The sequence below is a fragment of the Peromyscus leucopus genome, chromosome X, assembly GCF_004664715.2.
Source record: "Peromyscus leucopus breed LL Stock chromosome X, UCI_PerLeu_2.1, whole genome shotgun sequence".
NCBI lineage: Eukaryota > Metazoa > Chordata > Mammalia > Rodentia > Cricetidae > Peromyscus > Peromyscus leucopus.
Window position 1 is genome coordinate 90264772 of NC_051083.1, and position 72089 is coordinate 90336860.

Here is a 72089-nt window from a genome sequence, read left to right on the forward strand (position 1 = left end):
AGTTTACTGGTTTTAGGGCAGCCTTACGGGGAGGCCTGTCAGGAGACAGGTAATAAACCTATCTCTGGCTAGACAGCCACCCTGGGTGTTATAGTCCCAGTGTGGTTCTTGGTCAGGAACCACCTCAGCTCCTGGGGGGTATTGAAAGGTTAGTCTGGTGAATTTCGTCTGCATGGGTCCTAGCCTGTTCCCACAATCACCTGCGCTCCTCAGGAAGTAAATTATTAGAAAGTATCATGTATATATCATGAAAGGTGAGACTATAAGATTGAGTTATATATTGAAACTGTTTAATAAAGGAAGCAGAATTAGAAGTATAAGAACCCAGCTTAAATTCTATCTGATAGAGTTCTGCGAGAAAGAATGGAACATGAATCTTAATCAGTCCATCCACACCAGCCACCACTCACAAAGGGAGAACAGTGGAAGGGTTTGGATGGCTAGAATCAGACAATTTAGCAGTTCGAAAACGGGTGGTAGGAGGGGTGAAGGTTGGAGCCAGGGGAGGGCCTTTGGAAATGACCGCTGCCGAGGGAGGAGGAGCAGCTGCCGCCGAAGGAAGATCAGCTTTAGAGGGAGAAGAATCCGGAAGAGGAGCTGAAGGAACAGTCACCCTAGGAGCAGGGGTAGGAGCCGGAGGTCAGATAGGTGGAGGTTCATTAGCAGGATCTAGAGTCAGAGAATCCGGAGTCAGAGAATCCTCCAGTTTAGGCATAGCTAGGAGCATATGAGCAGGAGAGAAGGAATCCATAACAGACAGTTTAGCACTCAGAACGAAGAAAGCAACTCTTTCCATTTGCCTGCTCGCTGACAGAAATTAGATAACTCCTGTAAAATATCGGGATCTAAGGAGCCGCTCGGCAGCCATTTTTGTTATCTTGTAAAGCATATTTGGGCCATTTCTTAGTACAGAGATGGATCAGCTTAGGAATCTTTATGTAAGGCATTAAGCTGAGAGGTTTTAAAGCTTCAAGAAGACAACCTAAGGGAGAGGAAGGACTAATAGGGTTGGAAGCCTTGTTTCCCATGTCTGCAGCAGAGAGGAAGAAAAATAAAAAAATAAAAATAAAAAAACCAAATGTGATTTGGAGTCAAGGCCCCAGGTGTCCCCAAGGCCAAGGACGGATACTGGGCACAGGCCGCTCATCGACTTGTCAGCCAAGAAGCGGGGGCTCTGCTGCATGAGGCAAGGATTCCCTGGGAATCTAGACAGCGTCTATGGCTTCATCAAGCTGGAAGAACTATCGCCCTCACACAGCCCCCAGGATGCACCCAACGGCCGGTGGTCCAACTGCGAGGAATATCTCAGGCTGCAGACGTTAGAGATGGCTAGAAATTTAGGCCTGCGATAGGGGCTGACCATAGTCAATAAAGACCGTGGCCGGATGTTACCCTGGTTTCAAGAATCCTCAGTGAGGCACCTGACACTCAACAGTCGTTCTCACAGATTCAGGAAACCGTTTACGCTGGCCGAAAAGTGGGGGACTCACCAATTGGAGAAGCAGTGTTGGATGGAGTTTAGTGTGGCCAGGAGAATGGAGAGCGATCTGTCACATAGGAGCAGAGTCCCCAGTTTGTGTACAGCAGTCCCCGGTTTACGGGTTTACAGGCACAGGGCGCCCAGAAGCGCCCACTTGGTCTTAGCAGCAGATGTTAGTTATTTAGCGGTGTTCTTACCCTGTGAGGAAATGTCATGAAACAGGGCAGAATCCACTAACAAGAGTTTTGTTAAGATGAGAAAGACAGAAGAGTGCTGAGGCCTGCAGAAGAGATACGTGTGGAGAAGGAGAAGAAGGAGGAAGCCGGGAATATGGTGCCAGCTTATAAAGGCTGGATGGCGCATGCATAAACAGGTCGATGTGGCTACTCCACACATGCGCAGATCACATGGTTGCCTTGCGTGCTCTTATGCAACCATGCAAAACCACAGGGTCCTGGTCACATGAGACACCTTGACCCGGAAATGGTTATTTTGAACTGGAACTGCCTAGGCAGAAGTGTCTAGGTCCGCGGGGCATGCACAAACATGCCCAACCGTGGGGGCATATTGTGAATCCATCAACAGGAATCAAAAACAGTGTGCAGTGAACTACGAGGTTAAGACTGAATGGGGTCCATGTGGTCATAGTAAATGAACTAAATGAACTGAGTAGGGTGGGAGGAACCTAAGAAGAAGCAATGCTGAATAAAAGAAAGTGGAGAAGGAAAAGGGGGAAGCATGTGAGGAAGAGGAGGGGAAAGAGACAATGATAGGAGTGCATAATTACAAATGTGTGAACCAAACTAGGTAAATGTACGGAAAGGAATAAAACCTAGAAGGTTTGAAAATGCTGTAAAGTATCAATGATACAGAAGAATAGTGGAAAGGAAAGGAGGGAACACAATGGGCAAAACCAAATGTTTTAAATGTCCAAGTCTTAACTGTGCTTATTTCTAGGTCCACTACTGGAGTACGCCAACTGAGAATTGACTTTGGGTTTTTTCACCTTTATTGACTTTTAGGTTGGTGCTGAGCCCTGACCAGTCAAAGGTCAGTTATCTGACACAACTCTCTTCCTTTTAGGAACTCTTATTTTTTTTCTGTGTCCCACGAACCTCTACTATGTATTCATAACTTTTATACCTATTGGGGGCAGGTGCTCCCTCTCTTCAGGGACTCTATAGTTTGTAAATTATGAGGTTGCTGATGTCCATACAATTATCTCATATGTGTTTTAAGAGTTGAGAAAGAAAGGATCCTGGTATTTTTCTTGGGGATTTGATCTCAGGACATTCTTATCCCACCCAGCAGAAGACAGCCTATGTGAGAGAGGAGGCTGCTGAAACTTTAAGGTCTTACCTTTCCTTAACCTGACACTTCCTTTTTGTTTGTTCTCTGATTTTGGATTAGTTTTAAATTATTGTTTGTGTGTTTGTGTGATGTGTTTAAGTGCAGGGGAGTACATGTCAAGGAACTCTATGGAGGTCTGAGGACAACTCTTTACAGTAAGTTCTTTGTTTTGGGTATTAAAGGGTTAAGTTATGAACATTCTGATTCTGTGTTTCTTTTTGCTTTGTCAGATTCTTAATTTCCCCCTTTTGTTTTCCTCTCCATAATTGCCAGATTTCTTTGGATGATTCTCACACCTCTTTGACTTTACACTTTCTCAGAAACTGTTTCAAAGACTGTAGTTTCAAATTTTCATTATATGACACCACTCACTTATTTTTAAATAATTTTATTAATTCTTTGAGAATTCCATACAGTATATTTTGAACATATTCACCTCCTCAACTCCCCTTCACTATATTTTTCAGCTCTCTGATCACTTCCCAACCAACCTTGTGATTAGTTCTTTTTTGTTCTTTCCCCATTGAGTCCATTCATTTTTTATTAAGAAAATTTTTTCCATTCATTTACACACCAATCAAAGATCCCCCTCTTCCCTCCTCCCACTCCACCAGCCTCCCCCTCCAAACACACCCCCCACTGTCCCCCACAAGAAGACAAGGCCTCCCATGGGGAGGCACATCCAGAAGAGGCAAGTCTAAGCCCTTCCCCTGCCTCAAGTCTGCACGAGGTGTCCTATCATAGGTAGTGGGCTCCAAAAAGTCCACTCATGCACCAGGAATAGATTCTGATCCTTGAACGCATTGGCGTGGGGGACCACTTCCTAAATATAACACCAGTAGCACAGGCACTGAGAGCGACAATTAATAAATGGGACCTCCTGAAACTGAGAAGCTTCTTTGTCCTAAGGCAAAGGACACAGTAAATAAGACAAAAGGACAGCCTTACAGAATGGGAAAAGATCTTCACCAACCCCACATCTGACACAGAGGGCTGATCTCCAAAATATATAAAGACCTCAAAATATATAAAGAAATCAAAATAACGAGTCCATTCATTTTTAAGATATATTAATTACACATCTTAATGGAATTCACTCTGTATTTCTATACCTTCCTCTAGTCTACACTAACCATGTCATATAGTTCTTTTTCCAACACAACACCTGATGTGGCACCTTTACTAGATGCTTAGAATTTCTATTCTGTTTTCAGGTAGACTGTTACTACATAAGGGAGAGAACTTAAGGATTTAATTGGACATCTTTGGGAGAGTTGCTTCATTACACTGGGTCTCCCTTTATCTTTAGGATACATGTTTGTATTTTAGGATTATGTTGGGACTGGTGTTTCTGACCATAGGCTCAGGTCAGTTTGAAGCCCCTAACCATCTTCTTTCGTGCATATCTCTTGCAATTTTGGTGTTTCTTCATATGCCACAAAGGTGATCCAAGTATGACAAGTCATGGGCTGGAATGTCATACTTTTTTCTTTAATCACAGTTAATATGTCTTAGTATTTTATATTTCCAAGCTAAAGATGATGGCATCATTTTTGTATAGATTCACCCTTTCTTTTGTGATGGCTTCTATACTATTGAGATGAAATATCAGGAGTCAGGTAGCTAAGTGACCAAAATTGTCTTCTGCTAACCTAGTGCTCATTTCTATTGGTATTTGATCACTTACAAATATTTGTGTATACACATATGTAAAGGAGTTGGTTTTATGTCTATTCATACACAAATAGACCTTAATACACTCACAAACCAATTTCTTTTGCCTACAAATAGAGGCAGGTATCTAGAAACAGCTGTTTTATTTATTCTACAAATAGTTAACTATATTGCTAACAATGGTTGCAAAGAAGATTCTGTGGCCATCTGTCAAGTTTTCTAATGTTTCTCACCCTCCTGCAGGTTCATTAAGATGGACAACAGGGAACTGCCCACACTGTTGGATCTTTCTATACAGCATCTACTGAATAATGAGCCTGCAGCAATTCACGCTCTCGAGGTGATACCAAGGGAGCTTTTTGTTCCATTGTTCTCTGCTGCCTTCAAGGGTGGGCATAAGAATATAGTGAAAGCAATGGTGAAGGTTTGGCCTTTTATGTGTCTCCACATTGGATCATTAAGGACACGGGAGTCCCAGCGAGAACTCCTGAAAGCCATGGTTGAGAGTCTTCAGTTCCTACCTGTCCAGAATTCAGCTTCTAGGTAAGACCCTGTATAACAGAGATGTGGTAAGACGCAGGAGGTTATGCCACAGCCTGCTACTCTTCCAAAGGTAGTATGCAAAAAAGTGAAACAGTGAAAAAGACTATGGGACTGATGGTCAGTGTTGAGGTCACTTTGAGAACAAGTGTCTTATAAGGTTGGGTATGGAATGTAAGCGATTTGAGGACACTGTTGATGAATTCACATTATGGTGTTACTATTATGTAGAAGGACATGAGTGTTAAGACTGCTGAGGATTGGTGGAGAATAAAAGAGAAAATAGTGTGTGCTGTTTACTGAGAATTTTGTTCTGTTGTCCACTGCTGCTTCCTCAGTGGATGGGCATGAGAAGACACTGACCGCAGTAGTAAAGGCTTGGCCCGTTTTTGTCTCCACACTAGAAAATTAAGCATACAAGAAACATGGTGAACTGAAAGACATGCCTGATGGTCTTCAGGTGTTACTGCCAAGAACTCAGCTTTTCAGTAAGGATGTGTATAATGGGTGTATGGCAAGATAGCAACACATTATCCTGTAGCCTGTTGCGAGAGAGGACTGGATAATCTTTCACAGTTAGTTGATGGTGAATGCTGAAAATCAATGTGAGGTGGTTGGTACATCAGTTGAGGTTATCTTAAAAACTCTAATGTCTTACAGAGGATTTTAATTTTGTAATAGATGTGATTGAGGCTACTGTTGATAGAGATACGTAATGGAGATGTTTCATAGAAGACAAGAATAGCAAGACTTGTGAGCATTCGTTGATCATAGAAAATAGTAAAGTATTTGAATAAGAAAGTCTTGCTGGTAGCTGGTATATGGAATAACAAAAGGAAAAAAGAAAGATGATTTTGCCACTATGTGTTATCAGTGATCCTGCTCTGTTATATTAATGTTTGCTACCTCTTAGTGTTCTGTGTTCTCTTTTCCCTGCAGGAGCCCTAAACTGAGGATCCTAGATTTAAGGCAGGATGTTGGCTGCAAGATCATCTGTCCAGAGAGCAGTACTAAGTCACCTGCCTGTTTTCACTGCTGTGCTTACTCTAAGCACTCTATCTTGAAAATCGAAGGCCAGTGTAGTATGGCAAGTTCAGAACCTGAGGCTCAGTCCTCCAGGCAGGCTATGGAATTGTTAGTGAACCTTTCCCTTGATAGAACCTTAAGGGAAACTGAATTTTTAGTTCTGCTTCTGAATAAAGTAGAGCAGAGCTCAGGCTCTTTGCACCTGTGCTGCCGAGATTTGCAAATAGACAAAGTGTGTGACTGTAGAAACACCCTACGTCATCTGGATCTGAAATGTATTGATCACCTCGCAGTTGATCAGGCTTCTCTGAGTGAGGTCACCACCCTTCTGGCTCAGGTGGTGCACCTGGACAGACTTTGTCTGTGTAAAATCACTTGTAGATCTTTGAATGGGGAAGCCTTTCGAAATTTTATCTCTGAGCTTGGGCGTATGGACCATCTCAACGAGCTCAACTTGTCCTCTTTCTGCCTCACAGATCATCTTGAAAATGTCCTGAGGTAAGGGTATGGGATGGATACTGAGTTTCCAATAATAGCCTCTTTTTAAGATGAGAGAAGTAATTCTTAGATATTCTTAAGTTTCCCATAGCCCTTTCTCTTTCCACCTCAGCAGTGGGCTATGCTGGGAGTTTAAAAACAGCTAGAGAAGGGTATGTTTCTGTAATTGAAGAGAAAAATGGGGTTACAAAAACCTTAGTCAGCTGAGCATGTGCGGGCACAGTGCTCATTCCAGAAGTATAAAGGTGAAGAGAACAATGCAGTCCTCCTCTGGCTATCGAGAGATGAAGAGGAGGAATTGAGAGAAAGACTTCAGGTTGGGCACAGGTGCACATAGCCATCTACCCATAGACAGTAATGTCAGAGCATTAGGAAAATCTCCAAGGTTCAGGCTGTGACTGTAGAGGCTGTCACTTGGGGACTGGCCAAAGGAGCTTCCAATTGGTTGCTTCTCTGTCCTATCTCTTCTGAGCAGGTGAATTAGCTCAGTAATTACTAAATAGATAATATTTTTCACCAAGTTTTTCACACAAATGTATAACAATGTATTGTACACAGTGTCGAGGTTAAAATAGTATTTGTCAGGGTGGTAAAGTGTCTTTCATAGACCCACAAGTCTACTAAGTACGTGAAAGCTCACATCATTTGCTGCTCATGCAATCCATGTGCAAAGTAGTTGGTTTCAGATTCATAGATATAGTTCCCCTCTTCTAGACCTCATTTTTCAGAAATACTTTTCTGTTTCCTCCCTGTAGAGTCCTACCAGCTAGTTTGGAATTCTTACATCTACCATTCTGTGGACTTTCTTACAACGACTTCAAGTTTCTGTCTGAGTGCCCTCAAGCCAACCACTTAAAGCTCCTGAATATCAGCAACAACCCAATGAACTGGGAAGATAGTGAGCCCCTTTATAACCTCCTGCAGAATAACTCTAGCACCTTGCAACATCTGGCAATCAATCATTGCCTTTTAACAGACTCTAAAATGTCTGTTCTCATCTCCGCACTAAGTCGCTGTTCTCAACTCCGAATCCTCAACTTTTCCTCCAATCCAATTACCATGACTATGCTAATGAGAATTCTTGAGCACTTAACATCCTTGGTGAAGCTTAAATATGTGTTTTGTCCTATCCCTGTGCATTGCTATGGGAGATGGCACTTTCAGACAGTTTAGATCGACAGAAGCTTGCTGATGTGCAGGCACGATTGAAAAGAATGCTACAAGAGGCAAAAAGGAATGACATGCGTTGGATGACTTTCTCTGATTAAATTTATAGTCCAACACAGTTTCACCTTGATATGTTCCCTTTAAGTATTAAATGTTTTTCTCTTGATCCCATAGACTGAATATATAAGGTTATTATGTTGTAGCAAAATACAGTTAAAAATATAGGTATGTAACTGATTTCTATAGAGAATAACTTAGAAGAAGATGGAGGACTCTGAGAGTGTCTGTGTGTCTCTTGACTATTGTTCTTGATAGTACTTCATCCTATCTACTAAAGTTTTAGGTAGATGAGTTGGAAAGACTATATCATGAATTACCACAGCCTTGTCCTCACTGAGATTTACTTCTGGCCACTTGACTGCAGACATGACACTCTAACCTTTCCTGGATATGTTTTTGGAGGGCAGGTAGTTATTGAAACTGATACTTTTATCCCCTGAGTTGTATTAAGTTTCTCTATTAAGATGTTTTCAGTTGCTTATGGGAAACCATCTGGATTTAACAGTGAGAAAAAGAATCTGTGTCCATTATCTATTGAGTGGCTCAGTTTTTCTTTATTTCATACTTATTTACCAAGGATCGGTTTGTGATATTATTGTAGGCAGCAAGAATGAACAGACAAACAGACAGGTCCCTGTCTCAAGCTACTCAGAGGCTGAATGTTTCTGTGGTTTATCTACACCAGTTCATTAGTGCATAGAAGAAAGTTGTTTTACACTCTTGGGCCCCGATTTATCTTCCTTGTTCTTGTTACATGGTCTGTTCAATGCAAAGTGGACTCAATGATGTTGACTCTTCTCAACAGAATTCATGGATTAAATGTTACCATCTTGGAGGCTTTCTTAAACATCTGCTTGATGTCTGCCTTCTGTCATCTTGCAAAATGTCTGACATAATAGACAAGGAAGAGAACTTTGTTTCCCTGCTTTAGATGGATCACCGTGATTGTTTGTTGCACTGGTTTGGAACTTCAGCAAGGCAGAAGAACATGGTAAAGAGCTTGTGGCCGAGGGAGATCCTTCCAATTCATGAGGCCAGGAAGCAGAGAGAGCAGGAGCCTGAGTCTCTGTACAGCCTTCAGGAGTGGGACTACACTGATATGCCTCCTTGAGCTAGCCTGCTCTAAAGTTTCTACCACCTGCCCTGGGAACTGTTCTTGAACTAACCTATTCAAAATTTTCACCCAACTGCCATGGAGCCATCAACTTGAGACCACCTTCTATCATATTATCTTGTGAGACATTTAGGATACATGGCATCCTTCATGGTATACATGATTCTGTTTGAATATTCTGCTGTTTCTTTTCTGTTAAAGTTGCCAAAATTTGCTATAATATTGTGTAGCAAATATGTATATGGAGTCCTTTATATTTGATACTCCAAAATGTCATTACCATATATAGAAAAGCATGTTTGTTCAAGATATAATACAAAAAAGCATGTCAAACCAATTAATTTGTAGTGTATTTATGTTATGAATGTATTGAAATTGGAATATACTGCATTGCAAGGACATAGCAAAGGTGTATAAAATTTAGTTCGTTCCTATCACATGCTGAAATGTCAACACCACTGCATTTTAATTACTTAATAAGGAAATGAAACAAAAATAACCATTTATGCAGTTTTTTTTTTTAAAAAAAAAAACCTAACTGCATTTTAAAGATCTAGCAAGAAAAAGCAAAAACAATAATATGTCTATATTGTTTCAATTTTTAAATGATAACATACCGGATTTCAGATCAGCCAAGCAAAAATATAGTTAAAATTTACAGAATTTTGTTCATAGTTCTCACGTATTGAGATGATATTGGACTATATCTTAGAGATATAAAACATGAAAATTTATCTACAAAACTAAAGTTTGCTTGTATGATTACACTTATATTTTGCTAAGTGTCACAACATGGGTGTGTGGGTTCACACAGAAAGAAAACTCAGAGGCACCTTAATAATGAACTGAGCCTTTCACAGCTGCAGGGGATCCAGTCTCTTAAGAACTGAAAATTTTTCCCTTCACCCAGGTCATTTTTTTCTCTATATTTACAGTTTTAGCCAATTGATTTCCATATGTTCAAAACAACCTGGAAGAAACTCCCAAAAATATACTGGCAAGTGAAAATTCCTCAAATCATCAGGTACCACAGTTTTCTGGTTCTCCGAGCAAGTTTTGCTTAGGCCTTTGTATCCTAGGGAGACTCTGAGACAAGATTCACATAGGGCAACAAAAGAAACAAAAGGTATCAGTTAAACAAAAGATGGATTAGGGCTAGGTGCTACTCTCTGGAGCCCAGACCAGGTGTAGCCCAGTGGGAGTGCAGTCTCAGATCCCCCATTTTATACAAAAATCAATTATCTTGAAGGTTATGCAGGCTCACAGTAAATATAGTCTTTTTTTCTATCTGTCTTACAATCTTATGTAAGTAGACCAAAACACATTTTAAAGCAAATAAAGTTATTATTACTAGAACAAGAGCAACACCTGCTAGGATATGAAATCTATTAAAGTGATTCCTAGGATTGAATGAAGCTATGTTATCTGCAAGACTTTCCATAATGCCCATTCCTGTCGTATCAGGTAACTTTTTTGCAAAAGTTTCTTTAATTTCTTTCTATAAGTTACAAACTGTTTGAGAAGAATTAAGGCGACCAAACAAATGCATCTTAACCTTATACCAATCATGCTTGCTTTTATTAAATCTCAAGGGTGTGATAAAATAAGAAGAAACATTCTAATCACATTTTAATTTTATCTGCTCCTTCAAAATTTTCTAACTGATCCCCTAACAATACAACAGCTTGCCTTAACTCAGCTAATTCATTTACTATCTTGCTATCAATTTTATTCTGTTTAGTCCGCAGTTCTTCTGAATGTTTATGCCAATCTCCAGTGAATTCGGCGGTTTGGATTTCTTTATGAAGCACCACTCCAGCAGTTGCTCCTGTGGCTGTCAATGCAATGATTCCTGTAATAACTGTGACCACCAGTTCACCCATTCGATGTGCTCTTTTTAATATTCGTTCAGTGAGCTTCTGTACAGGGATCCTCACAGGAGAGTCTTGCCATGGCCATGACAACTTCACTGGTATCCAGATTGCTGGCCTTGCTCTGAGATTATATAAACTTTCAAAGGTCAAATTTAAAAGCATACTAGAATTAGCACAGGTATGAAGGGCACAGCATTCACAAGTAATGCTGTATTTATTCAGGTGCAGGCCCTTTCCATACAGGCCCTTTCAGTAGCGAGTAAGGTAATGGTACACATGCCATAAAAGGATGGCTTTGATTTAGTCTAAAAGACAGAGTGTACTTAGCATCTTAATGTTTAATTTTCCTTCCCACGCCTTAAGAGGTGGAAGGCACGTGCCAATTTCCACAAGTGAGTCTGAGTTGAATCGCCAAATTGCAGGAGGGGACTTGCCATTCCAACTCCATGCCACCAAATAGGTTCATTAACTGAAGCACTGATTTCCACAGTTCCATTCAAATTATACAGTTTCAGTCTTAATTCTGAGTGAGAATATTTTCTCTGAGGGGAGCAGTAAGGGCTCCAATCAATGACGTCTCCTTTGGAGATACTAATTAGCACTCAAGGTTTCTCACTCTTACACTGTTGCCAATGTACCCAGTCAGATTCCTTGTTGGTAACCCTCATCTCACAGAAAGGTAGATTTATGGAACTAGTAGCATTAATCTACCCTTTAAAACCAGATGCATGAAGCATATAAAGCTTATTATAATCTTGGGTAGTATTGACTATGAATAACCATATTTTAGAGGCTATTTTTATATAACCTCTGAATTCCATTTCCCATGCAAATAGGAACTCCTTGTACTAAAACAGTATAATTGTCAATCATTTTACCCTCCTCCATTGGCTGAGCAGGACCTCGGTTGTCATAAGGACCAGGTAGCCAAGATAAACCATTACAGGAATATTCATATCTGCCCAACTTACTGCTAAGTTAATTGAAGGATTGGGGATAAAAGCCTAGTAATCATGATCCATCCCTTTTACCTGCACCGTTACCATGGAAAGCATGGCAAGAAATAAGTTTGTAGCATTTAGAGGCTTGTGAGTAATGCGAAGTATTGTCTCTCCTTTATCACACAAACTCTTAAGCTGTCCCCAGGTGGAAGGATTAGTTGTTTGTTGCAAAGGTCTTCTGTGTCTCAACTTGGGCAGAGGCATCCCTGCATCTGCATCATCTTGGAGATGTCTCTTGCTCATGGCTGATTTTTATCAATTTCAGTGGAATCCACTATTTATTATCTGCTGTGGAAACATAAGCATAACCTTGGCCTTAACACTTCCCCTGGGCTATTATATATTATTATATAATATTATATATATTATATATAAAAGTTAAAACATTTATAATACGTGGACTGACTCAATTCAACAATTCTTTTTATAACTCAAATGTTTTTCCTGTTTCATTGGTGTTTAAAAAATTTTAAATTAGTAAGGCATTATGCAGTCTATCTCTAGGGGGTCCTCATATCCCACTTCTGTTTAGCAAACATCTCTTTTAGAATGTGATTGGATCTTTCAAAAATTGCTTGTCCTGTAGGTTTGTATGGTATTCTGGTAACATATTTTATATTTTAGCATGCAAAAAATTGTTTCATTTTACTGGAAGCATAAGCTGGGGCACTATCAGTCTTAATTTGTGCTGATAAGCCCATTACAGCCATTGTTTTTAATAAATGCACAATTATATAATTTTCAGAACTTAAGGCAAATGCCTTTTGGAACCCAGAATAAATGTCAATGGTACGATGAACATATTTTAATTTTCCAAAATCTAATAAATGAAATACATCCATTTGGTGCCCCCCACCCAAATTTCATTCCTTTGTGTACCTTTAGGATTAGTTATTGCAGGTAAAGGAACCTGATTATAAAAAGAACAAGCAGGACAGATTTTTATGATTTCCTTAGCCTGTTGTCAAGTAATAGAAACTTTTTACTTTAACTCTCTATTATTAACATAGGCCCGATGGATAAGTGAGACAGTTGATGAGCTTGAACTGTTTGGGAGGCATCCACTCAGTGGGACCAGGACCTGTCATTAGTGTATGAGCTGGCTGTTTGGAACCTGGGGCCTATGCAGGGACACTTGGCTCAGCCTGGGAGGAGGGGACTGGACCTGCCTGGACTGAATCTACCAGGCTGAGCTGAATCCCCAGGGGAGTCTTTGCCCTGGAGGAGATGGGAATGGGGGGTGGGCTAGGAGGAAGTGGGGGGGCGGGAGGGGAGGACGGGAATCCGTGGCTGATATATAAAATTAAATTAAATTATATAAAAAAAACTGTGTTAAAAAATAGACCTGTTAGCCAGGTGGTGGTGGCGCATGCCTTTCATCCAGCACTCGGGAGACAGAGCCAGGCGGATCTCTGTGAGTTTGAGGTCAGCCTGGTCTACAAAGTGAGTTCCAGGACAGGCTCCAAGCTACACAGAGAAACCCTCTGGAAAAACCAAAAGAACAAAACAAAAACCTGTTGACAGCATTTGTTAGAATACTATTCAGTTTGTGAATTAATATGAGACAGACTGACAACTTACTGTCATGACATACTCCTCATCCTGTGTTCAGTTCATAATGGAGTATTGTGGAGAATGACAGCCTGCTATGGGCACTGAGTATCCTTCATGTTATTACTATGTATGCTAAAAATGTAGGGTGCCAATGACTCTTCACCTTGACTATTTCCTTTGGGTCATATTTTCACTGAGCAACCATGAAGGATGATAAAACATCATCCAGAAAAAGTATTTTTATTTTCTATAAAGGCAACAGAATCTTCAGAATTACTACTTTCTTGTAATAAAACCCATTGGTTTATTTGATTTTTCATTCTCTCCTTTGTTTTTTTCTTTTGGTGCGAAGCAGAGAATGTGACCACATTGAGAGGAGGAACAAGTAAAGGAGTGCGGCTTGTGTCAAGTTGACATAAAACTAGCCAGGACAGTGAGCCTTAGGTTTAAACGGACGGAAAATCGGAATTTCACTGTCCTGGTTAAGGTGTAAATCTGCCCATAATTATCTCAGCCTCTTTTCTCACAAGGTGGCCCTAAAATGTCCTCATTGCTTCCGGGGAGAGGGGAAGGGTTGTTGTCTTAGTTACTGTTTTATTGCCATGAAGAGACACTGTAACCAAGGCAACTTATAAAAGAAAGTGTTTAGTTAGGAGCTTGCTTACAGTTTACTCCATGATCATCGTGATGGACAGCATGGCAGTGGGCAGACACGTATGCTGTGGGAGAAGTAGGTGAGAGCTTACATCTGATCCACAAGCAGGAGGGAGAGAGAGGGAGACTGGGCCTGGCTTGGGATTTTAAAATCTCAAAACCCACCCTCACTAGCACACCTCCTCTAGTAAGGCCACACCTCTTCCAGCAAGGTCATACTAATCCTTCATAAACAGTTCCACCAACTGAGAAACAAACATTCAAACATATGAGCCTATGAGGGTCATTCTCATTCAAACCAGCACGGTCCTCAGATGTCCTCAGATGAAGGGTACTTCTTCTCAGGTGTATCATGGATAATTTCTGTCATCAGTGAAGGGTTCACAACGCGGTTCCATTTACTGGGCGGACACTTCCGTCTAGCCATTTCCGCATCAAAAGCGTCCCGTAGCTAGGATACCACAACACGGTTCCATTTACTGGGCGGACACTTCCGTCTAGCCATTTCCGCATCAAAAGCGTCCCGTAGCTAGGATACCCGGTGGGCCCGGATGTCTCCACCTATCAAGTTCCGGGCCAAGGGGTCTCGCGTGATCAGAGTCCCGTGACGTTGCATGGTGATGTAAGCGCGCAACATGACCATGTGCTTTACGCACACACGTAGAGTAGTGACGTGACCTGGCCACGCCCCCAGCCGGTTTTAAAAGTCCGGCGCCATATTCCCCCCCCTTCTCCACGCACGTGTCTCTCCCACAGGCCTGCACTTTCTGTCCTTTGTTTCTAATAAACTGTATAAGCGGATTCTGTCGTGTTTCGTGACGTTCCTTGCAGGGTAAGAACACAACGCAGACAGAAAACTAACATTTTTGGTGCCGAAACCGAGTGGGCGCTGCGGGCTTCCGCGCTGGCAGCCGCGGACCGGGAATCTGCTCCGTAGCGACAGACCGCTCTCCATTAGCCTGAATCGCATCCAAACTGCATCCAACACCGAACCGGATTGGTGAGTGCCCCCACTTTCGGCCGGCGTAAACGGTTTCCTGAACCGGTGGGAACGACTGTTGATTGTCCGGCGCCTCACACGTGTTCTTGAGACCGGGGGAACCCCCGACCACGGTCTTCATTGGCTACGGTCAGCCCCTATCGCTGGCCAACTGGCCTAATTTTTTCTGGCCTCTCCCACGTCTGCAGCCTGAGGTGTTTCTTCAATTAGGGCCACGCCGTTGGTGCGTCCTGACTGAGCCACGTGAGGGCGACACGTTCATCCCTTGACGGAGGGACAAACGCTGTCTGGATTCCCGGGGGATCCTTTCCTCACCGTGGAGGGGGCCCCTGCTTCTTTGGCTGACGAGCCCAGAAGCAGCCTGTGCCTGAAATCCTTCCGAGACCCTGGGGACGCCTGAGGTCTTGGCTCCGGATTACGTTTCTTTTTATTTTTTCTTTATTATTTTTATTTTTTTTTATTATTTTTCTGCCTCTGCTGCAGACATGGGAAACAAGGCTTCCAACTCTGTTACTCCTTCCTCTCCGTTGGGCTGTCTTGTTGAAGCTTTAAATCCTTCAGTTTAATGCCTCACATAAAGATTTCTAAGCTAACTCGTTTATGTTAAAAAAAAAAAAAAAGGAGATGGCCAAAGTATGCTTTAAAAAAAATAACAAAGGGCCACTAAGCGGCTCCTTGGATCCCGATATTTCACGGGAGCTATCCAATCACTGTCGGCGTTCAGGCAAATGGAAAGAGTTGCTTTCTTCTCTCTCAACGCTAAACTGTCTCTTCTCGTTTCCTTCTCTCCTGCTCATATGCTCCTAGCTATATGTAAACCAGAGGATTCTCTGACTCCGGAATTTCTGACTCTAGATCTTGCTAAGGAACCAATAATTAAAATTCATGTTCCATCCACTCTCTCAGATAAAAAGTAAGCTGGGTTCTTATATGTCTAATTCTGCTTCCTTCATTAAACAGTTTCAATATATAACTCAATCTTATAGTCTCACCTTTCATGACCTTCTGAGGAGCTCAGGCGGGTATGGGAAGCAGGCTAGGATTCACGCAGACGAAATTCATCAAACTAACCTTTCACACCCCCAGGAGCCGAAGCGGTTCCTGACCGGGAACCACACTGGGCTACAACACCCAGAGTGGCTGTCTAGCCAGAGATAGGTTTATTACCTGTCTCCTGACAGGCCTCCGTAAGGCTGCCCTAAAACCAGTAAATAATTCAGGATAAGGACGAATCTGTCTCTTGTTCTCCAGACCTACCTGACTAAAACTTAAGCATCTGGAGAGCGAGGCTCCTGACCCCACAGGCAAAAGAGTCACTTGTGGCATTTAAGGTGTGCCAGGGAAGAGATAAAAGCCCGAAAACAAAATTGCCAAGTGCTGGCACTCGCTGACTTCCAAAAGCTGTTGGGTCCCTGTTTTAAATGAGGAAAAGGCCACGGGCTACCGAATGCTCTGCTAGGCCATCAACAGCCTTGTTAAAAGTGCCGCCTAGAAAGACAGAGTCAGCTGACTGCCCCCAGGCACCAAGATGCATGGGTACATCAAGCTAAGACCTCCAACAGACCTAGGCTTGGCTACAGACATGACAGGGAACCCAGAACGCAGCAGGGAAGCGATCCGTTTCTTTCCTTCTGGACACCAGAGCCATTGACTCAGTCCTGGGAGTCTTGGGATGCCACCTCTCCTTTATTGTCGGGTACAGGGACAGCCTTATCTACCTCAGCAGACACCGCCATTTAATTGTATTTTCAGAGGCATCCCTCTCACACATACATTCTTAGTGGTGCTAAGTTGCCCTGTACCTTTAATGGGGAGGGATCTCCTAGCTAAGGTAGGAGCGTCCATTTCTTTTCACACCACACATTTGCCTCCTCCCAGACGCGCCAGCAGCTCTCTTACTTCTTCTCCTAGCCACTAACTCTACAGACTCCAAATATGCTTTTCATATCCTCCTGTCCCATGCTGCTATTTGGAGGGAGCGTGGACTTCTCACAGCAAAAGGAGGATCAGTGTCTCAGGCCATATAATGGCCATGCAGCAGGAAAAGTTAAATATCTCCTCAGACCAGTTCTAACACCAGGTCTTTTTCCAAGCCTCCAGCTGTTCCAGATAGCCTGTTAACCCTCTTTTATGTCATCTAAGGTCTATTCTATGGAGCTATGCGGACTGTTCACTGCCTCAGTCATGTGACAATCCTTGCCCACCTCCAATACACACTGGAGATCAGGTTCTTCTTTCCCCTCCGGGTCAGCGCCTTTCACCCCTTTCCCCTAAGTGGCAGGGACCCTTCAAAGTAATTCTTGTAACCCCTACAGCTGCTAAACTCGAGGGCTTTCCTCACTGGGTCCACCTGTCTCACCTAAAACCTTTTATCTCACCTCCATCCCAGAAGAATCTCTCTTCATATACAGTGAAACAGACAGGGCCTCTCACTCTCAAGCTCCAGAGGACATCAGGATCCCCTGCTTTGCCGCCAATTCCAGAGGAATAAGGTACCACCCCTTCCTTTTCCAACCAGGGCCACACAGAGCCGGAGGCAAAAAAGGACCATCAAAAATATCCAGGCGGTAAGGAATAATGTAATACAGTAATTTATCATTGTTCAATACTCAGCAACTGATCACCTGTGGTTCCCAAGTGTTAACCTAGTAAGGGAAACAGGTATCTTAAATAAACTACCTCCAGCAAGGCTTGCCTGAGGAAAACAGGTGCCTTACATGAATTACCTCTAATGAGGCTTGTCTCAGATAGAAATTAAGCAGAGTACTAAGACCAGATCTACCTCAGGTAAATGTCACATGCCTCTATCTGGGCAGGCCAAATCTACCTCAGACAAATGCCAACTCCAAAACAAAATAATAATGATTCTTTCTCTCTAAGCTCTCTCTATGTCAACAGTATCTTGTTAAATGGGAGGCCCCAGCACCAGTACGGATGGACAGCCACAGCCGCGGAACCAGGAGAAGGCAGAACGCCGTTCCAGGACCCCCATCATCATTCCCGGACTTCACAAGATACCCTTCACCCTCCCCCAAGAGCCAACCGACGCCCACTATTCAGCTGGAAGCAGTCTTTAAGAGAAACGTCGCCCCCGCACCCAGTCAACCACAATTTTTTCCTTTTTAAAAGTAAAAGAGTCGGGAATGAAGGGTTCACAACGCGGTTCCATTTACTGGGCGGACACTTCCGTCTAGCCATTTCCGCATCAAAAGCGTCCCGTAGCTAGGATACCCGGTGGGCCCGGATGTCTCCACCTATCAAGTTCCGGGCCAAGGGGTCTCGCGTGATCAGAGTCCCGTGACGTTGCATGGTGATGTAAGCGCGCAACATGACCATGTGCTTTACGCACACACGTAGAGTAGTGACGTGACCTGGCCACACCCCCAGCCGGTTTTAAAAGTCCGGCGCCATATTCCACCCCCCTTCTCCACGCACGTGTCTCTCCCACAGGCCTGCACTTTCTGTCCTTTGTTTCTAATAAACTCTATAAGCGGATTCTGTCGTGTTTCGTGACGTTCCTTGCAGGGTAAGAACACAACGCAGACAGAAAACTAACAATCAGGGTGGTTTGTCATGGGTGCTTATGTTCTGGAAATCCAAAGTGACTCAAGAGGAAAGGCTAAGGACAATCGTTTACTTCTGTGCCTTCAGCAGCATAAAGGAGGCAGATATACCAAATGAAGGCAGAGGTATTGGGCTTTCATCCAGCTTTTAGTTCCCTCGTGGGACTAAGAAAGAAGTCAATGTTTGTTTGGCATAGGCAGCTTCTAAACGCCAATCACAGCTTCATCAGTGCACTGCTAGGCAAAGCAGTGCAGTGGTGTCTGCAGTGGCTCCCACCTGGAATCCCAGTGTGCAGGAGGCTGGAACAGGTGGATGATGAGTTCCAGACCAGCTTGGGCTATACAGGGAGACCTTAGATGTCTGATTTGCATTCAGTTACAAAATTAAGTTGCATTAGAGACTGGTAGGTGTGTCAGTTAGCTCATGTTTTCAAAATGTAACCTCCTCTTTACTGTAGCTGTATACATCTTATTCGCATAGGTTGATGAGAGCTGTAGTCCACTGGATCTAAAGGAGAAGTAAATGGCCAAAGTTTCCATGCTGATTAATTTGACTTATTATGCCATATTTTGCTTTGATTACTTCTGATTCTGTGACAAATATATATATATATATATATATATATTATAATATATATATATATTTCTTGAAATGAAAGAGAAATGCTTTATTTGTAAGAAACAATTCTTTCATGAATATGGCCTTTGTTGTCAATAATTTGTAAAAACATGGGGAACTCCAGCTGGGGAGCTGTCTCACTGGGTAAAGTTCTTGCTGTGCAAGCATAATGAACTGAGTCTGGATCCCTAGCGCCATGTGGAAGGGGTGGGGGGTAGATGGGAAGCAAGGAGTGGGGGCAGTTGGTACGTAAAATAAGTGAAAGAGGTATTATTTAAACAAAATAAAATTTTAAAAAAGAGAAAAATATTTAAAAAGGCCAGCGGGGGCAAAATTCATGAACACAACAGTAACAGCAGTGCTGGTAGCAGAGACAGGCCAATCCTGAAGGTGTCTTAGGAAAGCCAGTCTGCTCAAATTAGAGAGTGTCTAGGTTTAGTGAGGGATCCTGTCTCCAAAAGTAAGGTGGGGATCAATAAGGAAGACATTCAACCTTGACAACCCCCCGCCATGCACACACCAGAGAGAGGGCAGAGGAGAGGAAAAATATAAGCAACTAATAAAACTGTAGCTAGAGTTTTCCTGCCTTGCCCACAGTCAGGACAAATCTCTGTCACCCACCAGTCCCACAGCCACTCAGACCCAACCAAGTAAACACAGAGACTTATATTGCTTACAAACTGTATGGCCGTGGCAGGCTTCTTGCTAACTGTTCTTATAGCTTAAATTAATCCATTTCCATAAATCTATACCTTGCCACGTGGATCATGGCTTACTGGAATCTTCACATGCTGCTTGTCCTGGTGGTGGCTGGCAGTCTCTCCCTCCGTCTTCCTGTTCTTTTCTCCTCTCTGTTAGTCCCACCTATACTTGCTGCATTTCTGAAATTGTGAGGAAGGGGCTGAGTGTTAGCTCAGTAAGTACTTGCTGGACAAGCATGACGATCCGAGTTCAGTTCCCAAAGGTCACATACAAAAAAAGCCAGTTACAGTGGCACACACCTTTCATCTTGGCACCAGGGAGGCTGATCTCTCAGACTCACTGGCCAGCCAGCCAGCCTAGGCTACTTGATAAGTGCTAAGCCAACATGAGACCTTGTCTTAGAAAGAAAAACAAAGTGGATGGCATTTGTTGTCCCCTGGCATCCACACATGTACACTGCCTATGCATTCATGAAAACATGCACACACATGCAGATACATTTTAATAAGTATGTTGTGCACACGTGCGCGCACACACACATATATAACTAAATAACATGAAACTTTGAGAAACATTAAAATTAGATTCTCAAATGTGTTCATGCTAAAATAGTTTCTGTTTCTTTGTCATGGTGTTGAAGATTGACAGAGGGTCTTTGAGTGCTGGACGATAGCTATTTTACCACAGAATTGTAGCCATAGCCCTTAAATATAGCTACTTATGCTAAAACGAAAGTTTCAGCATCTTTTGGAGAAAATGAAATCTCTGTGCTTGTTTTTGTAGACAGAACAGTTAAACTCTGGAGGAAGAAGAATGTGGGAAGACTCCCTACTACAGCCCAAGACTTCCTGTTAAAGCTGCAGTCATAACGCAAGGGCAGGATGGCACAAACTCAGACATGGAAAACAGTGGGACAGAACAGCAAGGCTGTAAGTTGTCAGAAGAATATACAAATGCTTCATTTCTGGTTTGTTTAGTTTGGTTTTTTGAGACAGGGTTTCTCTGTGAAACAGTCCTGGCTGTCCTGGGACTCACTACGTAGACCAGGTTAGCCTCAAACCCACAGAGATCCACCTGCCTCTGCCTCCCAAGTGCTGGGATTAAAGGCATGTGCTACCACCGCCCAGCTCAAATGCTTCATATTTGATAGGATTTCATCACAAATGAGTATGGAGAGAAAGGCCTTTCAACACATGATATTAGGATGCCTGCATATTTATCAAGAAAATATGAAAACGGATCTCTAGCTTCATAGTGTTTCCATGCTAGGAAAGCACTCTATCTCCAGCCAGTGCCCTTACATTTTACACAAAATAATTCCAAGTATATTGGAGAAATAAATGTGAAAGGGAAAACTAAGAGTATATATTCAAAGGATTTCTTTGGGGAAACACACAAATTACTGCAGAAAGAACAGACTAACAATGGGACAATATTATAGTTATCAAAAGAAAACATAAAGGCAATGACAAAGTGACCAAGTGAGGAAGACTGTGTCTTTTATGTACATAAAAGACCAAAGACTGAAGTTAGAAGAAATAACCCCCATTAATAAATTTGAAAAAGTGACAAAATCCAACAGGAGAAACTGTCAAAATCCTTGAATAAATGATTCACAAAAGAATATATCCCAATGTCCACCAGGCATTTGAAAATATGCTCAACAGTATTAATAATCAAAAGTGTCAAAGCAGGAGACTTCATTTAACCTCCACTGGGTTGGAAAAATAATGTCAGGTAATACCAAATATTGGCCTGCAGGTGGCGCAACAGAAACTGTTAAACATGGATTGTAAGGGTGGAAATTCGTGCATGGTTAGAAAATGTCAGCAGCATGCAGTTAAATTGGAAGTGTGCACACTACACAAACTAGTAATTACATTCTTAGAAAAATATCCCAGAGACACCTGTGCTTATGTATGCACATTGTAATTCTTTATGGCTGAATCATATTTTGTATATTTTTGCCTATTTTAGCCCACTTGTATGTTGCTGTTAAATTCTAAATTTAACGAGTCTTTAAACCCATATTTATTAACTCCTTATTTTGTTGATCTCAAGTCCTAAAAGTAATTTTTCAAATATCATAAAAATGGCTAGATTATCATCAAAAAATGCAATATTAATGTTGACATTTAAATTCACAACACAATAAACGCAGCCTTAAATTTTTCTGAAAAGATTTAAGTGGGAAGAAATTGGTAGGTCTATGTAATTTTACAACATTGCCTAGGTTTTTACATGAACCATTTTTTTAAAGCACATAAGTTATGCCACACTTTGGTTGTAAATCTTCATTTATAATTCCATAGCTTCGAATTTCAATGTACACGTTTAGAACTCAAGTATGCATAAAGTGATTAGAGTAAATTTAAACAATTACCACGAATTAGTCTTAAAATATGTTATGTGAGTTTTCATTTTATAATATTTTGCAATCAGGATTGGTGGTGTAGCTCAGTTAAAGTGCTTGCCAAGCATATGCAAGGATTTATCTCCAGCACCACATAAATGGGGCATTGAGGTGCACACCTGCAACCTAGAACTTGGAAGATAGAGGCAGGAAGATCAGAAGTTTAAGGCTATCCTTTTCAATATAAGGAGTTCAAGGCTGGCCTGGGCTAGAGATCCTGGGTCAAAAATCATTTGGCAATAGCTACATTTTTATGCATTTATTTATTTGGGGGTTCTGGGGATATCCTTTAGGATGCTAGGTAAGGGCTCTACCACTCAACTATAGCCCTATAGAATTATCATAGAGATAAAAGATGGTCTTTTTAAAAGAACTTGAATATATGACTATTATAGCTAGAAACATTGAAAACGAATTATGGGCCAGGCAATGTGGTGTAGTCCTTTAATCCCAGCACTCGGGAAGCAGAGGCAGGCAGACCTCTGAGTTCGAAGCCAGCCTGATCTATAGAGCAAGTTCCAGGACAGCCAGGGCTACAGAGAGAAGCACTGTCCAAAACAAACAAACAAAAGTAAATGTATGCAATTCTCACTCTAGGAAAAATATTTCTCTGTGTATAGACAGAATGCACGCTCATATAATATAGCAAATGAGATAAGGTGTTAATAGGTTGACCTGAGTAAAGGATATATAGATGTCCTTTAACCATTATTAATGAAAATTATCTATAAGCTCAAATTTACTTCTAATAAATTGTTAGAAAGAAGAAAAGGATACGGATTGACACAGTGACATTGGCGAATCCACAGTGGACTTGGAGATAAATGCATCGTTTGGATAAAAATATGGGGGAATGGTGCTCATTAGTGCTCTTCAGCTAGTTACACATCTTTATGAACAATATTTTCTCCTGGAAGTTAGACATAAGCATAACTAGCTACTATTCTAATTTTTCTTTCTTTGAGTATGTATTATACTTTTTTGAGTGGACACGCATTGATATCCATCAGTATCCATGGGGATTTGGTTCCAGTATTCTCTGGGAATATCAAAACCAGTTACTGCTGAAGTCCTTTATTTAAAAATTGTGTAATTCTATTTGCATGAAACTTCCCAACTAATACATTTTATCATTTTATTTTTATTTGGGTTCATTTTTTATTTTGTGGAGAAGGGGGAGGACTTGTCACAACCTTGTGCAGCCCAGGCTGTCCTGGAACTGTGTAACCTATGGTTCCCTCAAACTCCTTATCCTCCCACCCCCACGTCCCTACTAAGGATTACAGATAGGTGCCACCATGCCCTGCTCTATCCCATGTATTTTAAGTCATTTCTAGTTCATTTATAGTATCTAATACAGGTTAAGTGCTCTGTAAATGATTGTTATACTGTGTTGTTTGAATGACTAACAAGCCAAAAAGTTGTACATGTTCAATACATATGTATGTTGTGGGATGTCTTTCTATATGCTGTGAATATGTATTGCTCTGATTGGTTAATAAATAAAGCTGTTTGGCCTATGGCAAGTCAGGTTATAGCTAGGTGGGAAACTGAAGAGAGAGACAGGAAGAAGAAAGGCAGAGAGGTAGAAGAGACACCAGTACTTCGAGGAGAAGCAAGATGTGAAAATACCAGTAAGCCATGGCCATGTGGCAACTTATAGATAAATAGAAATGGGTTAAGTTATAAGAGCTAGCTAGTGAGAAGCCTGCCATAGGCCATACAAGTTAATAATTAATATTAAGCCTCGGAGTGATTATTTTATAAGCAGCTTCAGGACCTCAGGCTTGGCGGGACAGGACAAACCTTCCGGCTACATATGTAATCCCCCCAAATATTTTTGGCCTTAGTTATTAAATACAAGGATGCAGAATCTGCAGGTAGGAAAGTCTAACAACATTGTCCCAGCCCACCCACATCTATTGTGTGGAAGTTCATCTACAGCACTTCAGGAGACCGTTTTCTGTTAACCTTCTCAGCAAAGACTAGCATTCTCACGGCCTAACAAGCCTGTATTTAATGCCTGTAGCAGTCTGATGAATTTTGATCCCTAGACATTTGGGTCATTATAAAGGACAACTTTAGTTCAGTGAGGAAGTGCAGGTCGAGGAATTTATCATGATATCACATATAAACCAAGACCTGCAACACATGCCATCTTGGAAATACTAAAAATTCTAGAGATAAAAGGGGTAGAACAGCTATGCAATGTGATTCTGCTTGTAAAATTTTGGTGCTAATGTTATAATAGCGAGCATGTTGTAAATAACACAAACTCACCAAATATTCTGGTTGAACATAATTTTATTATTATTGTTACTGTTATCATTGGCATCATCATTAACACAAAACTAAATCCACTATTAAAAGAAAACAAACACATCCCAAAGGCATGTGTCTTGTTGACAATGAGTCAGTAACATTATCTTCATGTAATAGGGATAGCACCCTGAGGATATAGACCATATCACAGCTTGATAATCAATGCAATAATTCACCAACTTTATTGAGCACCGAGGCACAATGGAGGATTTAAAAATGCATACAAGAATCCCTGCTTTCAAGAAGTTTACAGTCTAGTAGGAGGTATTGAAGAACAGCAGGAACATGGGGCCACATGGGATCAGTGACATAATGGAATCAGTGCATGTTGATGAACTGCTGGAAGGGGTATCACAAAATTTATGTCACATTCAGGTGGGGGAATATAGAGAAGGGGCTCCGTACAGACAGTAGCAATGGAGCTGGACTTTTGGAAATTGGAGGCCTTTTAGTGTATGGGGAGGGCAGTTCCTGTAGAGAGACAGTGTGGGCCAGAGTATGGCCATGGGTGAGATCTTGGAATGTCTGGGGAGAGAAAAGCACTGCATTTGGCTAGCCTATGCAGTCCACAATATGCAGAAAGTTATATGGGGTCCATATTGGCAATGGCTCTGAATGACAGGCTAAGATCATTATGCTGTGGTTACTATATAGTTGTCCACACCAACAAAATTAGCAGTTAATTGTGAAGAGATATGGTCATGTTAGTTCCTGGTTTCTTATGGAAACTTAAATGGTTTGTAGGCAACATAATCACTTTACTATATATAAAAAAATAGTTCTAACAGATAACAACAAACCATCTACAATAATATTTTTCTCTATTTGGCATGTGATTAAATTAATTTAATCTCTTACTTCAAAGCCTTTATTCGTTCTATCCAGGCGCCAAATCTCCTCATTCCCATCTCCATCATCATCATCAGTTCCTGTGGTACCAGATGGTTGACGTGAACCTAATCTAGGGTTTGTAATCAGAGCAGGTACCCCGAAAGTGGAACCCATGGCTTGAAGTAAGAGTGGCTGTGGTAGAGGCAGTGAGCAATGTCAGGAAAATATAGGCATCTCTCAAGTTTTCCTCCAAGTCTACTATAAGTTCATTGAAATTGGAGTTCCACTTGATTTGGTCAGGAGGACATGTAGAAAGATCTCAGACTCACAGTACACAAGTAGGGTCTTCTTTAAAAGTATCCTCTTACTAAAAAAAATCCTTAAAGGAATTATATTTAATCTGGGCTACAGCTTATTTAAAAACTCCAGGTTCTGAGGCTACTGAAGCTGAGTATAGACTAGGGAGCTGTTCCTTCTTTGACTAAGGAATCTGCTAGGCTTTGTCTGTGACTAACAGGTGAAAAGTTAGGAGCTTCTCCCATGCAGCAACAGATTATAGATACTAAGTAACGGTTGTATTAGGGAATCGAGCCAAAGAAATATACTATACACAGCCAATGAGTGAAGACTTAGAACAAAGATGCCATGGTCACACTTCATTTAGTCAGTCTTTCATCTCTTTCTTGGTGTGAGCCTTTCTCTGCAAGAAGTCATGGATAGCAGTAGTAAGCCCCCAGGTCACACTGGACCTGAGAATGATCAGTGATCCTCCTCTATAAATCAGGAGTATCTTTCGACCTCGAGTGTCCCACACATCTTGTGCAGAGGCCCACAGGCTTGGCATTCTCTGCCAGCCAATATGAGACTGCATATTGGCAACCAGCACAATCAGAGGATACAGAACCAGGCAGGTGATCGTTCCATTGACACTACCAGACACCAAAGCAGGAACCCAATGGGGCAGGCCTTGCCTTGTCAACACATCCTGGATAGGATCCTTGAAGGAGAAATAGAGAGCACTTCCGAGGCTGTTTCTGACAAGCACCGGCCAGAAACCACGATAATAGCCCAGTGACAGCCGCCCCCAAAGCCCATATGAATTGAATTCCTTGAGAATGCTGGAGGTGCTAGGGAAGCAAGCTTGCTTGCGAGCATCCTGAAGCACATTTTGTACCCTTTCAAAGGGGCTGAGTGCCACAGCTTCTACCACACCAGACATGAGCCCTGCAGTCCAGCGCTGTCCGAGGGAGTGTGGTCCCACAGGGGAGAGAAAGCACAGCAGACTATCATAAGTACCAAACAACAGAGTCCCTTGCAGGGTCTTGGAGAGAAGAGGGGGGTAGATGCCCCGGTAGAAGTGCTGAGGGCCTTCATGCCAAAGCTGTCTCACAGCCTCTGACACTGCCATAGCATGGATCTGCTGCCGGAACACAACCTTATAGATAGGAAAGGTCAGAAAAGTAGACATAAAGTTGGAAATGGCCCCAAGGGTGTAGGCCTGTGAGTGCCAGATTTTCTTTCCTGGAACTTCTGCTCGTGTCCTGTGTTGAAGCTCCTTCCCAGCAGAGTTGTTCTGCTCTTCCATGCTGAGGACAACTGGATGCAGATGGAAGAAACTAGCAAAAGGAGACAAGAAGTTAGACTGACCATTTCCATGTCTTCGCAAGTGTTTTCCTGGTTTGGACTGACACAACCATGAGAAACTCACATGTCAGGAAATACTTTTGAAAGTTCCTAAGAACAGACATGCCATTGGGAAATCAATAATTCCTCAACCTTAAATCAAAATTTTACTTGATTTCCCTTGACAGTCACCGCTGTGGTATTTGGTGACACAATAAAATTCAAACATTCAAAAAATTATGGCTGAAAGCCATAGAAAGGGAGAAAGAGGGCTTCAAAACCCATTGCATTCGATTCTTTCCACAAAACTTTGCATTTTAAAAATGTGCATTTGTGCTTGCATGTGTGCCTGGGCATGTGCACCCACCCAAGAGGCCAGAAGAGGACACTGGAATTCCTGGAGTTACAGCCACTTTGAGTCACCTGACATGGGGCTAAGAACTGAACCTTGGTCTTCTGCTGAGCTGTTTGTTGCTCCATCCCCAAACTTTGCACTTTATTATCTACTAGATAAGTAAGTTGTTTCTCTCTTTCCAAAACTACTTTTTGCTATGCTACAGGTTGAACCCAGGCTTTATGTGTGCAAGGCAAGTGTACAACCGTACAACCAGACTCACAGGCTCCACCCCACAACGTTTTTGGTGTGTGTGTGTGTTTGTGTGTGTGTGTTGTGTGTGTGTGTGTGTGTGTGTGTGTGTGTGTGTATATTTATGTTAGTGTTCACATGTATGTGTGTGTGTGCCTGCATGTGTACACTTGTAGAGGCTAGAAATTGATGCTGGTTGTCTTCTACAGGTCTCCAACTTATTTTTGAGATAGGGTATGTCTCTGAACCTGGATCACACCAATTGGCAATGATAGCTTACCAGAGATGGTTCTGTCATTGCCTTCCCAGCACTAGGATACATGCATGTCCCACCATGCCTGGCATGTTTATGTGGGTACTAGAGATCCAAGCTTGGATCCCCACTTTTTCAGAACAAGCCCTCTCCCCATCCAAACATTTTTAAGGTGGTAGAAAGTTGCAGTACAAAGCTTCCTTTCCAAGTTGGTTGTGAATTTGGGGCGAGAACCTCCTCCCACCTGCCACTCTAAAACCCTGCACAAACTGTAGCTGTCTCATGACAACACCCTACTCCCCCCTAACTGAAGGAAGGAAAGAGCAGCTAGCTGCTTCTGGAAGTTCCATGTGACGTGGCTCAGTACCTGGCAATTTTCAAACTTTATCTTTTATATGTATAGCTACAGAATACAGTGGGGTTTCTCATTTTGAGCTCTGCTGTCATTTGGGGCAAAAGAATTCTTTGTATTAGTGTCTGTCTTAGCCACTGAAGAATGTGGATTAGTGTTCCTGGCTACTACTCACTGCATACCAGAAGCACCAGTCATGATCCACATATGTGATAATCAAAATAGCATCATCAGGGGATGTAGCTCAGTGGAGGGAGTGCTTTCCCACTGTCCATGAAGGCCTGTGTTTGATCCCAAAAACTGTACATAATGTTGCATGTGTGTAACCCATCCCTTAGGAAGTGAAGACAGGAGGATGAGAAGTTCAAGGCCATCCTCAACTACTTACCAAGTTCAACCAGGGAAACAGAAGACCTCACTTAAGAAATCTTAAGACATGGAGAAGCAGTATTAGAAGCAGTTTGGGGGCCAAGACACAGAAGAAACATTACAATCAAGACAGAAACCAGAGCTAGATGCGGTAGCACGTACCTGTAGTCTGAGTTACAAGGGAGGGTGAGCTAGGAGGATCACACTTGAAACTGAATTTCAAAAGCTGCCTGAGAAACAAGGGAAACCTTGTCAGGAAAGACAGAAGAAGGAAAAGAAGAGTGGGGAAGGAACGGAGGGGAGTGCTGCGGGCCGCAGGAATATATCATAAGAACTCAGCTGGTTATGGCAAAGTCACTACCTGGAGGAATCAGGGAATTCCTCCAGAGGAAGCCAAATCCCAAGGAGTTTTTGGTGTTACTTGGCTTGTTATATATCAGCTGTCTTCTGTTATGAAAATCATGTGTGCCTTTATAGTTTTCCCAATTGACTTTTCCCTAAGAAGGGCTAACAGTGTAGACTGAGCACTCTCTGGACATACACATTCCAGGTAATTTGGAGAACAGCCTCAGGGAAAGGCTTCCTCTGGAATCAGATATCTCCCTTGGCCACTTTCAAGGACTACAGGAAACACCACCCAGGTGGGCGCCCATTGTTAGTCCCAGGTGGACTAACAATGATAACAACCCACAGGCGAGTCTCCTGACTTAAGGTAAATTCCACAAGGAGACACCGCCCAAGTCAGGTAGACATTAAGTAATAGCTTTACACAATTTAGCTCAGACCCCTCCTTTCTTACAGCCTTACTAACTTTATAGATCTCTAATTACTTACCTAACCACTTCTAGGAATATTTAGATAACCTTCTGTGCTAACAGCTATGCTCAGCCAGAACTCCCAGTTCAAACCTCCCTGTAATTATTGTGGAACCAAAATAAGACCAAAATGCTCTCACCCCAAAACTAAAGGCCTAAGACTGCTTCTTTTAGCTACAGGCCATAAGTTACTGGAACAGGCCAGAAGTTACTGAGACCAGTCAGTTCAGATTCCAGAAACCAGGAAGTGTAAAAGTACAGAGCCACAAGATAGTCACGAGGTAATGCCTGCCAGACTATGGAATGTCCTCTCCCTGGTTTCCAGGGTAACTGATCACAGAAATGCCTCCACCTGAGGGCAGCCAATGAGAAATGGTGGCGGGCAACCACTCCCTTAGAAGTAATTTCTAGAAGTCCCTAGAAGCGAGCCAATCAGAATTGTACCTGTACTAGCACCCCTAAATGATGTAACCTTGTGACTTTTCCCTTTAAAAACTGAGCTTGCAGACAGGTGGGCGCTTCCTCCAGCCTCCACTGCGTTGGATGTATTGGACGAAGTCCCTGCCTAGGCTTGTATTGCTTTTGGATATCCAGAATTAAACCTTGCTTTTGCATTCCGGCATGCTCGTCTTTGGTGGTCTCTCTGGGGGTCACGATCTGGGCACAACATTTGGGGGCTCATCCGGGATCCCCAGAGACCCCCCGCCGGGACACCTAAGAGCTCCGGAGGTTCATCTGCACCGATCGGTAAGAGCGCTCAATTTTCTTGTCTTTGCTTTCCTTTTACTTTCATTTTCTTATCCGAAGCCGGCGGTTGAATCTGACAGGCTCACCTTGGCGGACGCGCCTGTAAGGTGACCTGGAGGAGTTGGAAGACGTTCCAACCCCTCATCAGGACGCAGGGGGCCTTATAGGTCCCCCCGTCATAGGACGCCCGAGAGGGGTCCGTCTGTTAGGATGCCCGTGAGGGGTCCGTCTGTTTGGATCCTGCTGGGGATCGGGAGATGCCCATGAGGGGTCCGTCTGTTTGGATCCATCTGGGGATCGGGAGATTGTCCCTGTCCCATCTGTAGGTCTTTGGCATTATCGAGGCTCCCTCTCCGGACTCTCGTCTGCCTGGACCATCTGTAGGGCCCTTGTTCTTCCTTTTTGTCTGCCTATCTTGTTTGTCAGTGTTATTTGTTATACCTTCATAAATGTATAAATGTGTGAGAACTGTGGCCACATGTGTGAGTGTTTTATGCCTGAGCTTGTGTATGCATTGGGACTTGTGGGCCGATTGCCAGCCGAAGGGATGGAGACCCCTTCGGTGGTTGAACTGGCACAGACTAACCTAACATTGCTTCCTTGCTCTCTCTGACCAGAGCACAGGCAGCAGGCAGCAGAAAGCGCAGAAAGCTTGCGGCTGCACAGCTGCTACTTCGGGGACCCAGGGGCCGCTGAGAGGGCTAGGCGGCCCGTGAGCATCACGGGGCCTAGATGCAGCGGGTTCGGGCCCCAGCTCGCTCAAAAAGCTGTGGAGTAGAGGCTTGGCTGCATGGGAACTAGGCATGGCTTTGTGCTAGAGCAGGCTGTGAGCACGGTGGGGCCCAGATATGGCCGGCAGGTTCTGGCTGGGCTCCTGTGTGGACACGGGGCAGAGCTGGCGGGAGCCAGCAGGAGCCTCAAGGAGCTTAGTGTGGGGGCTGGTGGAGAACTAACTGCCCCTCCAGGGTCACAGCTGAGGAGTGGCCTACAGGTCTGTGGGCCCAGCCAGGGCATGGAGTCACTTTCAGTCTGCCGTTCTCATGTACTTGAAAATCTGAGGTTAACAGCAATCTTTTGTCTCCATGGTGCACACTTTCCCCATTCTCTTCCATGCTGTTGGGTGGGGCTCCCAAGACCTGCCCTGAGGCTAAAACCTGATCAAGGTCTGGCTCCAAGAATGGAATGTCACCAACAGTTTCTTGTCTGTGGTACAGTGCTGATGCAAATTGAGTTATTCTTATGGTATGTGCATGTATTTCTGTTCTTGTTTAAAATATTGTAACTTTACAATATATTCTAGAGTACTGAGGGAAATCACAAGAAAGACTTTGGTAAGAGTTTCTGTTTTGAAGGAAAAGAAAAGGTGGAATTTGTCTGGAGTAAATGTCTGAGCGATCAAAGGAACGGACTGAGGGTACATGGAAGGTCGTAGAAGGTCAGAGAGGATGTGATGTAAACTGTTTGTTATGGTTTCTTATACCTGCAAATACTGAATTTGAAAGTTAATTCTTATTGGTTTTCATCTTAAAAATGCCTACTGCTAATGTGTGTATGTATACAGGCATGTGACTTGAAAATGTAAGCAAGCTTTAACTGTATGTATGTATGTATGTGTGTAACTTGGATCCAACTGTGTGTATGTGTGCAAGTAATTATTGTTTAGAAAACCGAGCTTTAAACAGCAACCACGTGGCTCCCTCCATCTTGGCTGGTGATCTCATGGGCAGCCATGTGGCTGGCACCATTTTTTACTAAGGTTATAAAGATCTACTCGGGTTAACACCTAATACTTATGTCTTTACCAAGTGTTCAACAGCAAGTTTCTAGAGAATTTAAATAGATGGCAACATATGTTTATTTGATTAATATTAAAGCTGCACATCAATGCTTTTATTCACAGAAATATACCTTGCTCTGGCAGCCAAACTTTGCAACATAAAGGAATCACAGGAAACAGCTGAGGTTTGCAAATGTATGGCAGGACTAGAGTTCCAAAAAGAGTCTAGTTGCAGTGGTGGAAGACATTTGAGAGATCTCAGTCTTTTAAGAACAGTTTTCATAGTTAAAAACCAATGGCTTAAAAAATGTTTCTCCTTATATTGATATTTTGTTTTGGTTTCTTTACTGAACCTGTATTTGATGCTAGAAGAGCTTCAACTTAAAAGCATTGTTTTTAGGCTACTTTTGTAGACTGTTAGAGAACCTAAATAGTCAGTCATAAGTAATCAAGTTTTTTAATTGTAGTCAGAGTAAGTAAGTACTGATGTAAGTTTACTCATTTACTCAGTCTCTTGCATATGTTTTTAGGGTTGAGCTTGAAACAAGTAATTAGAAACAAAGTTTGTCTATTCAGATATACCTGGACAGCCCTCATACTTCAGAGATCTGCAGAATATGGCATTTAAATGTTGATCTAAAAGCTTACTATATCAGACAGGCTTCCAGATCCTAGCAGTGACCCAAGGTCTCCAAAGAAGATTACGTACGAGGCACCACAACGTCTCTGCCTGAAATATGACAACGCTGACCACAGGGCAAGATGCCCCGATGCAACGCCTACCACCAGGACCCAGCCCAGACTGTGGACAAGCAGTAGGACACTGGAATTGATTGCACCCTTTTGTCTGATCAAGGTCAGTCTTCCATGTCCCTATTCCACAGGAAAAATACTCTGCCTTATGGACCTGATGGCGGAAGATTTGTGCTGTTCTGACTGATGCCTCCAACGCTGTGGAGACCTGGGTAGGGATTGGTCCCTGTAATTTACAGGATTGGAAGCTTCTTGGTCTGCACTCAGATATAGTTTATCCTTCTCAGATCTCTGACAGTACTGATGGCCAGGCTAGCTCTAACTTTGTCAGCATGGCAGCATCAACCAGATCCTTCTGCAAGGCTATAGCTTTCTTGTTAGCTCACTTTTTAGGAAAATGTTCTAAGATATAAAAGTTTAAGTAAGTCATAAAGGTTCAGATATGAGTCCAAAATGAGATAAGTTTCAGATTACTCTCCTGTTCTATGGTTCAGAGCTTGACATTTAGGAGCCCTGATGAGCTGGTAGAGCAATGACTACTTACTATTCAGTCACAAACTCAACATTTTGGATTTGCTTTAGATGTCATCTAAATATGTCTAAATGTAAACCTAAAAGTGCTTCTCATCAGGTCAAAAATCTCTGTCCAATTTATACCTGACTTTCTGGACAGAAGGAAAATGCACAAGCTTTTAACCCAAATCTGTAGTTCTTGTTGGGACTCAAAGGCATGAGTCCACTTCTGCTGTTTTACAGATACCCATTACCTGCTTTGTTTACAATATGGATTTCAGTACAGATTGGTAATACTAATGTATCTAAAATTTTTATGTCATTTTGTAAGTAGGCCTCAAAGGATCAAAAGAGCCATAAAAACCTAGACCCACTTCGCAGAGGTCAAAAGGACCCCAGATAAGTATTCCTAAAGATGGTATTTTTCCTCTCTCCTGGTCTTGGGACTACTTTTCCCATTACTAAGGGTATGGACCTAAGGGTTCCAAATAAGTTCATAAATTTTAACTTCTGTCCCTAGTTTAAATTTGTCTCAACAGATTTCCATTTGGCTGGCAGTCACCTCCAGGTTTCAGTTGCTGACTCCACTGCTCCAGATGACTGTGAGCTCCAAACTTGCTAAAAGCTGACGTGGACCAGCCCAGCTAACATGGATCTTCCCTGTCTGTCCCTATGGGGTCAGGCAGCTACATGCTTCTGACAAATGCCCCCTTGCCCAGTCTTTGACTAGCTTTTCAGCCTTTTGGGGCCCCCGACATCGGCGCCCCAATGCCAGCTCGAAGCAGTTCCAGAAGAGAATACATCACCCATATTCCCTGTTCAGGAAAGGCTGAAATGCTGGGTCAAAAGAAAACTCCCTGGCATAGAGACAAGATGGCTAACTATACATGGCCATTATTAGAGAGGGATACTTAGGAGCTAACTGTCCAAAACCCATGATTGGGTTCCATTAGGCACATGAGAAGGGGGAAATGTGGAACCAAAATAAGACCAAAATGCTCTCACCCCAAAACTAAAGGCCTAAGACTGCTTCTTTTAGCTACAGGCCATAAGTTACTGGAACAGGCCAGAAGTTACTGAGACCAGTCAGTTCAGATTCCAGAAACCAGGAAGTGTAAAAGTACAGAGCCACAAGATAGTCACGAGGTAATGCCTGCCAGACTATGGAATGTCCTCTCCCTGGTTTCCAGGGTAACTGATCACAGAAATGCCTCCACCTGAGGGCAGCCAATGAGAAATGGTGGCGGGCAACCACTCCCTTAGAAGTAATTTCTAGAAGTCCCTAGAAGCGAGCCAATCAGAATTGTACCTGTACTAGCACCCCTAAATGATGTAACCTTGTGACTTTTCCCTTTAAAAACTGAGCTTGCAGACAGGTGGGCGCTTCCTCCAGCCTCCACTGCGTTGGATGTATTGGACGAAGTCCCTGCCTAGGCTTGTATTGCTTTTGGATATCCAGAATTAAACCTTGCTTTTGCATTCCGGCATGCTCGTCTTTGGTGGTCTCTCTGGGGGTCACGATCTGGGCACAACAATTATCATTATTGGTAGCATCTGGCCAGGTCCATCACCGGATGGAGGAAAGTACCTTATCAGAGATACCTCTGTACTCTCTAAGAACAGACTTAAGCATCCAGGCTACCTGTTTGAGAAGGCCTGGTGGATGTGCTGATTAAACTTAACTTCCTCCTTTCCCAAATCTTACCTCCAGTTCCAGATCTCCCTTTAACTATTACCAGGGGCATCTAGCTGTACACAGGTTGCCTAGAGACTGAGCACACTTTCCCCCACCCTGCAGAAAAACGGCAGACAGCTTGGACAGATAGGAGCCACAGGAAAAAAGAAGACAGTTTTATTTTCTCCCATTGACCTAGCAACTTACAGATTTTTAACATCCTTTACCAAACACATTTAAGATTATAGTTGTGCACGTAAGATCCCTCTTCTTAGATATTACCCATATTTAGCCTTTAGTTAATTCATTAGTCACTTCCCCTTTGGGTCACAAATGGTAATTAACAACTAGTGCCCCTCTTTGTAATTCTTATCAACCCTCCATTTGATCCTGATAGTGGACAATCACTGCCTGAGGAAGTTCAGGCTGGGTGTCCTGGGTGGAGGGGAGGATTGTGATTTGGGGGAGATATATAACTGTAAAGCAGAGGACAGGGGAGGAGAGAAAAGAATGGAAGAACGAGATGGGTAAGAACTTGAGAGGAGCCGGGCGGTGGTGGCGCACGCCTTTAATCCCAGCACTCGGGAGGCAGAGCCAGGCGGATCTCTGTGAGTTCGAGGCCAGCCTGGGCTACCAAGTGAGTTCCAGGAAAGGCGCAAAGCTACACAGAGAAACCCTGTCTCTAAAAAACAAAAAAAAAAAAAAAAAAGAAAAAAAAAAAAGAACTTGAGAGGAACAAACTGAGATGGGGAAGAAGTAGATTGAAGGGCTACAGGAGAGTACTAGAGGAACGAGATGGAAGATGAGGAAGAGCCAGATGAGAGAGAAGGAGACGGGAGAGGAGATGATATGGGAAGGAACAAGATGGATGAGAACCTAGAAGGGGCAGAACTATATGAAGGAATTAAGATAGAACATAGAGGGGACAGTAGATAAATATAGAGAGAAATCAGGCAAGAAAGGAGCTAGACATGAGAACAGAACTGAAGCTGTGTATAAAGGATGTTATGCAAGAGGAATTAAAGCAAGTGGACTATAGAACTCGGTGTGCTGAGATTATATTTCCTGATAATAGTCCTCGCCGTTAGTAGTTCTCTCTCCTGAGCCCCTGGGATGTATAATATTAAGGCTGGTCCCTCTAATATTATACAAGAGGGGAGGAGGGGGTTCAATAGCGGGGAGGATAGGTTTGGATGAGTCTGAAAAGAGAGAGTGTGCATCTGCGGCAGCTGGCATGTCAGGGAGAGGAAGCACACATCTGGCCAGGTAGAAACAAGGACACAGAGAGCTCATGCTGATCAGGAGGGAAGGCAGGCAGAAACAGGAAGTCTAGTAACAATTGTAGACAGCAAGTTTCACACAGAACCTAGGTCACTGTGGTCTGTGGCTGAGACTCGGTTATGTTAGTAGGCTCTCTGGCCCACTCGATGGGGACAATGGGAGCTCAAGCCAAGGCCCCGAGTGAGGAGTAGGGGCCAGCTGCTACATGCACCCTATGCAGGCTTCTCTGGGATGCTGCACTCACAACTTGCCTTCCAGTGCTTCTCCTAGAATCACCCTACTTGGCTCTGCTTGGCTCTGGCCTCTGGTCCTGTATCACCTCCCCCTGCCCCATATCATCTTCATCCCCTTTGCTGAAGCCACACTCTTTCTTTTCTTTTTCTTTCTCTTTCTTGTTTTTTTTTTTTGTGTTTTTTTGTTTGTTTTTTTTGTTTTTTGTTTTTCAAGACAGGGCTTCTCTTTGTAGCTTTGTACCTTTCCTGGAACTCACTCTGTAGCCCAGGCTGGCCTCAAACTCACAGAGATCCGCCTGGCTCTGCCTCCCCCTGAGTGCTGGGATTAAAGGCGTGCGCCACCACCGCCTGGCTGCCACACTCATTTCTTGATGATGAAGGAAGAGTTAACCGTCTTTGCTCTGCCCATTATTGTAGCTGGAGTTTTCTGGTCCTGCCTGGCCCATGGTCAGGACAAATCTCTCTCACCCTCCAGTCCTGCAGCTGCTTAGACCCAACCAACTAAACACACAGAGACTTATATTGCTTACAAACTGTATGGCCGCAGCAGGTTTCTTGTTATCTAGTTCTTCTATCTTAAACCAACCCATTTCTATTAGTCTGTAAGTTGCCATGTGGCTCATGGCTTACCGGTATCATAACATCTTCTCATGGTGGTGGCTGGCAGCGTCTCTCTGTCTCAGCCTTCCACTTCCCAGTAATCTCCTCTCTCCTTGTCTCACCTATACTTCCTGCCTGGCTACTGGCCAATCAGTGTTTTATTTATTAACCAATCAGAGCAAAACATTTAACATACAGAACATCCACAGCACAATACCACCTCCCCTGCTCCAGCACTTCATGTTATCCAAAAGCCTCAGCTTCCTTAACTTTCAAGACCAGGAGGAGAGTAGAAGGGCTTGTGTTCCTGGGATCCTTTGGCTGAGAACTTGCCAGGGGCAAAGGTTCAAGGGGCCCATTTATTGCATCCTTCTGGAATAATTCTGGGCTTCTCACACTCACTTCCATATCTCAAGAACTAAAGTGTGTGTGTGTGGGGGGGGGAGTTATCCCCTACCTTTTCCTGCCTAGGTCACTCAGACCTCGACAGCTAGAAGAGCCTGGAACATTTCACAGCTCTCCCTTCCAAATTTTACCTTGGCCTTAACAAGGGATGGAATAAAGAGTCTGCACATCTAACGCTGAGTTCAATAACACACCAGTGCCTGCCCTCCTTTTTATAAAGATCTGTTCCTCCACTCCATAAGGCAGTCTGACTTAGTAGAAGGAAAACGGTTTGGCACAACCATATCATAAACCCTGGTTCTGGTATTAACATTTTATATGACTTTAGAAGTTTCATGACCTCTTGGAGCCTCTTTTACTTTAGTTATAGAATTATCAGGCAGGGAAAATTGTTCTGTAGTCATCCCCAAAATTGACTATGGGAGGGTTTTGTTTTGTTTTTTACTGCTGGCTGATAGTGAAGCTGCTCTTTTGTACCACCTATTCCTCTTACCATTTATGCAATCGATTTTGGGGTGTTAAAAGTGAACAGTAATTTAGAGGCACCTTACCTTAAACATCTCATACAACCTTTTATAAATCTATCTGTACTCTACACAGGGAAGAAAGTTCATATTTTTCTTGTAGATTTTTCTTTGAAGACACTTTGGGGGACAAATCTAGAAGTGAATTCTGCCTCCACCACTTTCTTAGCTGTGTGATCTGGGAAAAGGCAGGAATATCACTGTCTCACATCCTTCTGCTACAAAGTGGTGACAAAAAGGTCTAATGCAGAAGGCTGTTGTAAATATTAGTGACATAAAATGTGACAAAGTTGCTGAAAATTAGGACTTGGTGACTTTAATTTTCAAAGGTATCAAAAAAGATTATCCCCAACCTCATTATCTGTCTTCACAGAGCACATGTTCCTGAAGACCAGCTACAGCCAGATGAAGTGGTATGCTTGAACTTATCTGCTGTTCCTATGGAAGCCTGGGGAGGTCTTTCTTCTATGAATTCTAAGCTTCAACAGAATCCTCCAGGAGAGCCTGGCCCCCTAACATTAATTTCAAAGTATGGGATGAAGAGTGGGCTTGGAGCCTGCCTTGAGCAGCTGTCAGCTAAACCTATGATCTGTCTCCTGTGTCTACAAACCTAATCAACCGAGCAGACGACAACCAAGACTTCCCAGGCTAGTCTAGTGGAGATGGGGATCAGAGGTGGGCATCCTAAGACTCAGTCCTGCATCTGTCTGTTCATTTGGGGGAATTCTCAGCCAGTCCTTTGCTCAGTTGCACATATTGATCACCTTTCAAGTCATTGTTAAATCACTATGGACTTAAAGATGGATAGGATTTGGTGCCTGTCTTCAAGGACACAGGAGTTTCGTGGGGTAGACACTAGAAAACAAAACAAAAATAATCACAGTCAAAGAAGAAAGACAAGGACAATTTATTTTGTCCAGGACAGGGAAAACTCAACCCTGGCAAGGATGTGGAGAAAAGACAACCATTATATACTCTTTATGGGAATATAAATTAGCATAGAAACTATGCATATCAGTATGAAGGCTCTTCAAAAAAGTCAAAATAGGGGCTAGAATTATGGCTCAGAGGTTAAGAGCACTGGCTGCTCTTCCAGAGGTCCTGAGTTCAATACCCAGCACCCACATGGTGGCTAACAACCATCTGTAATGGAATCTGGTGCTTCCTTCTGGTGTGCAGGCATACATAGAGACAAAACACTGTCTACATAATAAATAAATCTTTTTTTTTAAAAAAATCAAAATAGATAAAGCCAATAGTTCAGCTATTCCACTCCTGATATATACCTGGAAAACATAAATTGGCCTACAGAAGAGACACCTGAATTGTCAAGTTTGTTGCCACACTATCCACAATGATTATTACAGAATCAGTCTTAGTGCCCATTAACAAATGGATAATGGAAATGAGGTACAAAGATTAGTACAGTGGAGTATTATTCAGTCATAAAGAGTGAAATCTGTCATCTGCAGCAGAATGGAAGGGCCTGGATGCTACCATGCTAAGTGAAATTAGGAACAGGAAGTCAAATATAGCATGTTCTTTTTATATGTGGAAACTTAAAAATTATAGATCTGAAAGTAGAAGAGCAATTATTAGGGATTGGGAAGGTAAGGGGGCATAAGAAGGATGGTTCAAAATGATTGATGCAGGTTGCATTCATATAAGGCAACATTACACTGACCTCACTCAAATGCTGGAGATCTACAGAAGTTAGGAGTCACTCTCTCCATAGGATTTTTAAGACTTCCATCGCACTGAAATGTGCAATTAACATGTGTTAATAAAAATGTTCTCAGGAAAAATGTGACACAGTCCTTAAAAAAGTCATGTCTTGTTAGGTGGAGGAATGGAAACAAGTGTTTTGGACTGAGGAAGAGATCTGAAGGAGTGAAATGAATGTTAATAGGGGCAGGTTCTCCTAGAACATCATGTTTAGGCTTTGCATTCATAGAAGAAGACCGCCCCTGGCTCCCATAAGAACTCTGGATGTATTCTTGCATGCCACTTCTCTGGTTTTGACTAATCCTCAGGAATATATACTCTGTGAAGACAGAACTGGTGGTAGTTAAAAACAAAACAATAACAAAATAAAACAAAGAAACCAGATATAGCAGAGGCTAACAGAAAATAGTCATAACGATTGCCACATTTATTTTCTTCACTGATGTATGTTGTAGAGAACAAAACACTGGAGTCAGACAACACTCTGTTTAATTCTGCTCTGCCATTCCTTAGCTTTATGACCTTAACTGATTCTCTTCAACTCTCTGAACCTTACTATCATTATTGTTTTATATTTCTTTATTATTTTGGGAAGACGTGGTGGCAGCTAAGATCAAATTATGACAAAATTGCTAACATGTTCTAGTGGCTGTATTAGGATCTTTATTGTATTAGGATGGTTTCTTTTATCCTTTTTTTTTTTTAGTCTTAGGGACCAAAATCAGGGTTTTGTTTTGTTTTTTACATACTAAGAAAATAATCTTCCACTGAACTGCATATCTAGCCCTGCAGGATGCATTTATGCTTTCCCCGTCAACATGGAAAAGGAAAGTATTCATAGGTTTGACTAATCTTCAGGAATATATAGAGGTTGGCAGCCCTGGGCTAGCATCCCACTGGTTCCACTCCCAAGTAGTACGGCCTCACAGAAGCTACTTCACCTCTTTGAAACACTCACTTCTCTTCTTTGAAAAATGGTACGCCGTGATGCCTGTGTCAGCAGGGCTGCTGGGAAGTTTAAATGAGATAACAGATGGAAAGTTCCTGGCATAGAGGAGGTCTGCTGCCAAAAGTAGCCACTATTATTTCATCTGAAAGCTTTACCTCCTAACCTTCGAGCTTTTAAGGTTCATTTGTCAAAATTGGAAAATGTGGCCTCATTAGAACCATCCTTTGGTGCACACTCTCGTGGCCAAAGATAGGAGATGTTCTGTATCCCAATGGACCTTGATGGTAACTTTGCTCTAAAACGTTCTTGCTTCAACATCTAAACCTATACACAATCCATTCTTTTCATTTTTTAAAATCCAAACTCTCAGGTCTATCCTTAGTTTCTTGATCCTATCCACCAGGTCCAACATAATATTTACTTTGGTGATGAAGCTAATGGAAACACAGAACAAGTGTCTGCTGTGGGGTTGTGGTCTAACAATATGGTTCTAGGAAACAGAAGCAAGAGTATGAAGAACACCCACCAGTTACTCCTAGACCCACCCCTAACTCTACAAGGTGAGCCACCTGCCTCCTATATGCCTTCACCACTCTCTACTTTCCATCACCTCTACCCCACTGTCCCATCCCCCAAAGAAGGACCACAATGGAGGATTATACTATACAAATGATGCTTCCTTCCAAATTTGGATTGCTTATGACAAGTCTAGTTATTACAGTTGTAAATAAGAAGGCAGACAGGAACAGGTGAAATACCTTAGCAGGTTGAAGATGAAGCCAACAGCAATTGCAGGGTTTCAAACCGTTCCTGTGCTTCCAAGCATCAGGAGTTGATAGCAAACCCTGCCTAGGGGGCCTTCTAGCCACCCACCAGCTACACGGAGAAGTGATACCTGTTGTCTAAGAACCAGAAGGCAAGGGAAATGGAGCAGGTTTTCTAGCCTCTAGCTTCACGGCCCATTCACTCTGGACAGCCTTGCATGCCGTTTCCATGGAGTTGCTCCTTCTTTAGGGCCAGTGATGCCAAAGCCAGCAAAGGAGAAGTCCCCTGAAGAGCTCGCAGAAGGGCAGCCTAGCAACCTATCCTTGAGCCAGGAAATGAAAGAGCTATATCAGCGGCTGAGAGCTGTGGTGTGGGTTAGGTCAAATGGTGTTTTGTTTCTAACACTTCTTCCTCAAGCAGGTGTGAAAGGGAAGATGTTTTGAAGATTGTAGGGCAGTGGTTCTTAACTGTTTGGGGGCCACGGGCCCATCTGAAAATTCACAGAGTGATGGCATCAGAAAGAAGCGTTCAAATCCTTTGCATGCAATTTCAAGAAGGATTTGAGGTAGGGACTTCTGAGTTTCATACAAATAGGCTATGGACAAACATTTAAGTGGCAGGCCCATTTTTTGGATAGCCTTCAGTATGGTGTGCTGTTTAGAACAGTGGTTCCCAGACTCTCTACAACCCAGAATCAATTATAGCAACAGGTAAAATACAAATGACAGTTTTCATTCCCAGTCCCAGGAAAGCCAAATCCCCAGAACTGGAGGCCAGGAATGTGAATTTCTAACAAGCCCTCAAAAATCATTCTGTGATAGCCAGCTGGGCACCCATACTTTAGTGTGTAGCATGAATTCTGGACTGAAAGCTCTGGCTTCACCCTGTGATTTTAGACAAGTCATCTCTGAGTCTGATTTCCTTTGGGGGTCCTAGAGAAGTGCTGATATATTTATAAACAGGTGGTTTATTTTTGTGTAAAAAATGTGAGCAGAAAACTGCCTCAGTTTCCTCCTTGGTATAATGCATATCATGAAGGTTGCCTTCCTCTTCTTTTCCATCTCTTCTCACTCCCCTCCTCAGCACCACTGTCACCTTAGCAAAGCTGCGGAGATCGTCTGTGGTTATGTATGTAAGAGTGAACATGCGCTCTCTGGGCAGACAAGCAGGGCAAAGTGTTGGCATCAACACAGAGGAAAACGCTGCCATCAACAGAACAACAGAGCAGGTAGCAAAATCCGACGCTATTAGCTTATTTGCTGCATGATACAGGACAAGATGCCCAAGCTCATGGTGGCTCAGTTTTCTCATCCGTAAGTTGTAGATAACAGTTCATTAATTTTAGATAGCCCTAAACGGGTCCTTTCATCCTCGTTTTGTCTTTTGTCCACTAACCCTTAATCTGACACCAGAGAGGGGTTAGACGCCCGGGCTTGAGTGTGAGCTGTTAATTCTGTACTTCCTACCCATACTGCCTAGGTGCTTACATCCCCCTCTCTGTTAAATGGGCACACTGCGACGTTTTATCACAAGACTGGTGAGAAGAATAAATGAGATGTCTGTGCAAACGCGCTGGCACACAGAAAGCGCTCAGCAAATGCTACCCTCTTCCCCCTATACAAAGGTGATGAACTCTCATTGTTCACTTGCTTTCGGTCCCACCTCGTGTTTAAGTCATCGGGTCGCAAAGCAGCGGAGGAGAGCCAAGGCAGAAGGCGATAGGAAGAAGGGAAGAGAGGGGAAGCTGCAAACTCACGAATGAAATGTAAATGGGCCAGGTCCGTGAGTCCGAGCTGCACTTGACGCCGCGCCCGCTCCCGCGCCAGTCTGCCGCAGCCCCCTCCAGCAGGTTCCCCCCTCTGGCAGGCATTAGCATCCTGGCCCAGGCTTTGCGGGGAGGCCGCCCCCGCGCGCCGCTGATTGGCCGCGCCACTGCTCTCGTCACGCTCTTTTGTCTCAATGGGCAGAGGCTAAAAGCAGCCGCTGCAGCTCTGCAGGCTGAACTGGAGAGCGGGCGGGGGCAGCTGCAGCTGCCTTGGAAACCGCGGCGACGACTGCGTTATCCCTGGCTCGGCAGCCCAGCGCCATTGGGTGGCCTAGACAGCTCAGTGGCTGAGGCGCCATACTTTCTCTGCAGGGCCTAAGAAACGACACAGCGATTCCTGGCGCAGGATCATCCATCCGTCGTTCTTCTTCGGAGTCCAGGTAAAGAAAGGGAGGCGCAATCGCATAATGTGGAGATGGGAGGATGAAACCTTACTATTTGGGGCTTCAGAACAGGCAATTTCGAGGCAAGGAGGTGAACACCCTAGTGATCGGGCTACATGGTGGGAGGAGGTGAGCTAAGGGTAGGATTTGCCTTGATTGGAAAGAGGGCTCCCCTCCCCCACCCCCGGGAAGGTAGCAAAGGGCAGAGGGGAAAATTCACAATTGGTCTGTTCTGAAGTCCCTTTTCTCTCAGTTCTTCGGGGATAGATACGGAGGTGGGAGGGTATCCAACCTCTCTTCTTTTTCTCCATGGCAGCCCATCAAAGCCGATTGCAAACTTGAATTCTGTGTGGCTGATTGCGGAACTGGTAGGCCGCTGGTTTCCCGGGTGAAGCGTATTGGGGGAGGGGTGGGCCCTTTGGCTTTTATTCTGTACGGTTTTTCCTCCTGGCAACAATGGAGTCGCTGAAGGAAGGATGAGACAGCTTCTGACGTCTCAGACCCTCCTCTTCCCTTCCCTTTGCTATGGCGCAGTCTAACCTAGAGGTTCCGAGGACCCGGATCTGAGAGGCCTGTGGACAGAGATCAACCCTACCCAGGACCAGAACTCCCACAAAAAGCACCTGTTGCAGAGACTGAATTAAATAAAGGCGAAGGCCAGTTTTCCAGCTCCGGTAAGAATCAAAAAAGGGGGAGGGGAGCGTTGTGACCGGAATGTCTTTTCGGAAGGCCTTACTCATTAACATAATTCTGTGAGGCCTACTCTATTGCTCTCTATTTTGGGAGCCTAGTATGGGCTCCAGCCGCTATTGCAGCCAGAATTCCAAGCAACAGTTGCTGCCTCTCCCAGAGAAGAGGCAGTGAGTAAGGGGGGGGGGGTACAGTGGGGAGGGAGTAAATGTGGCTCAGACAAAGGCCTCACTAGCACAGAGAAATCTTATTGCTCCTCAAGGTTGTAAGTGCCAGTTTCCTGCTGAGTAGTTTTAGGGCACTGGGCAAATATACAAGACTGTAGAAAATGTGATTAGCAGCTTCTTTCCAATCACTGTGGTTTTGAGCTTTTTTTTTTTTTTTTTTTTTTTCTTTTACAGTTCCTACCCAAACCCGAGGGAGATACTGCCCAGGAACGTTGCTGCCCATTGCGCTGGTTCACAGAGAGCCCAAGCGATATCCGATTGTTGTCAGACATGGCTAGCATCCTTGCTCGGATGGGCAACAGCCGAAGGCAGAATGCAGCTTTTCTGCCTTTGGCCCATTCCATGCTGAGGGCCCTGGGGAGGAGTCTCGGTCCTTTGATAGCCAACATAGCAGAGAGAAACCTGAAGCTGTTCTCTGGGAGGGCAGAGCTGGCCCAGGGGGAGGAAACCTTTGAGAACTGGCTAAGCCAAGTCCATGAGGTCCTGCCAGAGTGGCATATGCCTGAGGAGGAAAAGCTCAAACGCCTGATGAGAACCCTTAGGGGCCCTGCCAGGGAGATCATGCGTTTGCTCCAGGCTTCCAATCCCGATCTAAACGTGGCAGATTTTTTGCGGGCAATGAAGTTGGTGTTTGGGGAGTCTGAGAGCAGTGTAACAGCACAAGGTAAATTTTTAAACACCCTGCAGGCACATGGAGAGAAACCGTCCCTGTATGTGATCCGTTTAGAGGTGCAGCTGCAGAATGCTATTCAGGCAGGGGTCCTTGCTGAAAGAGACGCAAACAGGGTTCGACTGCACCAGCTTCTTGTAGGGGCTGAGCTGAGTAGGGACCTGCGCATCAAGCTTAAGAGTCTTCTCCAAATGCATGCGCATAATGAGCAGGAATGCCTTCCCGACTTCCTGGAGTTAATCAGGATTGTAAGGGAGGAAGAAGAACGGAATGACCGTTTGCTTGCTCATAAGCGGCCCAGAAGATCTGAGTCAGTAATGGAGAGGGCCGCCAGCCCTGTCGTATTTCAGGGTTCCCTGCCTATAGTGATAGGCGGTGCTGATTGCAATGTCATAGAGATAGATGATTCCCAGGATGACTCAGATGAAGATGTGATCCTGGTGGAGTCTGTGCCTCCACTGTCCTCCTCCCTCCGAGGCAGAGACACTATTCAGGATCAGATGCTAGATATTGAATCCCCCAACTATTTTGATGATGAGTCTCCTTCCACTAGCAGTGGTTCTGGACAAAGGAATAATGGGCCTGGGGATCTGCGTAGAAACAGAAAGCGAAAGTATCCAATCCGCTGCCCCCACTGTGGTGAAGAGGGCCATGCAAAAGAAACCTGTGACAGCACCAGCAACAAGGCCCAGGTTTTTGAGAATCTGATAGTCACTCTGCAGGAGCTGACTCATATGGAGAGATCAAAACCCTCTACACCATTCTAAGGGGTGAGATTCAGCCCCAGATCAGTGTTTAACTCTCCTCAGAAACTTATTCTGAAAGAAACAGGTATGGGGTGGCCTTCGGAAGGAGTTAATTCAAAACCAGTTTGCTTGGGGAAGGAAAAGCAGACTTGTGTACCAAGTAATGGAGAGGGATGGCCCCACATCATTCCTTGCTTATTCATTCCCCTGATTGCTTAATGGTTGTTTCCCTGTGTGTCTTTCCCTGGTGATTTTAGTCTGTTCACAAAGTGGTATCTTTTTGAACCTTCCAAGTGAAAAAAAAATTAAAAAAAAATAAAAAAAATTAAAAAATTTAAAAAAAAGCAAAAGTACATGTTACCTGAAATTCTCACCCTGATACAATCATTGTCAGCCCTTTGGTGAATGTCTTATGTATTTCCCTGTACCTGTGTGCCTAGATATATATGTATAGGTAAAAGTGATCAAACCAGTAAGTGCTGTTGTATATGTATTTTTTCATCAAGCAGTATATATTGTGGACTTCAAAATAAATGAATATATAAGCATCGAATTTAATGTCATGCATACTCTATCTTTGGGGAATATCAAAACTGAAACTAACAGTTATAGCAGGGGTGTTTTACTTAGAGGTAAGATGGGAGATGAGCTAAGTCTCTCTTCAAAGCCTCCTCTAACTGGCCTGCCTCCAGGCTCATACAGTCATCTGCACCAAGTACTCAATGTCTCAGTGGCCTCAAATGTATCGTGTGAAGTCTGACCATGGGTCAAAGAGGGGCCATCCCTGTTCATCTGTTTCTGCCTCACCTCTTGGCCTGAGATCAGAGGCTGAAGATGACATGTGATATTTTTCTTTGAGCATTTTCCTTATGGGTACATTAGTCTTTATACTAAGAAGACTAATGGAGAGTGATTTCATGTAAGGCTGACAGGAGAGTGTAATGAAAGCTGATCTAAGGATCTGAAGCATTTGTAAAAGATTTATTTTTATTTGAAGTGTAGGACTTTTTGCCTGCATATATTATGAGCCTATAGAGGCCGGGAGAGGGTGTCAGATCCCCTGGAACTGGAGCTTCTAAGGGGTAGGTACTAGAACTAAATCTAGGTCTTCAAGGGCATAAAGTGCTCTTAACTGCTGAGATATCTCTGCAGCCTCAATCTGGATCATTTTACCCCAATATAATAGGGTTTGCACAGGTCCAAGAGAGTGTGCATCTGCGGCAGCTGGCATGTCAGGGAGAGGAAGCACACATCTGGCCAGGTAGAAACAAGGACACAGCTCATGCTGATCAGGAGGGAAGGCAGGCAGAAACAGGAAGTCTAGTAACAATTGTAGACAGCAAGTTTCACACAGAACCTAGGTCACTGTGGTCTGTGGCTGAGACTCGGGTTATGTTAGTAGGCTCTCTGGCCCACTCGATGGGGACAATGGGAGCTCAGGCCAAGGCCCCGAGTGAGGAGTAGGGGTCAGCTGCTACATGCAACCTATGCAGGCTTCTCTGGGATGCTGCACTCACAACTTGCCTTCCAGTGCTTCTCCTAGAATCACCCTACTTGGCTCTGCTTGGCTCTAGCCTCTGGTCCTGTATCACCTCCCCCCGCCCCATATCATCTTCATCCCCTTTGCTGAAGCCACACTCATTTCTTGGTGATGAAGGAGGAGTTAACCATCTTTGCTTAGCCCATTACCACCTCCCCTGCTCCAGCACTTCATGTTATCCATAAGCCTCAGCCTCCTTAACTTTCAAGACCAGGAGGAGAGTAGAAGGGCTTGTGTTCCTGGGATCCTTTGGCTGAGAACTTGCCAGGGGCAAAGGTTCAAGGGGCCCATTTATTGCATCCTTCTGGAATAATTCTGGGCTTCTCACACTCACTTCCATATCTCAGGAGCTAAAGTGTGTGTGTGTGGGGGGGGGGTACTCCCCTACCTCTTCCTGCCTAGGTCGCTCAGACCTCGACAGCTAGAGGATCCTCCTTAACCCTCTTTCAGGTTTACAGCTTTTTCCTCTTCTCTAACACTCTCAAATCTATCCTGAATCCCAGATTATAAGATTATTTCTGCCTTAGCTGCTCACCTTTTTACAGTTTTATGCTATGGTTTTGGGCGACTTCCTCAGGTTTACACTCTGTGCAGCCATAATTTTCCTCAGAAAATAGGTAATTTTCAAAAGAAAAACATGCTGTGGGCACCACTGCCATTCTTTTCATTGCAGTTGCCTGGGAGACTCAGTATAGATGAGTGATCTGAAAACCTCTGTGATTCATCTTGGCTTCCTTCCCTGTCCTTTTAACTACACAAACCTGAAAGCGTGTGAATTCTTATTTCACAAAAAACGATGCAAAGTGTTCGTTTCTATTTCACTTTGTGGGACACTGAGTTTTCCTTTATTCAAGAAATACGTACTAACTGAGTGTAGTGGGGTATGCTTTTATCCCAGCACTCTGGAGGCAGAGGCAGGCAGATCTCCTTGAGTTCAAGGCCAGCCTAATTTACATAGAGAATTCCAAGACAGCCTGGGCTACATTGCTGTGGATATCACTCTATATAAATAAAACACTGATGGCCAGTGACCAGGCAGGAAGTATAGGCGGGACAAAGAGAGAGGAGAATTGGGGAAACAGGAAGAAGGAGGAGAGGCAACCTGTAAAGACGCTGGTAAGCCACCAGCCACGTAGCAAGGTATAGATTTATAAAAATGGGTTAATTTAAGATAAAAGAACAGTTAGCAAGAAGCCTGCCACGGCCATACAGTTTATAAATGATATAAGCGTCTGAGTGATTATTTTATATGTGGATTGTGGGACTGCAGGGCTTGGGGAACCTGGAGGGAAGCCCTCCAGCTACAAATGGTGCCCAACGGCTCGAGTTTCCACCTTAAACCTGAAAATATTTAATAACCAATTCTAAACAGAGCCAAAACCAGGTTCCTGCTTCTTGTCTCATACGGGCAGCTAGACGCTGCAAAACGCAGGTTTGAACACTGGCGGGTTCCTGGCGTGTGTGTTTGACCCGCAGTATGGTGGGAATGAGGCGTCTGCCAGCGGCACATTAAGCTGTGTGGTAGATTTAGTCTTTACTATTATTAAAAAAAAAAAAGAGGTTTCTGGGCTACACGCTGCTTTGATAAAAGCTTAGACCCACTATTTCTGAGACTTGATGACTCCCAGAGCTGGCGGAAAACATACCACCGCCATGTCGGGAAGCTGAAGTGGGCGGAGCCAGCAGCCACAGCGCCGTTTCAGGCTTAAAAGACTACAGTTTAAAGCAATAAGTTCACAGTAAGACTGATTCAGATAAAATAGTTTATAATGCATGTAAAAATGTACATAGGCTTAAAAGAAAAAAAATATATACCGTTATATAAACAAATAGTATCTAAAAATAAATTGTTTTTAAAAAAAAAACAGTGAAGGTAATAAGCCACGTAAAGATGGCTATCACACATAAAATCTGGATTATGTTGTCTTTGATATTCGTAACTGAAGAAAAACATTTGATTACAAAAGCTGTTGAGTTATGCCAAAATGTATATTTTAAAGGTACCTTGACTTCAAAATTTGGATATAAGGATATGTTACTTTGGAAAAGAGGTTCTGCTTTTGTTTCCACAGAAAGCCAAGGCTGTGGATTTGTTCCAGATTAAGATACATCAGGTTTCACCAGCCAAGACCCCCTGAAAGGTCTCCGATGACACCATGGCCCAGATGATCCAACATCCAGACTGGTTTCAAGGCAACTGGTTCACACAATACAGTCTCACGGACTACCCATAGGTCTAAAATTTTCTTTGCGTCCCCATAAGATACAGCGCCCCCCTCCAGCAGGAAGTAGTAAGAGATGCTACGCCCAAATTCCCAAATATACCAAGCTGGCTTTAGAGGTGGAATTGGCTCACTCCCCCTCTAAACCCAGACATATTGCTTTAAAAAAAATGGTTAAGAGATTCTTGTGTCCCAAATCAGAAGAGCCCTCTGGTGTGGGACAGAGAAAAACCAATATTTTTATTTAAAACAGGTTGATTATAAATGTGATCTCTTTCTAAAAAAGAAAAGGGGATATGATATATAGGAGGATATGGAGATGATAAGATAAAAGGGTAGATTAATGAACCTACTTTTAAAGAACAACTTGTTTAAAATGTTTTACATTGGTATAGATTTTAGTTTATGTTTAAAATGTTTTACATTGGTATAAATTTTAGTTCATTGATACAAACTTGAAGTTAATTTTGTTATACTGTATATATATATATATATTTCTATTCTTGTTTGAGGTATTATGTTTATATAACTCATTTAAAATTGTAATGGATAATTAAAAAATAGATTAATAATTAGTCATCTATGATAATCATATCTGTAGCCATGTTAGTTAAGTCTTCTAGGTATACATAGATATATTTCAGATAGATAGGTAATCTTCAAACACTTCATAGACCTAGAGAATATGGCATTTAAATAACTTAGAATTCTGTTGACATGAGACACAATTGCTCCTGGCTGCACCAATTTGATCCTGAGAGAATGTTGTGCTTCTAAGACATTTCCATTTGGAAGTTTGTCTTCTTGGCACAAAATGGCCTACTGGGCAAAGAACTGCCCTTGCCTTGATGGCTGACAGTACAAATGCAATGCTGTCCTTTCTGGACAAGCGGGACACAAGGAAAGCGACCACTGTACTCTGCCAAGACAGGGTAAGATGGTCTCTTAAAATTCCTGCTTCTAAAAATGGTCTGTCAGATACTCTAGGCCTGTAGCCAATTTGAATGCACCAACAATGCTGAGAAACATTAGGTGACTGTCCAGGTTGCCAGCTGTCTTGGTCTACTCTTGCAAGATTCCTGAAAGTTGCTTACATCCATCTACCATTCCTCAGGTACCATTATGTTCCTTCTCAGGTCTTTGATGTGGTTGAAGACAAGATAGTCGTAATTTCCTCAGTTATGATAAAAGATAAGTTAGCTATAAAACCTTAAACTCACAAATATAAGATAGATAGGACATCTTCTTTAATATTGTAACTATAATTCTTGCTCGGTAATTGTTTTGTTATATGTAATTTTACCATGTTAAAGTTAAAACCTTCCTTTTTAAAAAAAGAAGAAAGGGGAAGTGCTGTGGATATCACTCTATATAAATAAAACACTGATGGCCAGTGACCAGGCAGGAAGTATAGGCGGGACAAAGAGAGAGGAGAATTGGGGAAACAGGAAGAAAGAGGAGAGACACTGCAGCCACCGCCAGGACAAGCAGCATGTAGAGACTCTGGTAAGCCACCAGCCACGTGGCAAGGTATAGATTTATAAAAATGGGTTAATTTAAGATAAAAGAACAGTTAGCAAGAAGCCTGCCACGGCCATACAGTTTATAAATGATATAAGCGTCTGAGTGATTATTTTATATGTGGATTGTGGGACTGCGGGGCTTGGGGAACCTGGAGAGAAGCCCTCCAGCTACACTACATAGTCTCAAAATAAAACAAAAAAAGAAAAAGAAAACTATGTACCTTCAACAGGAAGATACCAAGAGGAGAAAACCTGGCATTTCTGCCTTTGTTTTGTGTCTTCCCCCTTCCCTTTGGGCTACCTGTTAACCTCTGCACACAAGCATGCTCATCATTCAAGGAGTGCCTCCATGCATCATCACCTCTCTTTAAGGCACAAAGACAAGTTAGTGTCCTAAACCTACAATCACCATGGGTTTTAGGAACAGCAGAACCTCACAGGAAGGACGTTCCCTCAGACGAGGGCAATTCTCTATGATAGCAGAGCTGCACACTAGTATAGAAGTAACCAACTCCAGTGAGCCAGATTGAATCTCTCAAGCACTTAACAGCAATAAGGACTTCTTTAGACCACCCTGCAGAACCAGAACTGAGGCAATACAGTCAACTAGGTAACACTCAGAGGAGACCTGCTTAATTATGCACACCTCCTGCCCCTTGCCCCAGTCTTCCTCTATTTAAACCTAAAGCTCATGTGGGTACCCAAGAGATAGACTTGGGGATATCTGTTCCTCTTCCCAATATGGTCACATTGAATAAATCTCTCTCTGCATTTCACTATTACACATCTAATTAGTATTTTAGGGATAGAGAGCCTACCCTATGGAGAAAACCTAGCAATGACTGTCCTGTTCAGATTCTTTTTTGGTTTTTCGAGACAGGGTTTCTCTGTGTGGCTTTGCGCCTTTCCTAGAACTCACTTTGGAGACCAGGCTGGCCTTGAACTCACAGAGATCCACCTGGCTCTGCCTCCTGAGTGCTGGGATTAAAGGCGTGCGCCACCACCTCCCGGCTCAGATTCTTCTTGGCTTCTCTAAGCAGCACAGATCCCTTTGGAATGAGGAGTGTCTTATGACTTATTATAGGTAAAAGGTAATCAGAAAATTTCTTCATGACATGATCTAAGACAGAAAGTCAGGGAAAGATCAGTGCTTCTATAAACCAATTTGGAAATGAGACATTTTAGTTTTCTAGACATGGTATGGAAAAGGAATTAAGATGGATGAAAAAAATTCAAAACACAAATACGATATTTGTGTGTTGAAAAAATACAGTCCTCAACTCAAACAGTAATAGCTAGCTTATTTGGAGTCAAATTTGAGTGACCATGGCCTTGTAAAAGGGATTTAGGTGCCCTCAAATCCATGTTCCAATGTGGAAGTAATTTCATGGAGTCTTTATGGTAAAAGAACATTTTTACAAAGGTGTGTAGGCAGATTTTTCAGTCCCTCCTGCCAGATCCCAAATAATGACACAGAGACTTCTTATTAATTATAAAAGCTTGGCCAATAGCTTAGGCTTGTTTCTAACTAGCTCTTATAACTTAAATTAACCCATCTCTATTCATCTATGTGTTGCCATGTAATTCATGGCTTTTACCACTTTTCTTGCATGCCCATTCCCTCTTATCTGCTAGTGACTCCACCTTTCTTCTTCCCAGTGTTCTCTCTGTCTCTCTTTCTCCCACCTACACCTCCTGCCTAGCTAATGGCCATTTAGCTTTTTATTAAACCAATCAGAAGGTGCCTTGGCAAAGACACATATTCACAGTGTACAGAAAGATTATTCTGCAACATTTCCCCTTTTGTGTCTAAATAAAAAGGAAAGGATTTAATATTAACACAGTAAAACTATATACAATAAGAACAATTCACAGGTAAGAATTACAGTTATAATGTTCAATCAATTTGTATTTGGCAATTTCAGAGAAAATACTCCATTATTTATCCTATCTTGGTGAGTCCTAAGTTCTTTATCTAATTTACCTTCTATCATAACTAAGGAAAACTATGACTATCTAGTCTTCAATTCCATCAAAGACTCCAGGAAGATATATTACCTTAGTAAACAGGGAGTGCACTCCAAACAACTTCAAAAACTGTAAGAAATGATAGAAACACATGGCTTCCTGGACAGTCACCCAAGGTTCCTCTGTAGCATTGGGTTATCTGTCTTCAGCCTACCAGTCTAGAATATCTGACAGACTTTTCTATGAAGAAGGAATTTTTGAAGAACTGTCCTACCTTGTCTTGGCAAAATTCAGTAGTCACCTTCTTTTGTGTCGTGCTTGTCCAATTTGGACAGCATACCATCAGCAGTCAAAGCAAGCCAGTTTCTTGCCCAGTGGCTAACTTTTGCCACAAAGAAAGCATACTCCATATGGAGTTTCTTCAATGTCCATCTTCTCTGAAGTAGTTTGGTGCTGCCAGGAGCAGATGTGTCTCACTGACATGAAATGCTTTATGTTACTAAAATAACTTAAATGCCATATTCTATAGGTCTTTGAAGTGTTTGAAGACCATCTATCTATTTAAAATATATCTGTTTAGCCTTGAAAACATACCTAATATAACTACAAGTTTGATTGTTATAGATGACTAACTACTAACTTGCATTTCTTAATTATCCTAAACAGCTTGTAATAATAGCTTTTAAGGACTAGAACTTTACATTATATTTATAAATGACCTGCATAGGCACAATACTTTAACAAGAATAGAAACATATAGAGTATGTTCTAACAAAATAACCTTAAATTTGTATGAATATTCAAAAATCCATACCAATGTAAAATATTTGAGACTAGTGGTTGTTCAAAAGTGGACTCAATAATCCACCCTTTTATCCCATCATTTCTATATCATATCCCTCCTTTTCCCTTCAGAAAGAGATCCCTAAATCTAATCTCCTTTGTTTAGCTTTTTTCTGACCATTACCAATAACAACTTGTCACCAACCCCCTTAAATGATGATAAACATCCATAACCCACTGAAAAACCAAAACCCACCCATTCCTACCTCTTGAGAATTAAGGCATTATGTTTTCTAGACTGCTTCCTGTGGTCTGGAAGCAACAAGGGAACACTTGGAAAATTGGGATAATGTTCAAGTCCTGGGAGAGTTAGCTGTATTATTTGTTGTCCAGTCTCTATGAAATGGAAAAGTGAAAGGCTTATCTAAGGTCCTGGGTAGAGTAGTTTGTGAGGCTGGACCATCTCAGCCAGCAGCCTTGAAGCTGTTCTAGATGCAGAGCTCAGAGGAAAGGCACTCAGAGATGCTGGATCACCTGGGTCACCCCTTTTCATTGATGTTTGATCCCCTTGTTCTGAAAATAAAAACTTTTAAAGGTAACATACATATCTGTATTAACACAAGTATGGGATATGTGGTGTGCACAAGTCAATTAAAGATGATTTTTTGTTTTATGTTTGAGCAGGTAAAATATACATCACCTGTCCTTGCAGAGGGAGGAGGGAGGGCAGCCCTTGGCATGACCTACTTGATAGCACTGCTTCACATTCAGGCCTCTTCCTCATTTCCTAACTTGTCTTTAATACTCTTTTACCTCTGAGCTACTAGAGACTTTAATATGTAAGAGTCAATTTGGCTTTACGAAATTCTCCAAATTATCAAGTTTTCAAATGATTATACTAATTGTTTTTCATGGAATTTTTTAAGCACACAAGAGTTTAGAGAACAGTGTAATGAAACGTCATCTATTCATCAAGCAGCTTCAAGAATTCTTCATGTTTTATTTATCTATTAAATAATTAATTAATTATTGGTTTTTCGAGACAGGGTTTCTCTGTGTAGCCCCAGCTCTCCTGGAAATCACTCTGTAGATCAGGCCAGCCTCTGTACATGTTTTAATGCTGTGGCATATGCCTTTAATCCCAGCACTTGGGAGGCAGAGGCAGGTGCATCTCTGAGAGTTTGAGGCCAACCTGTTCTATATCATGAATTCTAGGCCAGCCAGAGCTACATAGTGAGACCCAATCTCAAACCACCCCCAAACAACAACAAAAAGGAATTGATCATGTTTTAAATAACTTTCTTCACCTATAATTTTTCACACTGTTTTGGATTATTTTTTGAAATTCTTAGACAACAAGAAAAAATGATATGATTATGTACTGTTCCTATGGTATGTCTCTTTTATTGCTCATTTTATTGGAGTCATATAAAATTCACATTTTAAATATTTTTAGTGTATAATTCAGTGACATTAAATACATCTTACATATTTTTTTTTTTCAGTTCATGCGTTTGTCTTTATTTTGGGCAAGTCTTTTGTACATATAACTTGACTTTTGAATTGGTTTTCCTATCACTTGTTTTGTCTTCCACCAATCTATAGTCTCTTTTCTCTTCTCCTTACATTATTATTTATTATTATTATATTTATTTTCAGTCTTTCATTTTACACACAGTATATACACTTTGGCCATAAAATTACCATTAGGGACTGCTTGAATTGCTTGGAATCTACAAGCTTGCATGAAAGGCAGATTTTTCATAATTATCCAGTTCTATGTGTGTTGGTTGGTGTTTATCCCCATGGTACTTCATACTATTTTCCAAAATTATATGTTCTATTCTAGTCTCTTCTATGGACTCCAGACGCATATAACCAATTGTGCATATCACACACCCACTTGGAATTAAAACAATAAGCAACTTAAACCAAACACCCTCAAAACAGATTTTTTTAAAAATGCTCCCTAGCCTGGAGGGATGGCTCAGCAGTTAAGATCACTGGCTTATCTTGCAGAGGCTCCAGCAAGTTTGGTTTCCAGCACTTGCATTAAGCAGCTTGTAACTGTCTGTAGGTCCAGCTTCAGAGGATCTGATGCCTCCTTCTGGCCTTCAGGGGAAATGCACATGGTACAGATAGAAACAACCAAAAAAAAAAAAACACTTATACATCTAAAAATAAATAAAATTTAAATAAATTCCAAAAATTTTTCTCCTCTGTTATTTCCATTTCATTTGCTTCTTTTTCAGCAAATATTACCATAGTTCACTAGCTGTTGAAATCAACAAGTTTCTTTTTAATGCTGAAGATGAACCTAAGTTCTTGTGCATAGGCATGCACTATACCACTGAATGACATTCTCAGTTCTAATCAAAATCTTAAGATGGGTGTTATCTATGACTCTCTTTCACCTGCTGTCAGCATGCCCCATCATGTATTTCTATAGTTTTTCTTGTGTCTTTCTACTTCTGTCTCCCTTACCACTACCCTCACACACCCGACAATAACATCTCATCTAGACTACCAACCACTCACAAGAACAGTCCATTCTCTTCCATCCCTGACTTGAAAGATGACTAATCCATCTGATTACAGGTACTTGAGTACTCTCAACCCTTATTAGAAGTCTGCTGATTCCCTATTTCTTCAGCATACAAGGGTAATACTAGGGAAATATGTATCATGGTGACTTAAACATTCTATCATTGTTTGAAGTATATAAATGGGAGAGATTATAATTGCTGTGAAACAAGCTGTATGGAAAGCTTGCCCTCCATCCCCAAACATGGAACAGCAATGAGGTCTCCAGATTCAGAATACCTTTAAGAAAAGGAACAATCACTGATCACAGCAATTCTTCTTCCTCAAAGCTGATGCAGACTCTCAGGCTAAAGACCAATGGCAGAATTTTGCCTCAATATAGTGTATACAGAATTCTAAACCCATAGTTCCAACCACCTCATCTTTACCCTAGCTGAATACCACATCTTGAGATGTAGAGGAGAGCTGGTCCCATGTTCTCCTACTGTAATGAAAGGACATCACTACCTTCTTTTGACTACTATAAACCTTCCTTTGGTGGTGGGGCTACACCACTTCTCAAGGATATATTGGTGAAAAAGAAGATAATTGCTTTAGTTTGAACAAGCAAAGCTGTGCTAATTAAGTCATGTTCTCAATGCACCTTTTGGACTTCATCAGGCAGTGGCTTAGTGGTATGTGAAGTTTATTTTTTCAGTGCTAAGGCTCAATCCCAGGGACTTAAATAGAGTAGGCAAGTAGTCTACCCTTGAACTATATATAGCTCTGCTTTTAGAGAAATTATATTTTGATTATAATATACTATATTGTGTATCAAGGTGGTTAACCAGGGTTTTGTACCCTGGAATGGTAAATAAAGGAAGGAAAGGCATGATTTGGGTATTCCTTCCCTTAGCAGGTACACACATCTGGGAAAGCTTCAGCTTCTACATTGGTAAAGTGAAGACAATAACGGGAGACTCTTCATAGCACTGTAGTGAGGTTTAAATGAATCAACATCTGCAAAGTCTTAACTTGAAGATAGATCTCCCAGACTCTCCGCACAGAATTCCACTAAAATCAGTAGCCTGAGGAACTCTCCCCCATGTGGAGGAGGAGAGATAAGTCTGAGAGAAAATCAAATAGTTCCTCTCCCAGCAGGAACTGTCTTTGCACCAGAAAGGCACTGTAGGATGCTTTGTTAGTTTGGGAGGGGAGGGAAGGAGCTTTGTAAGAAGCTGAGTAGCTCAGGTCTGAAGAGTAGAGGGCTGGTCTGGCTGAGAATGCATAAATTCCCTGGTTCCTTCAATTCAACTCCCAGTACCTGAAAAAATATGTTTAATGAAAGGGAGTAAATCAAACCTTATGCAAAAAGATAGCTCATCTTTTAGAGGATGGGAGCTGGCAAGCCAAGGAGGTGTAGAAGCTCAAGGGCTAGGCAGGAGACTTGATGCAAGAGAAATATCAGGGAAATTATTTTGATAGTTTTTGTATAAGTTGTTAACATTTTATTGTTTGCCCTCTTAAAATAATTTCTTTTAATATTATTTATAAAACATATATACTATTAAAAAACAACTTTCAACCACAGAAAGGAGAAAAGTCAATGTGAAAGTTTCCTCCCTCCCTCCCTCCCTGTAGTTCTATTTGGTGCATATGCTTCCAAATTTTGCTTTTAGATAAACATATGTGACAGATCAAGGCAGTGCAGAGATTTTTTTCCATCATGTACCTTTTTTTTTTTTTTTTTTTTTTTTGCTGGCCCCAATTCAGGCCCAATGCCTTTTATTTTTTTTCCTTTTATTTTATTTTACAATACCATTCAGTTCTACATATCAGCCACGGATTCCCTCCATCATGTATTTTTGCTGAGGCCATTTTAGGCTTGACTAGAATTTTATCTCTTTGATGGAGAATCCCATGGAAAATTACCCAACTCTGTGTAAAGTAAACCAAGATCAAGATGCCTCAGCTAACTTAGCTTCTGTTAAACAGCTTGCTTGTGCAAAACCTTCCCCTCCAGCTATCAGTTTACCTTAGTTTCAGTTAAACCACTTGCTTTCACAAAACCTCCCCCTGCAGGTGCAAAGCAAGATACCAAGATGTGGGTTTTGCCTTTATAAGCCTCTTGCTCTAAATGCTCAGTGCTACTCTTGGGTCCCCAATACCTGAATGTAGTCCCAGAGGACTGGAATAAAGACTTTCAATTGGCTATAAACTGTGTCTGACTGTTCATCTCCAGTAGGCTCCCTGTAACACAAGAGTCATACATATTCTTACTCTTTTCCCATAATAGTTGGGCCATGGATATCACATGGTGTTGAGATTTTTCTTTATTCTTTCTATTGTAGTGGAATGGATTGCCTCTGTAATAGCGCTGGTAGGAGCAAAGATATTCTAAAAGAAATCTGTTTCCCTTATTCTGATTATCCAACTACTGAGACAATGAGCCCCAATGAACTGGAATGCCCCAACATTGCAGAGAAATCTTGGATGACTGTCCAGGCAGCCAGCTGTTTCTCTCATTTCTCACATTTTTTGGAAGTCACTTGTTTGCACTTCCTCCTTACTCAGTTAATATTATTTCCTTCTCAGGTCTCTGAGGGAGTTGAAGATTAGATAGTTTAGTTTTCCTTGTTAACAAATTCAGAAAAGAAACTCACTAAAGATGTGTAAAATACGTAAGTTTGAAAGACATCAAAAAAAGATAGTTTTCAGTTGGTAATACAAATTAGGATAGAAAGTGAACTAGGTGCATTTTGGACTCACTAAAATAGGATAATTAATGGAGGGTTTTTATCTGAAATTGTCAAATGTTAATGGACTAGATATTGTTAATGTAATTCTTGATTGTATATATTGTATATACTTATTGTGTATAGTTTTTCTTATATTAGTTATAGCCTTCTTTTATTATTTTAGACAAAAAAGGAGAAATGTGGTGATGTATTGTGTATCCTAATAAAACTTACCTGGGGATCAGAGAACAGAGTCAGCCACTAAATTAGAAATACAGGTCAGGCAGTGTTGGCACACACCTTTAATCCTATCACTTGGGAGGCAGAGATCTGTCTGGATCTGGGCTACATGAGAGAAACAGAACCAGGCAGTGGTGACACATGCCTTTAATCCCAGGAAGTAATATGGCAGGACACAGAATGGTATATAAGGTGTGAGGAAGCAGGAACTTGCTCTCTTGAAGCTGAAGATTTCATAGAGGTAAGAACTAGTGGCTGGCTGTTCTGCTTCTCTGATCTTTCAGCTTTTACCCTGATATCTGGCTCTGGGTTGTTTATTATAAGACCATCTAAGATTCATGTTATAATTCCAATTTTCCATAATAGATAATTTAAAGAGGTTTAATGTTATATCGAGTTGCTTTTCCACTTTTTGTTGACACATTTTTTCCTTATTAATATGTGGAAGTCTGTGGCTATCAAAGGGGAAGTCAAAGTGTTTTTGTGATACAATTATATACCACAAACCAACCTATAGCCTTTATTATTCTGAAGGCCATGGAACCCAGACCAGCTCAACTCTGTGGAGGTGCAGCTTTAATGTTCACAAATGGCTTTAGCAGAAGTTAATCCAATTGCTAGTCCAAAGTATATATAGATACTAGTTACTTTCTGTTTTGTAAGTAATCCTGATAAGGAGCAAGTCAACCATCCTTGGGATACCAATTAATTTCTACCTAACCTTTATATTTATTTATTCTCTTTACTCTAGTACATGGGCAAGCTTAATATTTTTAGAAATCCATGGGAGAGGAAGCATCTCTTTTTTATTTATTTTTTATTTTTTTAAATTTATTTAACATATCAACTACAGTTTCCACTTCCTCCTCTCCTCCTGTTCCCTCCCCCACCTCTTTTCTAACCCCCATCCACTCAGAAATGACTCCCATGGGAGTCAACCATGCATGGCATACAAGTTAAGGCAGGACCAAGCTCCTCCCTCCTACATCAAGGCTGAGCCAGGCATCCCACCATAGGGAAGAGGTTCCTAAAAGCCAGCTCATGTGCCAGGGACAGATCCTGCTCCCACTGCTAGGGTCCCTACAAACAGACCAAACTACACAACTGCCACCAGCATCTCTTTCTTTAGAAGCTTAAATGTACCACCATTCTTATATCCAAGGTTAGTCCTATCTCCAGAGTTTGGATCTCATCTTCCCTTCTTAGATACCCTATACATTAGCTCTCTCCTCCCTCTTCTACATCTCTATGCTTCTTTCTCCTAGCATGTCTGTATTAACATATACACATTTCCAAGCACCTACCATCATTATAGAGAAGTTCCCTATTAATACGCACACACTCCCAAGTATCTATCATCATTATAAAAAAGTTCCTTTGGAGGCTGAAGAGATGGCTTAACAGATAAGAGCACCACCTGCTCTTCCAGAGGACCCAGATTCGATTCCTAGCACCCACATAATGGGCCACGAATATCTGTAACTCTGGTACCATAGGACTTAACACCTTTTTTGGCCTCTGCAGGCACCAGGCATGCATGTGGTGCACAGATACACATGGAGGCAAAACACATATACATTAACATAAAAATAAGGGCATAAATGAATTTTATTTATTTGGCATCATGCCAAACTGCTATTAAGAGAAGTTCTCCCACCAGCAATGGTTATGTTGTATTCAGTTGATAGACCTGGGAGATCTGCTCATTTCTGAAGGGAAATGGAAGAGTATAGATCTGGGGCAGGGGTAAGGTGTAGGGGGATGGGGAGCAGTGGAGGGAAGGGAAATTGTGCTTGGGGTATAATGTATGAGAGAAGAATTAAAGAAGGAGAAAAGCAAGAGACAGAAAAATGCTTCCTTAGTTGTATGTGACCTTCCAGCTGCTATCAGGTTATCCCCTTATGCTCTCACTTCTGCAACATCCAATGTCCAAGTTATACATTGTTGTAGAATAAATCACTCCCTAAGTTGGGTCTTAATAACTATCTTATTGTACTCATGATTGTGTAGGTGAGGAATCTGGATGAGACTGACTGTAAAATTCCTCAGCTTCCTATCTACTGAGCAACTATGGTACCCAGCTGGTTGGCTAATTGGTCCGGAGGAACTCAGACGGCCTCATTCAAATGCCTGTCCAGACCTGGAAATCTGGGCTTAGCTAGCATGCTCTTTTTTTCCATGGCATCTCAGGGCTCCTCCACTTGTTCTGATTAGCAAGGTAATTAGACTTGCATGGTTGTTCATGGCACCAAAATGCAAAAGCAAAAGTTGCAAGGCATCTTACACATACTGTTTTTTTTTAAGTGTTTTTGGAAATTTTTCATATGTGAGTACTGCATGTACATCACTCCCTCTCCTCTCTCTTCCTCTCCTGTTCCCCCTTCCTAATTCATGGCCTCTCCATTAATTACTATTATTACATGTATATTCATCTGTATGTGTGCATGTACATGTTTATATAACCTAACTACATTTAGCTTTGTTTGTATGGTATATGTGACTAGGATTAACCACTTGGGTTTAGACGACCTCTGTGAAAGATCATCTGTAGAGGAAACTGATTCACCCTATCACAGCAGCCATTGGCCACTTGTAGCTTGTGATCTAGGGGTGGCACCTTATGAGAATATGTGCCCCTATTTGTGGTGGCATGCCAACTGGTGGTGTCATTATGCTTGCTGGTTTTGTTCAGGCAAACATACTGTTGAGAGTTTATGGATACATTTTCCTCTGTCATGTATATATGTGTATGGATATTATATAACAGATATCCTGGTCCTATGGTTCTGACAATCTTCCCACCTCCTCTTATGTGATTTCTCTGGACCTTAGGTACAGGGTTCCATTCCAGATGTATCAGTTGGAGTTTGGTACCCAACTCCATTCCTTTCACATTCTTTGAATTCTAACCAGTAGTGGATCTCTCTATCTCTATATTAGTCTCTATCTGTTATAAAAAGCTTCTTTTTGTTTATTTATTTATTGTGTGTGTGTGTGTGTGTGTGTGTGTGTGTGTGTGTGTGTGTGTGTGTGTAGGTAGGTAGGTAGTGTAGGTAGGTAGGTAGGGTCTCACTATGTAGTGCTAGCTGGACTGGAATTCAACATGTATGTAGATCAGGCTGGCCTAGTTTAATAGAGATCTACCTGCCTTTGCCTCTCAAGTGCTGGGATTAAAGAAATGTGCCATTACACCTGGCTAAAATGGCTCTTTGATGCGGTATGTGGTCTACACTTACATGTAAACTTCATGAAGTTAAGCAGTATCAATTCCATATATACTTTCAGTTAAAACTACTCAGAGGACCCACCAAATTCAAGGGCAAAGGACCACACAGTGGGATGGCTACTTGGGAGAATGGTTAGTAGGGGCTACATGATGCAGTTTACCTCCCCTATGAACTCCTGAAACTGTAACAAAATGCTTGTGCCCCCTGCCACTGAACTCAAAGTACAAATGTGAGATGATAAACCTTTTGCTGTCAGATCTGACATATGCCACACAATGCTTGCTTTTAGAGAACTGGAAACTACTGAACATTAATGGGTTGAAAAATCTCGTCCTTGACTTCTACACACAATCTTTTCAAAATTTGCCTTTTACTTTTATAGCTACTTCTCAATTTCCCAAACTGACCCATTTATTATTCTCTCCCCTTTAGGCTTTTTATTGCTTCTTTTTTCATCTGGCACATTCTATCTGGACATTTCATCTGTGCCTATAATCTCATCTACCACTCAATGTGTATCTTTATTCCACAGTTCTGTCCAGTCTTCCAAATTCCTGTGCATTTTACCTAGATGCCTCACAGATATTTCATACAGGGCCATCCTCTCCCTTAAACTTGTTATTTTTTTCCCTTATCTTCTTAATCCTATATTTACCATATGCCTATGTGCCCAAAGGAGAAATCTGAGTGTCATTTTTAACACTCTCTTCCCTAGATGCATTGAGCCCTCATCCCTATTTAAGTTTTTCAAGAGCTTGTCTATTGATCCACTCCTTTCTGTCATAGACATCAGGTCTGGCAGAGGCTTGTGTGAGAGTCTTGCTCTGTCCATCTGACTTATAGACTGCATAGAAATGATAGTTTACTTCAGGTTTAACACCGTTTTTTTTTTTTTTTTTTTTTTTAATTCAGAGATATCAGGATAGGGAATACTCGATCCTTGAAGCTCTTCATGGGTGAGATACTTGGGTTGCCTGCAGTGAACTCTACCTATTAAAGACGAGGTGATATGACTTAATGAAAACCCCCAAGCAGGCAATTGTCAAACTTCTCATTCCTCCAAGCATGCCGATTGGAAATGTCATCACCCTTCTCTTATCTGCTTAGAAACCCTGCCGTCTCAAGTCACATCATGTGAATCAAACATGTACGCATTTTTGCTGCACCACCAGAGTATCCGTGCTATATGTGCCACAGGTTGTATAACACAGCCCACACAGGTTGTGATTTCCACTTAGTGCCCGAGCAGCTCCTATGAAACTAACATGTGATCAGATATAACAACTGTATACTCTGGAGAAAAATATTTAAAAAAAAAAAACTACATAAAAGTATTGACAAGTAACCTGAAGCAGTAAGAAACTCAAACTCAAAGAAAACTGGCATTTCAAAGAAAAGGTCAGAACTAGATGAGATTCCCATTTTTAAGGCTTTTAGCCACAACATAGCCCTAAGTCATGTTCCTGAGTGGTGGCTTAAATTGAACCTTACTGGCTTGAAGATCAGAGGACAGAGTTCAGGGTTTTCATATTAGCCAGAAAGTGTGGAGGGTAAACTTCTGGAATGGAGGGAGCCTGATAGGAAGGATCCAGATTCTGCAGAGTAACCGCCCATGTTTCTTGCTGACCTTTGAATTATGTGGATGTAGCACTATCTCTAAACAGCCTAGATAAAGGCTAAACAAACTCAGTTCCACTTGTTCTTCACAGAGCTTGACGGTGTTTTCCGAGTTCTGTCTACTTGACTACCTGCTAAAATATATACAAAATATCAACACTCTTCATAGGGACACAATGGTACCCATAGTCTGTAGAAAGTCTTTTACAATGTCCATGAGCCAAACCAGAATGATTGAATTTACATAGGGAACAAACAGGAAAATGTGTTCTGTATTGAAAAGTTAAGGCACTCAAAAAGATTGATCCCAAAATGACCAATATGCCAGATTAGCACACAAAGGTTGTTGTTGTTTTGTTTGTTTGTTGTTATTTTTTTCAAGACAGGATTTCTCTGTGTAACAGCACTAGCTGTCCTAGGACTCCCTCTGTAGACCAGGCTGGCCTTGAACTCACAAAGATCCATCTGCCTCTGCCTCCGGAGTGCTGGGGTAAAAGGTGTTCACCACCACCGCCTGGGTGCAGATAAGGATTTTTCTTTTTTAAATGTAATTCTTTTTTTCTTTCTTTCATTTTTTTTTTTTGGTTTTTCGAGACAGGGTTTCTCTGCGTAGTTTTGGTGCCTGACCTGGAACTCACTCTGTAGCCCAGGCTGACCTCAAACTCACAGAGATCAGCCTAGCCCTGCCTCCTGAGTTCTAGGATTAAAGGTGTGCACCACCATCCCTGGCAAATGTAATTCTTTATTGATTCTTTGGAAATTTCACATCATGTACCCTAATCCTGCTGACTTCCCAGTCCCTCCCTACCTACCCTTCACTCCTGCAATATGTCCCCCCAAAAAAAATTAAAAACAAAACAAAACAAACAAAACACCCACCTCACTTCTCCATCTTTCCAACACCTCTTCATTCATCCTAGTGGCATCCGGGAGCTACAATGTGTCATGTAGTACATCCTTTTGTTCAATCAGCCCCAATGCAATGAGTCATTGATCTGATTCAAGGCCTCTGTCTTTTGGTACACAATCATCACTGGGCCTTCATCAAAATGCCTCCCAGATATCCTGTTGTTGCCCTGAGTCATGGGGAGACTGTAGTTATCATTCTGCCTGACCAGACCCTTCCAGAAAGTCATAGATGGGGCAGCTGTTAGGGTGGGCCAACTCAAGACCCAGGATGTGGGTCTGAGTGGTAGCCCAGCTGGTTGGTCCAGACCATTGGCATCACCCTCTTATGTGAGAGACAGAGCCAGCTCTCCTAAGCCCATGCCATTGGGACCAGCTCTCCCATGTCTGTGGTGAGGGGGGGACATCTCTCCTGAGTACTGGGGTTAGCAGCCCAGAACCCTGGCATCAGCATGGCCTTCAATGGTACCTGAAACAATGGACATCAACTCAGACCCTGGTTGCAGTAGGGTCACGGGCATAGATAGGGCCCTAGGTAGCAGCCCTGGCCTGGACAACACCATGGCCCCAGGTGGCAGCATAGGCCACTCATATTGGCATGGCCCTGGTGGTGGCATGGCCATATGGTCTAGGCTCAGATGTCACCTTGGCCCCAGGTGGCAGCACAGGCCACTCTGATCGGTAAGACTCCAGCAGCAGTGTAGCATTTGGACACCAACATGGCTCCAGGTGGCGGACCAGACACCTGGCATCAGCATGACCTTTGATGGTATCATGAACCACAGCCATCCACAGAGACCCTGGCTGCTGTAGGGCCATGGACCAAGACATGGCCCTCAGCTGCAGTCCAGTTCCAGATGTCACCATGGCACCTTATGTGGCAGTGCAGACCATTCAGGGTCTGTATGCAGACCATCTGTATGGCCCTGCTGCACCCTCAGATCCCCACCTGGCCTCAGGTGACAACCCAGACCCCAGGTATTTGCATGGCCTTCAGTGGTATCAGGAGTCATGGATATCAACACAGACCCTGACTGCAATAAGGCTATAGACCCAGACATGGCCACTCGTCACAGACTGGGTTTGGATGTCACCATGGCCCCGGGTGGAAGAATAGGCCATCTAGATTGATATGGCCCCAGTGGAAGCATGGTCCTAGGAGACCAACATTGACTCAGGTGTTTGAACAGACACCAGTCATCTGCCCAACCTTTAGTGGTTACTGAAGCCATAGACATTAACATAGACCCTGGGTGTTGCAGGGTCATAGACACCCCCCCACCCCTGCAGCAGCCCAGGCCTGGATGTCATCATGTCTCCCAGTGGCAGCATAGGCCACTCAGATTAACATGGCCTTGGTGGTGGCATGGCCCTCGGACACCAAAATGGCTACAGGTGGCATCCCACACCCCGGGCATCCCCATGCCCTTGGTGGCAACATGGGTCATGGACATCAACATAGACCCTGGCTGTTGCAGACCCAGATCTGGTTGTAGGCAGCAGCCCAGGCCCAGATGTCACCCTGGTCCCAGGTGGCAAGCAGGTCACCACCATCAGCCCATTCCTCACTGCCCTCGCTTCCTCAGAACTGCCTCTTACCATAGCTCATGAACCATTCTGCCTCTTTCTCCCCCATTTCTCCACCATACACTTGCTCATCATAATGGTACCTGACTGCCTAGTGCCTGTATGTGGATGCTTCAGGCAGCTCGGACCATGAGGACCCAGGCTGCCCCATGGATCAGACAAAGTTTATTAAGCAGCTTTGTTACTATGCCAAATGATAGAGAGAAAAAATGCTCATTCAAATAGTGACCAGTAATCCTGCAACAATGTAAAGATAGCCAGCCTGTAGATGTGGGCAGCTATATAAATATCTAGAAAAGTGGACATAGCAAACCTACTCAGAGCTATAGCAGCCTCTGATGTTGTGGTTCTTCTGATTGTCAGTTTTCAGGTAGACCAACAAACAGTTTTGCAAATTGTCTTCTTGCTTCTGGCTACTATTAATGGCCCTTCTGACATACACACAAATGCTAAACACATCTGTTGTGTGATATTTTGATTGTGTTCTGACAAATAAAGCTTGCTTGGAGTCAGAGGGAGGAGACAGCCACTAGTTAACCATAGAGATTTGGAGGACTGTAGAGAGAGGAGACAGGAAATAGTAAAGCAGAGTGGAGAGAGGATCTGGACCCTTTTGGTTGGAGGAACTGGAGAGGTAGGAAGTGACTATGGTTGCTCCCCTGCTTCTCTGATCTTTCATGTTTTTACCATGATATCTGACTCCTTATTTTTTATTTTTATTTCTTTTTCTTTTTCTTTATTTTCCGGAGCTGAGGACTGAACCCAGGGCCTTGCGCTTACTAGGCAAGCGCTCTACCACTGAGCTAAATCCCCAAACCCGATATTTTTTATTGATAAAGCTTAATTAGATTATTGCTTCACACATCTACACTGATTCCAGAACTGCCCAGCCCTTTAGCATAGAGCTTTAATCAGGACTTCATTGATTGCAAGTAACAAAAACACAACTTAAACTCAAGACAAAACAGAATCTACTGGAGGCCTCATAGGAGATTTAAACACCACTGGGAAGCTCTCAGTTACTCAGCCAGCAAATCACAATCTTTTAGACAAGTTTCCTCCCTATGGTTGTAAAAAGGCTACCAGAAATTTCTAACTACACATCCCATAACTGGACCACACAAAACTAACTGAGGGGGGGTATTTAGATGCCTAATATAAACTGGAACATACTATTTCTCCCCAATTAAACCAGAGAAAAACAATCAAAAAGAAGAATTCTGACTGTCCGACCTAGATCACATAGTCATACATTAACCAATCAAATCAACTGTGGCTTGGGAGATAAGATATTGTGAATGGAAGACCCCACTAGAACTGCGTGGCTGGACAGAAAAGTGGCAGTATAACAAACAACAGAACTTGAACTGATTTTCAGTCCACGAGATAGCTCAGTGGGTAAAGGTACCTAGCCCAAGCCTGACCACTGGAATTCAATCCTCAGTACCCACATGGTGGAAGGAGAGAGCCAACTGCAATGGTAAAAGGAAAGAACTGACTTCCAGAAGTCCTCTGACCTCTACATATGTAGCCACATACAACAAAAAAATATAACAAAAAAAAAATGAAGTCTATCTGGTTTCTTGGGTTTTCAACATTAATTGGTGGCAATTATATGCTTCAAGCAAATGTTCAGGTAATGCCAGATTACTGGATTGACTTTTACAGCAGAGATAGCTTGTTGTTCGTTTTGATCTTTTTTGGGGGCCTGCCACCCAGCTCCCAAATAAATCAAACATGGAGGCTTATTCTTAATTATGGATGTCTGGCCTTAGCTTGGCTTGTTTCTAGACAGCTTTCCTTAACTTAAAATTATCCCATCTACCTTTTGCCTCTGGTCTTTTCCCATCTCTGCCTGTAGCTAACCAGTGAAACCAACCAATCACAGAGCAGGAAATTAAGTGACCTCACCATGGAGGCCAGAACCAGGGAAAGAAACACACCCTGGATCTGAGACCTGAGCCAGAGAAGGAAACACATTATCCCTAAAGCCAGAGGCAAAGAAACATGCCCTGACTCTGAAACCAGACCCAAAGAAATATATTTTGTGCCTAAAATCATAGGCACTGAAAGAAGTATGCTTGGACTCAGAATTAGAGCCAAAAAGCTAAGAAAGGCCACGGAAAGAAACACAGTTTGGCTCTGAGATCACAGCCATCTCTGCCTGTAGCCAACCAGTGAAACCAAACAACCACTGAGCCACAAATTAAGTAACCTCACTGTACAGTCCAGAACCAGGGAAAAAAATACACCTTGGATCTGATTCCTGAGCCAGAGAAAGAAACATTTTATCGCTGAACCCAGAACCAAAGAAATATGCCTTGACTCACAAACCACAGCCAAAGAAACACAGTTTGCCCTGGAATCAGGGCCAGTGAAAGATATGTGCCCTGGCCATAGAATTTGAGCCAAAAGCCTAAGAAAGGCACTGAAAGAAACACAGTTTGGCTCTGAGATACAGTCATCTCTGCTTATCAACCACTGAAACAAAACCACTGAGACGCAAATAAGTAACCTCATTGTACAGTCAGAACAGGAAAGAAACACACCTTGGATCTGATTCTCAGCCAGAGAAAGAAACATTTTATCCTGAACCAAAACCAAAGAAATATGCCTTGACTCAGAAACCACAGCCAAAGAAACACAGTTTGCCCCTGGAATCAGGGCCAGTGAGAGATATGTGCCCTGGCCATAGAATTTGAGCCAAAAGCCTAAGAAAGGCAGTGAGAGAAACACGGTTTGGCTCTGAGATCACAGCCATGTCTGCCTTTATCCAATCTGTAAAATCAGCCAATCACGGAGCAGGAAATCAAGTCACCTGACACAATAGCCAGGAACCAGGGGAAGAAACACACCCTGGATCTGGGACATGAGCCAGAGTAAGAAACACTTTATCCCTAAAGCCAGAGCCAAAGAAGCATGCCCTGACTCTGAAACCACTGCCAAGGTAACACACATTGTCCCTAGAATCAGAGCCAGTGGGTGGAAAAAACAAAACAAAAAAGACAAGACAAAAACTGGGCTAGGCTTAGAAATAGAGCCAAAATCTAAGAAAGGCCAGTGAAAGAAAAACAGTTTGGCTGTCAGACTCAGCCATCTCTGCCTATAAGGAACTGACCTGTGAAAGTAATCAACTAAGTAACTAACTAACCCTGACCCTTCATGCCAGTATCAGGGAAAGAAACACAGCCTGGATTGGGACTTGAGCCAAACCCAAAAACACTTTATCACTAAAGCCAGCACCAAAGAAACACACCCGGACTTGACACCACTGCCAAAGAAACACACTTTGTCCCTAGAATCACAGCTAGTGAAAGAAATGTGCCTGGCCCCAGAATTAGAGGCAAAAATGAAGAAAGGCCTGTGAAAGAAACACAGTTTGGCTCTGAGATCAGAGCCATCTCTAGCTCTGAATAACCAGTAAATCCAACCAATCACAGATCAGGAAATCAAGTAACCTAACCCAGCATCCCAGAACCAGGGAAAACACACAACAAACCAAAACACCCTGGTTCTGAGACCCTAGCCAGAGAAAGAAACACTTGCTCCCTCATGGCAGCACCAAAGAAACATACCCTGACAGTGAAACCAGACCAAAGAAACACACTTTGTCCTAGAATCATGGCCAGTGAAAGAAATGTGCCCTGACCTCAGAATTAGAGCCAAAAAGCTAAGAAAGGCCAGGGAAAGAAACACAGTTAGGCTCTGAGAACACAGCCATCTCTGCCTTCAGTCAAAGAGTAAAATCAACCAATCACAGAAGAGGAAATCAAGTAAGCTCACCCTGGAGACCAGAACCCCAGGGAAAGAAACACACCCTGGATCTTAGACCTGTGCCAGAGAATGAAACTCTTTACATCTCTAAACTCAGAGCCAAGGACAAATGGCCTGACAGTGAAACCAAGGCTAGAGAAACACACTTTATATCTAGAAGCAGAGTCAGTGAAAAAGATAGAGCCAAAAATCTCAGAAAAGGCCAGTGAAAGAAACACAGTGTGGCTCTGAGATCACAGCCATCTCTGCCCTTGAAGAACTGAACTGTGAAATCAACCAATCACAGAGCAGGAAATCAGGGACCCTGACCAGGGAAATCAGGTATCCCAGAACCAGGGAAAGAAACACAGCAGGGATGGGGATTTGAGCCACAGAAAAAACATTTTACCCCCAAAGCCAGCACCAAAGAAACAGGCCCCAACTCTGAAAACACTGCCAAAGAAACACACTTTGTCCCTAGAATCACAGCTAGTGAAAGAGGTGCCCTGGCCCCAGAATTAGAGCCTAAAGGCTAGAAAAGGCCAGTGAAAGAAATAGTTTGGCTCTGAGATCGAAGGCTTCTCTGCCGGGAACAACCAGTGCAAACAACCAATCACAGAGCAGAATATCAGACAACCTGACCCTAGAAACCAGTACCAGGTTAAGAAGCACACCCTGGGTCTGGGACCTAAGCCACTAAAAGAAACAGTTTATTCCTAAAGCCAGAAAAAAACGAAGCATGCCCTGACTCTGACACCAGTGCCAAGGAAACACACTTTGTCCCTAGAATCACAGCCATCGAAAGAAAACTGTCCTGCTTAGAATGAGAGCCGAAAGGCTAAGAAAGTTCAGTGAAGGAAACACAGTTTGGTGCTGAGATCACAGCCATCTCCGCCTCTAAGGAACTGACCTGTGAATGCAACCAATCACAGAGCTGAAAATCAGGCACCCTGAAACTGCATTCCAGAACAAGGGAAAGAAACACAGCCTGCATCTGGGACCTGAGCCTCAGAAAGACACACTTTATTCCTAAATCCAGCACCAAAGAAACATGCCTGACTGTGAAACCAGACCCAAAGGAACACACTTTGTCCCTAGAATCAGAACTAGCGAAAGAAATATGGCCTGGCCACAGAATTAGAGCCAAAATGCTAAGAAAGGCCAGGGAAAGAAACACAGATTGGCTCTGAGATCACAGCCATCTCTGCCTGTAGCCAACCAGTGAAACCAACCAATCACAGAGCAGGAAATTAAGTGACCTCACCATGGAGGCCAGAACCAGGGAAAGAAACACACCCTGGATCTGAGACCTGAGTCAGAGAAGGAAACACATTATCCCTAAAGTCAGAGGCAAAGAAACATGCCCTGACTCTGAAACCAGACCCAAAGAAATATATTTTGTGCCTAAAATCATAGGCACTGAAAGAAGTATGCTTGGACTCAGAATTAGAGCCAAAAAGCTAAGAAAGGCCAGGGAAAGAAACACAGTTTGGCTCTGAGATCACAGCCATCTCTGCCTGTAGCCAACCACTGA

At 42.7% G+C, this 72089-nt stretch overlaps 3 protein-coding genes across 3 annotated transcripts; 2 read left to right on the forward strand and 1 right to left on the reverse strand.

The window, feature by feature from the left end:
- The first annotated feature begins 3913 nt into the window (after positions 1 to 3913).
- Positions 3914 to 7833, forward strand: LOC114681984 (melanoma antigen preferentially expressed in tumors-like). Its single transcript, XM_028855743.2, has 3 exons — positions 3914 to 5047; positions 5984 to 6568; positions 7324 to 7833. Exons 1-3 carry the CDS (start codon positions 4758 to 4760, stop codon positions 7739 to 7741), a joined length of 1293 nt encoding a protein of 430 aa, XP_028711576.2. The 5' UTR covers positions 3914 to 4757; the 3' UTR covers positions 7742 to 7833.
- Positions 7834 to 24035: 16202 nt separating this feature from the next.
- Slc25a53 (solute carrier family 25 member 53) lies at positions 24036 to 43294 on the reverse strand. Its single transcript, XM_028855739.2, has 2 exons — positions 43144 to 43294; positions 24036 to 27058 (listed from the first exon to the last, which is right to left on the reverse strand). The coding sequence occupies exon 2, from the start codon at positions 27025 to 27027 to the stop codon at positions 26107 to 26109; it is 921 nt and encodes a 306-aa protein (XP_028711572.1). The 5' UTR covers positions 27028 to 27058; positions 43144 to 43294; the 3' UTR covers positions 24036 to 26106.
- Positions 43295 to 43357: 63 nt separating this feature from the next.
- Positions 43358 to 46481, forward strand: Zcchc18 (zinc finger CCHC-type containing 18). The gene is made up of 4 exons (XM_028855735.2): positions 43358 to 43592; positions 43912 to 43963; positions 44130 to 44269; positions 44687 to 46481. The coding sequence occupies exon 4, from the start codon at positions 44783 to 44785 to the stop codon at positions 45947 to 45949; it is 1167 nt and encodes a 388-aa protein (XP_028711568.1). The 5' UTR covers positions 43358 to 43592; positions 43912 to 43963; positions 44130 to 44269; positions 44687 to 44782; the 3' UTR covers positions 45950 to 46481.
- Positions 46482 to 72089: the final 25608 nt, after the last annotated feature.

Coding starts and splice junctions, on each gene's coding strand:
- LOC114681984 (XM_028855743.2), top strand. CDS start 4,758: ATGGACAACAGGGAACTGCCCACACTGTTGGATCTTTCTATACAGCAT. Junction 5,048..5,983: donor GTCCAGAATTCAGCTTCTAG/GTAAGACCCTGT, acceptor TTTTCCCTGCAG/GAGCCCTAAACTGAGGATCC. Junction 6,569..7,323: donor CATCTTGAAAATGTCCTGAG/GTAAGGGTATGG, acceptor TCCTCCCTGTAG/AGTCCTACCAGCTAGTTTGG.
- Slc25a53 (XM_028855739.2), bottom strand. CDS start 27,027: ATGGAAGAGCAGAACAACTCTGCTGGGAAGGAGCTTCAACACAGGACA.
- Zcchc18 (XM_028855735.2), top strand. CDS start 44,783: ATGGCTAGCATCCTTGCTCGGATGGGCAACAGCCGAAGGCAGAATGCA.